This window comes from Narcine bancroftii, chromosome 7, assembly GCF_036971445.1.
Source record: "Narcine bancroftii isolate sNarBan1 chromosome 7, sNarBan1.hap1, whole genome shotgun sequence".
NCBI lineage: Eukaryota > Metazoa > Chordata > Chondrichthyes > Torpediniformes > Narcinidae > Narcine > Narcine bancroftii.
In genome coordinates, this window is record NC_091475.1 from 213,697,986 (window position 1) to 213,770,074 (window position 72,089).

The following is a 72,089-nucleotide window of genomic DNA, read 5'->3' on the forward strand; positions in this document are numbered from 1 at the left end:
GGGACAGGAGGTGGGAGAGGAGGGAGGGTAGAGGGGGTGGGAGAGGAGGGAGGAGGGGAGAGGGAAGGGGAGGGAGGAGGGGACAGGAGGTGGGAGAGGAGGGAGGGTAGAGGGGGTGGGAGAGGAGGGAGGGTAGAGGGGGCGGGGAGAGGAGAGGAGGAAGGGGAAGGGAGGGGAGAGGGGCGGGGAAAGGAGGGGAGGGAGGGGAAAGAGGGGAGGGTCCATCGCGCTCCGAACCCCCTGCCATTGCCGTGCGGCAGCCGGGGACTTCGGGCGGCTTCGTTCCGCTCGGCTGGGGGATGGAGAGGACCAACGTGAGCCGCCTGCTGCAGGGTCTGTGCGGGAACGGCTCGGAGCCAGCGAACGGGTCGTGCGGAGAACCGCGGAGAGGAGAGGGGCGACCGGGGAGAAGGGGTGAGTGTGGTCGGGGACGGGGGGGCTCAGCCCACGGTCGAGGGAGCGATTCCAGCCAGCGGGGGCGGGGGTCCGGCGGCGGTACCGGTGAGCAATGGGGAGAGGGGGATAGGAGGAGGAAGAGGGAGGGATGGAAGAACGGACGGAGGGAGAGAGAGGGGGCGATGGAGGGGAAGGAGTAGGAAAGGATGGAGGAAGGTAGGGGAGAGGAGGGAAGGAGGAAGGGTCACCTGGTGATGGTGGGTGATTAAGAGAGATGCGAGGAGACGGGAGGAGAGGGGGTGTTGGTTGGAGGGGAGATGGTTGGGGGGGAGATGGTTGGGGGGGGATATGGTTGGGGGGGGAGATGGTTGGAGGGGGAGATGGGAGGAGAGGGGGAGAATGGAGGAGAGGGGAGATGGTTGGAGGGGAGATGGTTGGAGAGGTGGGGAGGGGGAGATGGCTGGAGGGGGAGATGGTTGGAGGGGGAGATGGGAGGAGAGGGGGAGATGGGAGGAGAGGGGGAGATGGTTGGAGGGGAGATGGTTGGAGGGGGGGAGGGGGAGATGGCTGGAGGGGGAGATGGCTGGAGGGGGAGATGGCTGGAGGGGGAGATGGTTGGAGGGGGAGATGATAGGAGAGGAGAGTGTTGGTTGGAGGGGGGGAGATGGTTGGGGTTGATGGAGAGAGGGGGGGACAGAGGGATGAGATGGAAGAGGTGGAGGGGGGGTCAAAGTGTCACAGCCGATCTTCAAGCTTCATTCTTCACCTTGGTGTCAACATTTGTGATATGTTTGGAGCTTGAATTAATGCAGGTGGGATTAGTGCAGGGCAGTGGTTCTCAAACTTTCTTTTCCCCATCTGTATAATCCCTGACTAACCACAGAACACCCATGGGTGGGATGTTACAGGTGCACTGTAAGTCAGGGATTACTTAAGGAAAAAGGTTGAGAACCACTGGTGTAGGGGCATGGTGGTGAACATAGACTTGATGGGCTGAAGGGCCCCTTTCTATGGTGTTCATCTCTGCCTCAGTGACTGTTCCTCTCCTCCTAGGTGCACTACTTCCAACAACGTCCAGGTTTTGTTTAGTTAAGATGTACCGGATTTTATTTCCGACAGAATGCCAATTCCAAGATGAGGGGATGTCTCCAGACCCTGCAGCGTCTTGGGGAAAAGGTTACAAACTTCCACCAAACTCAGCAGGGAGAGGTGCTTGGCAAAAGGGTAGAGAGGTGATTGTTGCCTGAGGTCTTGGTGTTGCTGGAAGCAGATCTAACAGCAATGTCGGCATTTTAAATTAAATCATTTGGTGAAAATTTAAAATAAAATTTCAGTCTAAGGTGAAGAGGATGAAGGATTAGGGTGGGATCCTTCCTCTACAGAGTTGGAGGTACAGGACAGTTTAACTCATAAACTTGTTGGGAAAGGGCTTCAAGATAAGAATGACTAACACATTGCGGAAACCAGAAGGCTGAGGACAGGGTTAATGGTTGGTTATTTAAGATTGTGGATGCATAGAGGGACCTTGGGGTCCAGATCCATACATCCCTCAAGGTCACACACAGGTTGATAGGATGATTAAGAAGGTCTATGGGATGCTGGGATTCATTAGTCGGCGGATTGAGTTCAGGAGTAGAGAGGACATGTTACAACTCTACAAATCTCTGGTGAGACCATACTGAGAGGATTGTGTTCAGTTCTGGTCACCTCATTACAGGAAGGATGTGGAAGCTGTGGAGAGGGGGCAGAGGAGATTTACCAGGACGTTGCCTGGATTGGGAAACAAGTCTTGTGAGGCAAGGTTAGCAGAGGTGCAACTTTTCCCTTTGGAGTGTAGATGAAGGAGAGGAGTCTTGATAGAGGTTGACAAGATCCTGGGAGACACAGATGGGGTGAATGGCTAGTACCTGTTTCCCAGGGCAGGATCAGCAAACACCAGAGGATGTGTGTTCAAGAGAAGGGAGGGAAGTTTAGGGGAGACGTCAGGGGTAAGTTTTGTTTTTACACAGTCAGTTGTGGGTGCCTGGAATGCCTTGCCAGGGGTGCTGGTGGAGGCTGGAACATTAGTAGCTTTTAAGAGACTCTTAGACAGACACACGGATGGAAGAAAAATAGAGGGTTACAGGGTAGGGAGGGTTTAGTATTTTTTTAGGAATATGTGGTTCAGCACAACATTGAGGTGCTGCAGTGTTCTATGTTTTCTTTCTTTGGCTTGGTTTCGCGGACAAAGATTTATGGAGGGGTAATGTCCACGTCAGCTGCAGGCTTGTTTGTGGCTGACAAGTCCGATGCAGGACAGGCAGACATGGTTGCAGCGGTTGCAGGGGGAAATTGGTAGGTTGGGGTTGGGAGTTGGGTTTTTCCTCCTTTGTCTTTTGTCAGTGAGTTGGGCTCTGCGGTCTTCTTCAAAGGAGGTTGCTGCCCGCCGAACTGTGAGGCACCAAGATGCACGGTTTGAGGCGATATCAGCCCACTGGCGGTGGTCAATGGGGCAGGCACCAAGAGATTTCTTTAGGCAGTCCTTGTACCTCTTCTTTGGTGTACATCTGTCACGGTGGCCAGTGGAGAGCTCGCCATATAACACGATCTTGGGAAGGCGATGGACCTCCATTCTGGAGATGTGACCTGCCCAGCGCAGTTGGATCTTCAGCAGCGTGGATTCGATGCTGTCGGCCTCTGCCATCTCGAGTACTTCGATGTTAGGGATGAAGTTGCTCCAATGAATGTTGAGGATGGAGCGGAGACAACGCTGGTGGAAGCGTTCTAGGAGCCGTAGGTGATGCCGGTAGAGGACCCATGATTTGGAGCCGAACAGGAGTGTGGGTATGACAACGGCTCTGTATACGCTAATCTTTGTGAGGTTTTTCAGTTGGTTGTTTTTCCAGACTCTCTTGTGTAGTCTTCCAAAGGCGCTATTTGCCTTGGCGAGTCTGTTGTCTATCTCATTGTCGATCCTTGCATCCGATGAAATGGTGCAGCCAAGATAGGTAAACTGGTTGACCGTTTTGAGTTTTGTGTGCCCAATGGAGATGTAGGGGGGCTGGTAGTCATGGTGGGGAGCTGGCTGATGGAGGACCTCAGTTTTCTTCAGGCTGACTACCAGGCCAAACATTTTGGCAGTTTCCGCAAAACTGGACGTCAAGCGCTGAAGAGCTGGCTCTGAATGGGAACTAAAGCGGCATCATCTGCAAAGAGTAGTTCACGGACAAGTTGCTCTTGTGTCTTGGTGTGAGCTTGCAGGCGCCTCAGATTGAAGAGACTGCCATCCGTGCGGTACCGGATGTAAACAGCATCTTCATTGTTGAGGTCTTTCATGGCTTGGTTCAGCATCATGCGTTCTCGCACCAACCCTCTATGTTTTATTTATCCATCCCACAAATCACCTTAACCAAATCTTGCAGATGCAGAAATATCTACACTTTCCCCTTTGTCATCCCTGGGCACTCGACATCGTACAATGTCAGCAGATGCATCAAAAATATGATCTTGCTGCCATCAGCCCATGCCAACTCCACACAGCCACCGTTCCATTGGTTCCTCCTCACTGTACACCTGCTGAGAATTCTGCTCCAGTTTATGGCAGCCCCTTCAATCGCCCTGTCCTTGGGTGCCCACAACTCATAGCAACTCCGTTTCTCTCTGCAGTTTGGTATAATCTCCTGCCCTCAGGGACCACTCAACCTGTTGATCTTCAGGAGTTGTGTATTGAATTTGTTCCCAACTATAAATCGTTCCAAAGAATGATTAACACTCTCTGTCATCCAATATTTCAAAGTTGTTTGACCATTTGCCAGAACCGACTGCCTCGATTTACCTACTTTTTGTTTGTTCAGATTTCAAAACGCATTCTAAACCTTGAAAGCAAAGTAACATTTTCTTGTGTTATGAGGACGGAACATTTCAGTACAGGACAGGATCTTCGGCCCACAATGTTGTACCTATCTCTACATCAATCTAACCCTCACGGTCCATAACCTCCCATGTTTCTAACATTCACATCGCTATTCCACCAGCCTCCACCACCACCCCTGTCAATGTGTTCCATGCACCCAACATGCAGGGCTGTACTGTGATCACTGAACACTACAGCACAGGACAGACCCTTCGGCCCCTGATGTTGTACCAACTCATATATTCCTTAAAAACTACTAACTCCTCTCTACCCCATAACCCCATTTTTCTTCCATCCATGTGTCTAAGAGTCTCTGAAATGCTGTCCAGCCTTCACCACCAGCCTGGCAAAAACCTACCCCGATGTCTCCCCTAAACTTCCCTCCACTTTGAATACACGTTCTCTGGTGTTTGCTGATCCTGCCCTGGGAAACAGATACTGGTCGTCCACCCTATCAATGCGTCTCAGAATCTTGATGACCTCTATCAAGTCTCCTCTCGTCCTTCTACGTTCCAAAGAGAAAAGTTCCAGCTCTGCTAACCTTCCCTTATAAGACTTGTTTCCCAATCCAGGCAACATCCTGGTCAATCTCCTCTGCATCCTCTCCACAGCTTCCACATCCTTCCTGTAATGAGGTGACCAGAACTGAACACAATTCTCTAAGTGTGGACTCACCAGAGATTTAGAGAGTTATAACATGACCCCTCTACTCCTCAACTCAATACCCCTATTAATGAATCCCAGCATCCCATGGGCCTTCTTAACTATCCTATCACCCTGTGTGGCCAACTTGAGGGATGTATGGATTTGGACCCCAAGGTCCTTCTGTTCATCCACTCTCCTAAGTAACCGAATTTGTCAAATGCCATATAGACTAGTGATTCCAAAAGTGGGCACTTCCCCCCCCATGGGTGGTGAGGGAAAAGGGGAGTGGCAACAGAAAGGGGGCAGCAGGGGGAGAAGGGGGGCAGCGACAGAAAGGGGGTGGGTCCGAACCTTCCGTCTTGTTGCTATTCAGTTTGCTGCGAAGTTTAATGAAGAAGCCAGTGCAGTGATTTTCTGCCCAGTCTCGGGGTGGCCCAAAGTGAGCAAAATAAACAGTAACAAGGCGTTCTCCCGAGAGTTGGTCTCAGTGGCCGCCGTGTTGTACTGGTGCCACTACCCACCTCAGCACCTCCACCAACCCTCTGCTCAGTGGAGGGGTCCACTTAGTGCTGTAATGCCCCTCCCAACACCCCCCGCAACATCCCCCCCCCCCCAGTGAAGTTGTATGCGGTGGGTGCTTGAGATGTGGCCCGGAGGCCAAGGGATGGCAGCCTGAAAAGGTTTGGGAACCACTGATAGACCAATATCAAGGGCCAAAGGGCCTGAACTATGCTGTACTGTTCTATCTACCTAGCACCCTAGTCCCGACCTTCCTTTCTCAAAGCCGTGTGGGGAGTGAGAGCAAATTGATCATCGTTGGTCTGGCAGAGACGGATGAATTGCCTTGAGGGTCAGTGTGGAATGTCTGTTAATCACGTTCTATCCCTGCAGGGTCTCTGATTGGGAAGAGGAGATGAGGTAAACAGTCAGCCATGAAGAGTGAGTGGTGGAGGAGTGGGTGGGTGAGAGTTGGCGGGAAGAGAGGGGACTGCAACGGGTTAACCCAGAATGTGGTGGAGTGGAGTGATGAATGATCCTCTTTGGCAGCAGGCACTGTGTGTGTTTAAATGGTGAGCGACTGTTAGTGTTCAAACAGGAGCATCAGGTGAAATTGTGCAGAGGCTGCCAGGGCAGAAGGTAGATGCTCTGAGGGGGGGGGGGGGGGGGGTTGGGGGGTGGGGGTGGGTGGTGTTCCTCTCTGGACGGCTGGAAAGTTCAGTGAGCTCGCCTTAGACTTGTACAAGTTATGGTGCCGTGTGCTGGAACTGCGAGGTGCTTGTGGAGAACGGCCCAGCGTGATCACTCGGGAGGAACCTGACGAAGGGAAGGTGAATGAACGGGGCTGCAGGAGCTAGACTTATTACCACCTTATCAAACCAAAATCACAAGATTACAAGACAAAGGATCAGAAGCAGGCCATTAGGCCCACTGAGTCTGTTCCGTAAACCTACATTGAGCTACTCTACACTAGTTGCAATTTCTGGCCTTTTCCCCATATCCCTTGATGTCCTTACTAATGAGATACTTCTTTTTTTTGTTTAAATAGTCCCAGTGATCTGGCTTCCACTGCTGTAGACGGCAGTGAGTTTCACAGATCTACGACCCTCTGGATAAAGAAGTTCTTCCTAATTTCTACTTTATATGGATTTTTCAGACTATGACCCTTTGTCCTCAATTCACCCACCAAGGAAAACATCTTACCCGCATCCACCCTATCTAAATCTTTCAAAATATGAAAAGCCTCTATGAGATCCCCTCTCATTCTCCTCTACTCCAATGAATACAACCCAAGAGCTGCCAAACGCTCCTCGTACGTTAGCCCTTGCATTCCGGGAATCATCCTAGCAAACCTCCTCTGCGTCACATCCTTTCTAAGATAGGGGGCCCAAAACTGCACACAGTTCTCCAAATGAGGCCTCACCAGTGCCCCACAGAGCCTCATCAACACCTCTTTACTCTTGTACACTCTTCCTCTTGAAATGATGCCAACGTAGCATTCGCTTTCTTCACTACCAATCCCACCTGGGCATCAACTTTTAGATTTCCTTGCACAAGTACATCCAGATCCCTTTGCACATCCGACGTCTGAATTTTCACCCCATTCAAACAGTATTCTGCTTGTTTGTTTCCACTGCCAAGTGTAAAACTGTACATTTCTCTATGTTGAATCTCATCTGCCATAATTTTGCTCAGTCTCCTAATCTGTTGAAAGAAGGCATGCAACACTCTAGCCTTCATTAGTCAGGGGTATTGAGATCCAGATCCATGAGGTAATGCTGCAGCTCTATAAACCTCTGGTGAGACCTCACTTGGAGAATTGTGTTCAGTTCTGGTCACTTCATTTATAGGAAGGATGTGGAAGGTATGGAGAGGGGGCAGAGGAGATTTACCAGGATGTTGCCTGTGATGGAGAATGTGTCTTATGAGGCCAGGTTAGCAGAGCTGGGACATTTTTCTTTGGAGAGTAGAAGGATGAGAGGAGATTTAATAGAGGTCGACAAGATTATAGGGTGGACAGTTAGCACCTTATTCCCATGGTGACAATAGAAAAAGACATCTGTACAAGGTGAGGGGAGGAAAGTTTAGGGGAGTGTCATCAGAGTGGTGGGTGCCTGGAATACGATGCCAAAGGCCATGGTGGAGGCTGGTAAATGGGGACATTCAACAGGTTCTTGGGCATATGGATGGAAGAAAAGTGGAAGGTTAAGGGTATGAGGTCGGGAAAGGTTAGACTGTTGAGTTGGTCACAACATGGTGGGCCGAAGGGCCTATACTTTGCTGGAATATTCTACTTGTAGCTATATAAAAATTTGGTTAGGCTGCACTTGGATATGGGGGCTTTGGACAGGGACAGAAGAGATTTAGAGCCATAGAAACAGACCCTTCAACCCATCTAGTCTGTGCCAAGCTACTACTCTGCTGAGTCCCATTGAAAAACAACTGGACCATCGTCCCCATATCTCTCCCATCCAGGTACCTGTCCAATCTTCTCTTAAATGTTGAAATTGAGCCCACATTCACTACTTCAGCTGGCAGCTCATTCCACACCCCCACCCCTCACTGTGTGGTTTCCCCTAAATGGTCCCATTAAACTTTTCCCCTTTTAGCTTTAACCCATGTCTTTTGCTTTGTATTTTGCCAGTAGAGAAAAGCCTGCTTGCATTTACTCCATCCACAATCATAATTTTAAATACCTCCATCAAATCTCCCCTCATTCTTCTACACTCCAAGGAATAAAGTCCTAACCTGTTTAACCTTTCCCTGTAACTCAGTTCCTGAAGTCCAGGCAACATCTTAGTAAATCTTCTCTGCACTCTTTCTGTTTTATTGATATCTTTCCTGCAGGTAGGTGACCAAAACTGTACACAATACTCCAAATATGGCTTCTTGTACAATTTTAATATAACATCCTATACTCAATACTTTGATTTACGAAGGCCAAGATGCCAAAAGCTCTCTTTACAACCCTATCCACCTGTGATGCCACTTTCAGGGAATTAAGTATCTGTATTCCCAGATCCCTCTCTTCTACCGCACTCCTCAGTGCCCGACCATTCACCATATATGTCCTTTCTTGGTTTGTCCTTCCAAAATGCATCCCCTCACACTTGTCTGCATTAAATTCCATCTGCCATTTTTCAGCCCATTTTTCCAGCTGGTTCAGATCCCTCTGCAAGCTTTGAAAACCTTCCTCGCTGTCCACAACCCCTCCAATCTTAGTGTCATCTGCAAACTTGCTGATCCAATTTACCACATCCTCCAGATCATTGATATAGATGACAAATGACAATGGTCCCAGCACCGATCCCTGAGGCACAGCACTTGTCACAGGCTTCCAGTCTGAGAAGCTACTCTCTGGATTCTCCCACAGAGCCAATATCTCATCCAAGTTCCAACCTCATTCTGAACCAAGATGATTAAACCTTACTGACTAGCCTCTCAAGGGAGACCGTGTCAAAGGTCTTGCTAAAGTCCATGTAGACAACATCCACGGCCTTTCCTTTGTCAATATTCCTGGTAGCTCCTTGAAAAATTCTATATGATTTGTTAAACCTGACCTACCACACAACAAGCCATGTTGACTATCATTAATCAGTCCCTGTCTAAACAAATACTTGTATGTCCAATCTCTTTTAGAACACGTTTTAAAACTTGCCCACGAATGATGTAAGATTCACTGGCCTGTTGTCTTCCAGATATTCTTGGAACCTTTGTTAAACAAGCAAACAACATCAGTAATCCTCCAGCTCCTTACCTGTGGCTAAAAACATATTGAATAAATCTGCCAGAGCCCCTGCAATTTCTACACTCGCCTCCCTCAAGGTCCGAGAGAATATCTTGTCAGCCCCAGGGGGATTTATCCACCCCTATTTGCCTCAAGACAAGCAAGTACCTCCTCCTCTTTATTCTGTACAGGGTGAATGACCTCACTGGCATCACGAGATGGGTGCGGACTGCACCAGGTGACAGCATCGGGGGGGGGGGTGTGGGGGGACACACCAAAATGACTGTCTATAAAGTTTTTGTGCAGTATTTCAGCAGAAACTGATTACTTTATTAAAAATACCCCTGTAGTTCGTTATAACAACAAAAACATTTTTCGTGAGCCCAGCTTACGTGTATCAATGTACCTACGAGGCTAAAACTCAATGATCATTTATGTTTTGAACCTTCTAATGCGCCCCAGTCAGAGCCGTCATTATTACCCAATGACAATGACGTTTTGAATCACGTGGTTCCGTCTGCACGCGCCGCCAGCAAGCGCTGTTGGTTTTGTTGCTGCCGGTATTTTTATAGTCATTGCGTTTGTCGAATTTTCTGGTGTTTTAGCTACAATATCGTGGTAATTAGTATTTGTGAACCTCGATCAATAAATTTTTGAGAATGAAGTAGTAATTAAAAGAAAAGAAGGAGAAAAATAAAAAAAGATTTGCTCGGTTACTAATAATGTTGTAACTATTGTGTATTTTGGCCTATAAGTTGACCTTCAAATAAGTCAGCTCCCCATTTTCAGCCTCATTTTCTTGCTTTTATCATATATTTGGCCTATGTCGACCCCCCCCCTCCAAAATCATGTTGATTGAGTGTGGCCAGAAAGTGGTTGTTATTGTGGAGCCTCCAGCAAAATGCCAAAAGTTATAAATGAGGTGAAGTTTTAAGTTAAAAGTCCAAAGAAGTGGCCGAGGCATCTCCTACCTGCACCTGCTGGAGGCGTAGGTTGGGGTCCCTTTTGGTGTTTCAAGGGTTGTCTACTGAGACCACGTTGAGCATTTTTTTGGTTGAATTTAAGGTCTCACTTTTGTATCTGGCGTATAAGACAACCCATGATTTTTGAGGGTTTCAAGGGTCGACGTATGCTGAAGTATACGGTAATAATGTTGTGATTCACCAGGGCAGCTCATTACACACCCCCACCCCTCACAGGGGTTAGAAAGATTTTACAAAACAATTTTGTTGTTAGTATTCACATAATCTAAGGACAAAGACATTTCTTACGATTCAGTGGTCTGGTACGGCAGAAGGTCCACGGGGGGGTGGGGGGGGGGGGCGGTGATACCATGAGTTACCAACTGTAGTGACACCACTGCTCAACCTCGTTGCTTGTCTTCCTCACAGCTATAGACTCCGGGTCTGTTTCCTGTGTAAATACAGATGCAAAAAATCCACGAAACCCTCTGCACAGACACCTGCTCATCAAGAAGAACAATTTTGACCTTTACTCTATTATCTGCAGAAACCTTTCCGATTTTCTTTCACCCTGTCTGCCAAAGCAACCTCGTGTCTTCTTTGGGCCCTCCTGATTTATTCTACCCCTCAAGTATCATTGGAGCCAATAGACGACCTGGTTCATGCTCTTCCCTGGGATTCAGGTTTTGGATCTTTGCGATCTGTCCTGTGAGAGAGGTGACCTGTTCAGCTGGGACGGATTGTTACTTGAACCAGAGACGGCCAAAGTCCAGGCTGGCAGGTTTATTAGTGTTGAGGTGGGGGGGGGGGGTGGTATTCCTATCCAGGACAGAGGCAGGCAGGGGAGAGGTTAGAAGTCAGGATGGAGGGTGATGAGAGAACGTTTAGGGCAGCGAGCGGGGAAGGACTGTGGGTTTAAATTGTGCCCATTTGTTGTAGAAGACATTAGTGAGGCCAAATTTGGAGAATTGTGTGGCGTTTTGGTTACCAAACTGCAGGAAAGATATCAACAAGATGGAAAGAGTGCAGAGAAGATTTACTAGGATGTTGCCTGGACCTCAGGAACTGAGTTACAGGGAAAGGTTCAACAGGTGAGGACTTTATTCCCTGGAGCGTAGAAGAATGAGGGGAGATTTGATTGAGGTGTTTAAAATTATGAGGGGGGTAGACAGTAAATGTAGGTCAGCTTTTTCCACTGAGGGGAGGTGAGATACAAGCCAAAGTACATGGTTTAAGGGTGAAAGGGGAAAAGTTTAGAGGGAGTGTGAGGGGGAAACCTCTCCATACAGAGAGTGGTGGGGGTGTGGAGCGAGCTGCCTGCTCAAGTGGTGAATACAGGCTCAATTTTAACATTTAAGAAGAATTTGGACAGGTATATGGATTGGAGAGGTGTAGAGGTATATGGACTGGGTGCAGGTCAGTGGGACTATGCAGAAAAATGGTTTATACAGACTAGAAGGGCTGAAGGGGCCTGTTTCTGTCCCGTTCTTTTCTGTGGCCCCATGGGTCGGGGGTTGAACTTGGGGCACAGGTAAACACGTGACACTGGGACGTGGTGACCATTTCAGAAACCTGGTTAAGGGAGGGACTGGACTGGAAGCCCAACATTCCATTGTGCAGGTGCTTCAGGGGGGGACAGAAGTGTGGGGGGGGGGTGTTTGTTATTGGTGAAGGAGGATGTCTCAGCAGTGGGCAGAGGTGGTGGTAGTGACAGGTCGACTGCTGAGGGTCCGTGGATAGAGCTGAGGGTCCAATAATTGACGAGGAAAGTCACAGGGAAAAGGTTTAGACGGGGTGGGATTTGGCAAATGTGTTCAGGACGGTTTCCTCCGGCTATATGTGGAGACCCACACGGGAGAGGGCAATGCTTGACCTGGTTGGGGGACTGGAGGGGTAAATTGAGGGTGATTGTGGACGAGCCTTTGGGACCAGTGACCATGTTCTCCAATGTTCAAGGTAGTTACAGGGAGAGACTGAGCGGGACCACGAGTTAAAGTTTGGAATTGGAGGGACAAGACCAGGAGTTGCTGCAGTTCACTGGAACAGGTTTCCCAGCTCAGTAACACCCGGCCCCCTTGGACTCCCAAGCCCGGCCACCCAATTGACCTCCAGCCCCCATACGTTTTTTGAATGGTGGGAGGAACCTGGAGGAAACCCACGCAGATACGGGGAGAAGGTACAAACTCCTTACAGACAGCGCCCGACCAGATCCGGGCCACTGGTGCTGGGTCAGTCATGCGCTCCCTACGAAGCAAACCGTGCTGCTGTTTGAAGGAAGTGGTGCGCTTTGAAACGTGTGTTGTTGATCCCAGGGGGACATGCATGCTCCTGTTAGAGGGAAGGGGCAGACAGGCAAGTGGAGGCAAGGTCGGAGGGGAAGGGAAATTCAGGCTCTGAGCATGAGCGAGGGGGCCACGCAGGGCAGGGAGAAGCGGCTGGGGTTGAATGCAGACCTGGAGGGGGTTGGGGAACTGAGGAGGAGGATTTAAACAAAGGAAAAGAGGAGGGAAAAAGAGGGGCAGGATTTAGTTTGGGCAGAAATAGGATAATCTGAAGATTTTATGTACAGAAAAGGGGAAATGGGTCATGAGAAAAACAGGACCCTGAGGAATCAACGTGGAGATGGACAAGGTCCTCACCCAGTACTTTTCTGTGGGGAAAGATACAAGGAGTGGGGAACTTGGGGCAGTCATGGGAGTGTCCTGATAACAGTCAGTGTTATGGTTGAGGAGGTGCTGGTGTATGAAGGTAGACAAATCTCCTGGGGCTGAGCAGATGGGTCCGAGCTCACTGTGGGAAGTGAGAGAGGACATTGCAGGTGCCCTGGCTGAGATGTATGGGTTGGCATTCAGTACAGGGGAGGTACCAGGACACTAGAGGGGGGAAAATGTTGTGCCTCTGTTCAAAAAAAGCTTCAGGGAAAATACTGGGGGCTACAGGCCAGAATCCTCAACGCCTGTGGTTGGTAAGCAACTGGAGAGCAGTCTGAGGGAGAAGATATGCGTACATGTGGACGGACAAGGGCTGGTCAGGGATAGTCAGCATGACTCTGTAACAGGGAGGTCACGGCCCCCAACTCAGATCGAGTTTGTTGAAGATGTGGCCAGAAGGTTGGTGAGGGAAGAGCTGTAGATGTTTATATGGAGTTCAGCAAGGCATTCGATAAAGTTCCACACGATAGGCTGCTCTGGAAGGGTAGATCACAGGGGATCCAAGGTGAGACAGCAGAATGGACAGAAAATTTGCTTCGTGTGAGAAAGCAGAGGGTGATGGTGGAAGGATGTTTCTTGGACTGGAGGCCTGTGACTAGTGGGGTCACAGGGGTCGGTGCTGGGCCAATTGCTCTGTCATCGATACCGATGATTTTGGTGAAAATGTTCATGTGTGGCGCCTGCTGCAGCAGCTCCACTAAATCAATGCCCCAGTCACAGTGGTCAGTCAAGAAGGTTTATTCAAACTTGCCTCTCTCTTAAAGTCACTTCAGGCCCAGCACCAGAAGTGGCATCATCAGGTCCTCGCAACACACGCGAACAGTGCGGGGCTTTAAGTGGAGACGATGGGAACCCCACGCCATCTTATGGGTAAGCCCCTAACCGCCCTGTGCGCTGCGATTCGGCCGCGGTGTTGCGCAGCAGTTTGGGAGTTTGGCAGGAGGTACATGTTTGGGCCCACTGCGCGACATCATACATATTTGGTTGCCGTGAGCTTGACCATTGCTCTGATTAAGGGATGGGACAGATTGTGAACTGCATCAAAAAGGCGCTGTCTCCAAGACGCGGGGACATCCAGCCTGGGATAGCCCATAGACGTGTCGCAAAGCAGACTTAGCCCACCCAGTTGTGGTGCCAAGTGTATGTCTAGGTTTGTAATGGCAGTTCTGTATGCCTGGACATCCGGGTCCACGGCCTGTGCACTCACCAAGTCAGAGACCTCATCGCCACCCTGGATATAATGGACTGCCTGTCTGGACAGTGCGCCAGCGACAAGATTGTTTTTTCTGAAACACGACGCACACCTGTAGTGAACTCAGAAATATACGACAAGTGATGTTGCTGGCATGGCCGACCGTGGGTCCGATATCTCGCTGAAGGCAAAAATGAGTGGCTTGTGGTCCGTGAAAGCAGTGAAATGGCAGCCCTCCAAAACATACTGGAAGTGTCGTGTGGCCAGGTGCAATACCAACAGCTCTCAATCAAATGCACTGTACCTCATTTCCGGTGGCCATGGGTGGCGGCTGAAGAAAGCCAGGGTGGCCACTGGCCATTGACAAACTTTGAGAACCATGCCCATTGCTCTATCAGAGCCATTGGTGGTGAGTGCCAGGGCGATGGCGGTGGGTGCCAGAGCGACAGTGGGATTAGGATGCGCCAGTATTACTGCATTGGCCAGAACATCTTTGGCGGTTGCAAACACAGACTCCGCCTCCACAGTCCAAGTAACTTCCTTGCCCTTCGTGGTGAGGAGTCGAGATAGTTGGCCAAGAATGTTGGCGGCTGCAGGAATGAAATGGTGATGGAAATTTACCATGTCCAAAAATTTCTGCCCTCCCTTAACCGTGGTAAGTTTTGGGCATCTACTTTGGTGGATAAGGGAAACGCACCTTCTGCCATGATCTTGTGCCCCAGGAAATCAATGGTCGCTCTGACAAACCGACATTTGGTGGGGTTGAAGGTAAGTCCAAGTTCATCCAGCTGCTGGAACAGGTGGCGTAAGTGTCGCTGGTGATCTCTTGATTGATGAGGAAAATGTCGTCTAAGTATATGTATGCGAATTCTAGATCCCTGCCAATAGCGTCCATAAGTTGCTGGAACATTTGAGCAGCATTTTTCAAACCAAATGGCATCCCGAGGAATTCAAAAAGCCCAAACTGAGTAATAATTGCTGTTTTGGGATTGTCCTCTGGATGGACTAGGATTTGATGATATCCCTTTACGAGGTCAACCTTGGAAAAGACATTGTGCAGACAGGCAGTGAAATCCTGTATGTGTGGAATGGAGTATCTGTCGAGCGTAGTTACATCGTTGAGCCTGTGGGAGTCGCCACAGGGTCTCCACCCACTGGTGTTCTTGGGCACCATGTGTAATGGTGCTGCCCACGGGCGGTTGGAATGTCGAATGATACCCAATTCCTCCATGGATGGAAATTCTGCCTTGGCCTGCTGCAGTTTATCTGCTGGGAGACGACGAGCCCTGGGGTAAATTGGTGGACCGAGGTGTCAATGTAACAGGCCATGCCGTGGGCCGTTGTTGAGGAATTGAATTTGGGAGAGAGTATGCCAGGAAATTCATTGAACAGGGCAGTGTAGGTGACAGCGCATAGAGTGTGCACCCCGAGTAGGGAGACTCGCCGTTTGCTGCTCGTCAGAGGGTACATTTGGAAGGTAGTGGCATTGACTTGCTTCCTTCGCTTAATGTCAACCAGCAGGTGATGGACTAGAGGAAATCTGCACCCAAGATGGGCTCCGCGACAGAAGTCAAGACAAAATCCCAATGGAACGCCGCCTCCCCTATCTTATTCATGACTCATCGCATGACAAAGATGGGGATGGAAGTTCTATTTGCAGCTTGAAGAGCCAGTCCCTGCCGCTTATGCGACTTTTCAAAGTGTTTGGGTGGGATCAAACTGAGTTCAACGCCTGTGTCTACGAGGAATTTGTACTCATGGGCTTCGTTGTGGAGATGGAGGAGGCCATTGCTCGTGCCAGCTGCCGAGGCCACTACCGGTGGCTGGCTTTCTAATTTCCTGATGAATTTTTGAACTTGGTGCCACAGCCGTGATAGGTACACGGGCGCATGCATCTGCGGGATTTCCCCCCCACCAGTGGTGGTAAAAACACCGTTCTCAGCACCTGTCAGAATGCTCGTCCCTCCTTGTTTCGACCGCAGCTACAGGTGGCACGGGAGCTGTCTCTGCCGAGAACACGGACTGTAGACAGGCGTACTCTCGCCTTGGTGTGCAGTAGAGTCTATCAGCCTTCCGGGCCATGCCAATAAGGTCTCAAAGAGAAAGCAATTGGAATGGCCATCTGCTGGTGCGAGCATTTCATTCATTAACTCGGACGGATTCCTGTCGCCCAACCCCTCCATATTCAAGAGCCATGTGCCCCGTTCATGCCTGATTAATTCCAGGGAACTGCCAAAACTTGGTGTTCTGGTTTTCTGCCAAGGGGTGGCCAATGAATTCACTCAGCTTAGCTGCTCTAGTGGTGCCCAGTGCTCCGACGATGAGTCTTCAGTGGTTAAGCCACGGAGGCGGAACTGGCTCTCAGCCTGGTTGAGCCATAAGCGAGGCTGGTGGGCTCAGAAAGGGGGCAGCTGAACACCTACTGTTACATCTACATTCGAGTTTCAGATGAATCTTGCTGTTGGGGTCACCAGTTGTGGTGCCTGCTGCAGCTGCTCCACTAAATCAATGCCCCAGACACAGTGGTCAGTCAGGAAGTACACCTTTCAAACTTGCCTCTCCCTTAAAGTCACTTCCGGCCTGCACACCCAGGACTGGAAGTGGTGTCATCACGTCCCTGTGATGCATGCTAAGAGTAGGGGGCTTTAAGTGGAGACGATGGGAACCCTACGCCATCTTAGGGGTAAGTCCCTAACCACCCTGTGCTCTGTGATTCAGCCCGCGGCGTTGAGCGGCCACTTGATCCGCTACGTGTATGATTAGCACATTAAAGTGTCTGGTATTTAGACAGTGAAGGTGGCGCCAGAGATCGAGGCAGGAGCTTTCTTTTATATTTTTATAGGTATTTAATATTTAAACAATTGAATGATACAATTATACAATGTGCAAAACATTTACAAATATAGGGAAAAGATTTCAAATATGAACATCTTGAAAGGACTGACACACATTGTTGTAAAATATAATGTCAAACAAAAAGACCCCCACCCTTGACCCAGAAAAAGGGAAAATAAAGTTAAAAGTTATTTTCAAATCAATCATACATTTCTTCTTTTTAAAAATGAAGGAAAAGGTTTACGATTGCTTTTCCTTCTCATTCTGTAAGAATTTTGATCAGAAGTTGAGACTGTTCAAGGTGTTGGTGAGGCCAAGTTTGGAATATTGTGTGCAGTAATTCCCAAATTATAGGAAGGAGGTCAATAAGGTAGAGAGGGTGTAGAGAAGATTTACGAAAATGTTGCCTGGATTGCAGCATCTAGAATACGGAGAAAGATTGAGTAGACTGGGTCTTTATTCATTGGAGTGTAGAAGGTTGAGGGGGGATTTGATCGAGGTATTTAAAATGATGAGGGGGGTGGATAGAGTAGATGTGAATAGGCTCTTCCCCATGAGGGTAGGAGAGATTGGAATGAGGGGTCATGAGTTAAGGGTTAGGCGGCAAAAGTTTAGAAGTAACATGAGAGGAAGCTTCTTCACTCAGAGAGGGGTGGCTGAATGGAATGACCTTCCGGAAGAAGTGGTTGCGGCAGGATCAATTATGTCATTTAGTAGGAGATTAGATGAGTACATGGATGTGAGGAGGTTGGAGGGTTATGGGCAGGAAGCAGGTAGATGGGACTAGTGGAGTTCACTTAAACGGGTGCAGACTAGAAGGGCCGATATGGCCTGTTTCTGTACTGTAATTGTTCCATGGTTATATATGGTTATAAGTTGTGTTATTCCCAGTTGAGTGTTTATCGGTCATATTTATCCAGTCTAAAAATGAAAAGGAAATCGGAACAAACTCCGGCAACAGGATCTTGATCAGTCGGGCAGGGGTGGATGATGTGATTCATTTCAGAAACTGCAGAGGCCTCGCGGAGATTTTTCCTCCATCTCTGTCCTCGAGTGGTGCCAAGGGGACTGAAGGAGGGTGGTGAGGTTATGTAACAAGGGCAGCATGGACAAGGCAGGGACCACAAGCTGGTGAGTTTGACATCAGTCGCTGAGGATCAGGATTTCCCAACGTTTGGGGAGTCGGGGACTGACGAGGCCGTCAGGGTGGATTTGTGTGAGGAAGGTCGTGTCTCGGATAGAGTGGTTCAAAGGGGTGAACAAGAGGGTTGATGAGGGTGGGGCAGTAGATGTGGGCTTTAGCAAGGCAGGTTAGTCTGGAAGGTTCAATCACATGGGATCCAAGGGGAGCTGACCCATCGGATTCAAACCTGGCTCAGGGGAAGGGGGCAGAGGGGAATGGTGGAGGGATGGTGTTCCGATGGAGGCCTGTGCCCAGGGATGTGGTGGAGGGATGGTGTTCAAATGGAGGCCTGTGCCCAGGGATGTGGTGGAGAGATGGAGGCCTGTGCCCAGGGATGTGTCACAGGGCTCGGTACTGGGTCCACGACTCTTTGTCATATACATTAATGGTTTGGATGGGACTGTAGTTACCTGATTGGTAAATTCACGGATGACACCAACATTGGTGGTGGAGTGGACAGCGAGGAAGGATATCGAAGTTTACAGCAGGATCTAGGTCCGTTGGGAAGGTGGGCCAAGGAGTGGGAAACAGAGTTTAACTCTGGCACATGGGAAATCAAACCAGGGGAGGACTTGCACAGTGAATGGCCAGGCCCTGAACAGAGTTTACAACAGAGAGACAGAGGGGGACAAGGACAGATTTCCTGAAAGTGGTGACTCAGGTGGACAGGGTGGGGAGGAAGGTGTTTGGCGCAGTGACCTTCACTAGGTAGGGTGTAGAGTAAGATGATCCAGGTGTTCGAGGTGTTGGTGAGACCACATGGAGAACTGTGTGCGGTTCTGGTCACCCAGCTGTAGGAAGGGGACCAGTGAGTTGTAAGGGGTACAGAAGGAGATTCCCCAGGATGTTGCTGGGACTGGAGGGGATCGGGTTGGAGGGAGGGGTCAGACAGGCTGGGTCTTCATTCCCTGGAATGTTGGAGGATAAGGGGTGTGAGGCATGAATAAAGTGAATGGCCACGGTCTATTTCCCAGGGTAGAGGCACAGGTTTAAGGTGAGGTGGAGGGATCCCTTCACTTGGGAGGGGGGTGGTATGTGTCTGGAATGAGTTGCCAGAGGAAGCTGTAGACATGAGTTCGAGGACTGCATTGAAGGCCATTTAAATGTCGTTTGTGATGTATGGAGAGGAGGGCTTAAAGATACAGACCAGATGGATGTAAATGGGAACATCCAGAGAGGCAACTGGATTGGCATGGAGGAGATGGGCTGAGGGGCCTGTTCTGAGCAGCATGTTTCCTCACATTCCACATTCCAGTGCTACTCGTCTTTGTCTTCCCCCCACGCACCCTCCACTCCCCCTTCCTGGGCACCCCTCCCTCTCTGACTCACCCCTTCCCTCCCTTCTCCTCCTGGTGCAGTCTCATCCCTTTCCCACTTCCTGACCCACCCTTCCCCCACCAACCCACCGCTCTCTGTACACCACCAGTACAGGGTCTTGACCCTCCCCACAGACACAGCTCGTTCCACAGACACTCGTTCCCGGCAGCATCGGGACCACTGTGCGGAGGGGCTGCTGTGCTGTGGGGAGTATGGGCGTCAGTGGGGGAGAGAGTGTCTGTGTAAGGGGGTGGTGTTAGTGGAGGGGAAATCTGTGGGAGGGGATATCAGTGGGAGGATGGTGTGTGAGGGTGGGTGTCAGAGGCAGGGTTGGGGTTTCACCATGAGTAGATGAGAGGGGGGGGTGTGGGGGGTCCCTATGGAAGAGGGAGGTTCTTATGGGAGTGGGGGCATCCTTATGGGAGTGGGGGGTGCGGTGGGTCCCTGTGGAAGGGGGGGTCATTGTGGGTCCCTGTGGAAGGGGGGGTCATTGTGGAAGGGGGTACATCTGGGAGGGAGTCTGTGGGAAGGGGTGTGGAGCTGTTGTGGGGGGCATCTGTGGGAGGGGGTCTTGGAGTGGGTTTGTGAGAAGGAGTGTGGAAGGGAATGGGGGTGTTAGTGGGTGAGGGGGAGGGGGAGGGGATATCTGTGGGAGGGTGGTCACTATGGGAGGGGGAGGGGGATCACCGTGGGAGGGGAGGTCACCGTGGGAGAGGGCACTTGTGAGAGGGTGTCTGGGAGTGGGTGTCTGTGAGAAGGGGTGTGGGGGGGGTCACTGTGGGAAGGGGTACCTATGGGAGAAGGTGTCTGTGAGGAGGGAGGAAGGGGGTGTTGCTGTAAGGATAGGAGGGAGGGGATGTCCTTGAGGAGGGGAGGGAGGGTGGGTGTGTCTGTGAGGAGGGGAAGGAGGGTGGGAGTGTCCGTGAGGAGGGGAGGGTGGGGTGTCTGTGAGGAGGGAAGGGAGGGTGGGGGGGTGTGTCTGTGGGGAGGGAGGGATGGTGTCTGTGAGGTGGGTGATCTTTTCCTCCCCCCCCCCCTGAGCAGCAGGTCTCCCTGTCCACCACAGATCTGGAGTACTCGGTGCGCATCCTGCTCTACTCCGTCATCTTCCTGCTGAGTGTCTTCGGCAACGGGCTTGTCCTCCTCGTGCTCATCCTGAACAAGCGCCTGCGCACAGTCACCAACTCCTTCCTGCTCTCGCTGGCCCTCAGTGACCTCATGGTGGCCGTCTTCTGTATGCCTTTCACCCTCATCCCCAACCTGCTGGAGGACTTCATCTTCGGGGAGGCCATGTGCAAGGTCACTGCCTACTTCATGGGTAAGTAAGGGGCGCGGGGGTCCAGGGGTCTGGGGACAGCTCAGTTCAGCGTGGGGCTCTGGGGGCAGAGGTCAGTGTGGGGGTCCTGGGGGGTCTAGGACTATTGCTCAGTGAGGGGCAGGGTTCCAGGGGTATCACTCAGTGTGGAGATGAGGGTCTAGGGGGCAGTGCTCAGTGTGGTGGTCTAGGGTCTGAGACCAGCACTCTGTATGGGGGATAGGGGTCTGGGGACCAGTGCTCATTGTGGAGTGGGGGTCCTGGTCATTTTGGGGGCATAAGCTGAGGTGTTGTGAGGAAGGGGGATTGGGGTGTTGTGGGGTTGGGGCTGTGCTCATTGCACTGACCAGCTCTCCTCTTGGGGCTGACGGCCTGTCTGGCTGTATGGGAGAGTCTGCGTCAGGCATGTGGATGGATGATGAGCCTGCTGGTGGGTGCGTGTGGGCCTCTGGATGCACTTAAGGGCAGGTGCTTGTTCTCGTCTGCTCCCCTGTCCCTTCTGCGTCCGGGACCCTGTCCCCATCCTGGACCAGATCCGTGTCTCTCTCTCTCTCTCTCTCTCTCTCTCTGTCTGAGTGCATGGTGTGGGTGAGACGACACTCTGTGTCAGACACACACTTTCCTGTCACACATCCCCAAGAGCCACACTTTGGGCCATGTTGGATGCACATCTCAGGATCGTCCAGTTCTCGTCAGGAGTTGGGGAGAAGTTGGACAAACCTACATTGTTTTCTCTGGAGCAAAGAGGTGAGACCTGATAGAGATATAACATCAGGAGAGGTGTTGATAGGGTGACAGTCAGAATTCTTTCCCCGACATCACACACCAGAGGCAGGACAACGTCTGCAGATATTGGGGATCCAGTACAGTCCACAGACATGCTGGAAAAGCTCAGCAGGTCATGCAGCATCCAATGGATGCCATCGTTTCGGGCCTTGGCCCTTCGCCAGGAACACAGGTAGACACCCATATAACCATATAACAATTTACAGTACGGAAATAGGCCATATCAGCCCTTCTAGTCCGCACTGATTTACGTGAAACTCCACTAGTTCCACCTACCCACACCCTGCCCATAACCCTCCAACCCCCTAGTTCCACCTACCCACTCCCTGCCCATAACCCTCCAACCCCCTAGTTCCACCTACCCACTCCCTGCCCATATCACCCAAAATCCTTTTACTTCCTCTGGATGCTGCGTGACCCGTTGAGTTTCTCAGCACTTTTAGATTTGGAATATCAGGTGTTAAATGTTAAATCTTTAATGTAGACCTCCAGCACAGTAACAGGCCCTTCAGCCCACGAGCCCCTGCTACCCAATTAACTACAACTGGTACGTTTTGAAGGGTGGGAGAAAACTGGAGCCCCTGGGGAAACCTACGCAGACACGGGGAGAACATACAAACTCCTTACAGACAGCGTGGGATTCGAACCCCGGTTCAGTCCCGATCGCTGGCGATGTGCTCACCGCGACACCAACTGTTCCTCCGATTTATGTGTGGCAGCACATGAGGCTGTGGCCAGACATTGGGGTGTGGAATGGAAGTGGGTGGCCACTGGGAGGTCCCAGACTGGGAAATATTCAAGGCAGAGGTTTGACAGGGGATGTGGGAGGCAGGTCTTTCTGCCCAGAATAAGCTGCCAGGGCAGTGGTGGAACTGATTTTAAAAGATGTTTGTCAGACATGTGAAGAGCTGTGGGGATGGAAGGGGGTCTGGACAGATGGATGCACAGTTTAAATGAACATCCTGGTCAGCACAGCCTTGGGGAGCTGAAGGGCCTGTATGTGTTGGATTGTTCTACGTTCTCTGGGTGAGAACCCTGAGGTCTGGGTTCTTGTACACGTGGAGAATTGTGAGCTCCTCATTTAAGAAAGGACGTGCTGACATTAGAGAGGGGTCAGAAGGATGATTTTGGGAATGAAAGGGTTATCACGTCAAGAGCATTTGACAGCTTGTGGCCTGTACCTGTTGGAATTTGGGAGACATTTTGAATGTTGAAAGGAGTGGACAGAGTAGATGTAGAAAAGTTGTTTCCCGTGGTGGGAGAGTCTAGGACAAGAGGGCACAACTTCAGGATTGAAGGGCGTCCGCTTAAAACAGATATGGGGAGGAATTTCTTCAGCCAGAGGGCGGTGAATCTGTGGAATTTGTTGTCCCAGGTGGTTGTGGAGGTTGGGTCTTTGGATGTATTTAAGTCAGAAATTGATCGGTTGTTGATTAACCAGGGATTTAAAGGTTATGAGGAGAAGGCTGTGCAGTGGGGAAATGGATCAGCTTATTATTGAATGGCAGGGCAGACTTGATGGGATGAATGGCCTATTTCTGATCCTATGTATATGGTCTGTCAATCCCTGTGTTCATGGGGAGGTGGAGTCTGTGGAATGCCTGTCTAGGGGGTTCCCAGAGAATGTTTGACCTGGGAAGGGGAGTGGAAGCTGGGGGCTTGCATACTGTTGATCCTGGTCCTAACACAGCCCATTCCTTGCAGGGATCTCGGTGAGTGTGTCCACCTTCAGTCTGGTGGCCATTGCAATCGAACGCTACAGTGCCATCTGTAACCCGCTGAAGTCCCGGGTCTGGCAGACACGTTCTCACGCCTACAGAGTCATCGCCATAATCTGGCTCCTGTCGGTCATCCTAATGATCCCCTACCCTGTCTACAACAAGCTGCACGCCTTCCAGCGAGCCCACAAGGGCACAGCCCACCTCTGCAAGCTCACCTGGCCCAGCAAGGACGTGCAGCGTGCCTGGTACGGGAGTTAGCGGGATGGGGAGCCTGTTTTGGAAATTAAAACTGGATTGGGGGGTGCGGTGGCCAAGCTGGTTTTGGGGGAAGAGGTTTGGGTTCGGGGGGATGGGACTGGAATTGTGAACAGAGAGGGGTGGAACGTCAACACTCTCACTCCCTCCCCCTCTCCCTCAATACTCCATCCCCCTCCCCTCCCTCTATACTCCCACTCCTACTCCTCTCCCTCTACACTCCCACTCCCTCCCCTCTCCCTCTATACTCCCACTCCTACCCCTCTCCCTCAACACTCCCACTCCCTCTCCCTCTATACTCTCACTCCTACCCCTCTCCCTCTACACTCCCACTCCTCCCCTTCTCCCTCTATACTCCCACTCCTACCCCTCTCCCTCAATACTCCCACTCCTTCCCCCTCTCCCTCTATACTCCCACTCCTCCCCCTCTCCCTCAATACTCCCTCCCTCTCCCCCTCTCCCATGGGCTTCTGTGCCCTTTCCTTTGGCGGGACCCCTGTGAGGCCCCGGCCTGGCACGGGTGGCTGGAACGCCGGGTCCTGTGTTAATGCTCACTGCTCTCTCCCTGCTCCCTGAAGGTATATCTTCCTCCTCCTGGCCCTCTTCTTCCTGCCCGGCCTGGTGATCGTGGCTGCTTATGGAATGATCTCTCGGGAACTCTACAGAGGGATTCAGTTTGAGATGAACCAGAGGAAGGAGAGCAAGGGTAGGACCTGCGTGTCTCGGAGCGGTTTCCAGTGTCCTGGATGGCCATTCTCACCCTTTATCTGGTTCTGACCCCCGAGGACTCTGCTCATAGATTCTGAGCCCCCTTTCCTGTGAAGCCGTCAAGTTCTGGTTTCTTCTGCACTTCTCTCCTACCGACTACAAAAAAAATCAAAACATTTTATGATTTCCGTTCATGGCCCTTCTTAAATCTCCTATGGCCCCCCTGAGGGGGGTGGAGGGACGGTACAGCACCTGTTAAACATAGAACTCTACAGCACAGGACAGGCCCGTTGGCCTTCGATGTTGTGCCAACCCATATATTCCTAAAAACAAACTAACCTCTCCCTTCCTCATAACCCTCTATTTTCTTCCATCTATGAACTTGTCTAGGAGTCTTTTAAATGTCCCCATCGATATTCCCAATCCCACCCCATCACTTGTCAACTTCATCCCAAGGCACCCTCCCTGGCAAGGCATTCCAGGCCCCCATCACTCTCTGTTTAAAAAATCTTACCCCTGACGTCCCCCCTAAACCTCCCCACCCTTTGTACACACGTCTGCTGGTGTTTGCTGATCCCGCCCTGGGAAACGTGCTGGCTGTCCACCCTATCTATCCCTCTCAGAATCTTGTTGACCTCTATCAAGTCTCCTCTCCTCCTTCTACGCTTCAAAGAGAAAAGTCCCAGCTCTGCTAACCTTGCCTCATCAGACTTGTTTCCTGATCCAGGCATTGAGAACGGCTGGTCTCTGGTCCGGGGTGTCGTGGAGAGGCAGAGTGAACACAAATATCTGTAGGTCCTGAGCTGCCTCTATACACCACGATAACAGGCCCTTTCAACCCATGAGTCCATGCCGCCCAATTACACCCAGTTAACCTACAACCCCCCAGAACGTTTTGATCAGTGGGAGGAAACTGGATCCCCCAGGAAAAACCTATGCAGTCATGGGGAGAACGTACAAACTCCTCATAGACAGCACGGAATTCGAACCCTGGCCCCGATCGCGGGCGCTGTAACAGCGTTGCGCTGACTGCTATGCCAACCATGACACAGGGCGAGTGAGGTGATGGACCATACCCTCCCCCACCATCACCCCTCCCCCACCTCCATTACCTACCTTCAGTCCTCCCCCACCTCCATTCCCCACCCTCCCTCAACTCTGTCCTCAACCCCTCTTGACCTGCCCCACCTCCCATCTCCCCACTCCTTCCCTTCCTCCAATCAGAGTGTTGCTGGCTTGGCACACTCCCTCCTCTAATCACTGACCAGCTTTTCCCCCACACCTTCCCCTCCCCCTGGATCCATGTCACCAGCCTGTGCACCACCCTCTCCCCATGTTATTTAGGTTCCGATGAATTACCCCCCACCCCCAAGGTGTCAGGCACCACCTGAACCCCCCCAAGTCCCTCCTGGCTGTTGTCCTCCCCGCGATTGGCCGAGGCTTGTATCACCCACGATCCGTCGTCTGTAGTAACTAACGGGAATGGTGGATTTGCAGGGCTGGTGAATGGAGGTGGCGGCCCCTCAGACGAGGACAGCGATGGCTGCTACCTGCAGCTGGGGCGGCGGAGAAACTCGCTGGAGATGGTGCAGCTCTCCGGCACCGGGACCAAGCTCGACCGTGCCCGATGCACCAGCTCCGAGTCTAAGCTGGAGGGCAAGAAGCGAGTGATTCACATGCTGATTGTCATTGTGGTAATGTTCTTCCTCTGCTGGATGCCTGTCTACTCCGTCAACACGTGGAGGGCCTTCGATGGTGCCAATGCCTTGCGCCTCCTGTCTGGAGCTCCAATCTCCTTCATCCACCTGCTGTCCTACACGTCGTCCTGCATCAACCCTCTGGTCTACTGCTTCATGAATAAGCGTTTCCGCCTGTCCTTCCTCGCCACCCTGGCCCGCTGCCTGGCACCTCTGCGGGCCCTCAGACAGGCAGACGAGGAGCCCGGAACCACCGGCACCTCCCTCTCCAAGTTCAGCTACACCACTGTCAGCACCGTGGGGGGTCCGTAACCACAGCAGTGCTGCCGGCCCTGCACCTCTGGACCACTGACCCACGACCCCTCTGCACCACTGACCCTAACTTTCACTCCATCCTTATCACCCACCCTTCCCCCTCCAGCTACCTCCCCATGGCCCTCATCGCACTCCCTCCCCACTCCTCCCATCTTCCCACCTCTCCCACCCTCCAACTCTTTACACCTTGTCTCCCCACTCCAGCCACCTCCACTCCTGGGAAGTTCCCTGGGGCCCAATAAAGGAGTGCTCTATCCTTCCCTGTGGGAAATAATCCCCATCGAACACTGCCTCACCTACCATATTGCAGAGAAGACTTTGATCTAAAGCTTCAGAACTACCCCTCTCAGTGACCTCCTCCTTCAGTACTGCCTCTCCCTGAATGATTTGCCCTGGGTTTGTTTCTGACCTTGTGTGGCCATCTCCCCTCACACAGTGCCCAGGCCCCTCGTGAGCTGCGTGTGGGGAATGGGAGCTGAGGTACCATCAGAGTCAGCTCCTGGATCGCACAAGTAAACTCCTCAGAGTTATGGGGGTCCTGAATGGGCTTCCCCTGCCCCGATCCTGGCATTGGTCTTGCTCAATGCCCCTCCGACCAGCCAGCTGGGTGGGCTGTGCCCCTGTCAGGGGCCAAGGATCAGGACCGGGATTGGGGACCAGGATCTGGCGACCAGGGTCCAGGGATTGAGACCTGGTCTGGGATTGGGGTCCACGATCAGGGACCAGGGACATGGAATGGGGATGAAGAATGGTATCGGGGACGAGGAATGGGATCGAGGATGAGGAATGGGATCGGGGACGAGGAATGGGGATGAGGAATGGGATCGAGGATGAGGAATGGGATCGAGGATGAGGAATGGGATCGAGGATGAGGAATGGGATTGAGGATGAGGAATGGGATTGGGGATGGGGAATGGGGTCAGGGACCAGTAATCGATCTGGGACCCTTTTTGACATCGTTACACCATTTCACTGACGACGATGCCACAGATGGGGTCATGACCTTTCCCCTCAGGGCCCCAAGGCCAGGTCCTGTTCATGTCGAGGCTGACTGTCATGGTGGGTCTTTGTCGCTGGGGCTGACTGTAACTGTTGATGTCAAATGTGTAATTTTAGTGACTTCACCGGGCCATATTGCACTATTTCCTGCCTTGTTGTCATGGTTACAGTGCAGAGGAGTCTGTGGTTAATCTTGTTAAGTGGGTTGCTCTTGCATTTCCATGGTTACTGTTGCTCTTGTAACCAGTTTTCAGCTCATTATGGCTGTTGCTGTGGGTTCGGGACCTTGTATTTGGTCAGATGTGTGGTGGGCTTTAGAGGTAACCCTGCCAAGTCTGCTGTTGACCACTTGGAGTAGAACAGGCTGGCACAGTGCTGGTTTCTGGCAAGACCTGGCACAGGCATCGACGGTCAGGTCTTCACCATGAAATCTCTCGCTGCTCCCTGCACCACGGTCCACAGGCTGTCGCCAGACCAGGCTCTGGGTTCGTCTTGGGCCCTTCCCCTGACTCAGAGAAGGGGCTGGGATCTGACAAGGACAGGGGGCCCGGATCTGACTCAGACAGGGGGCCCGGATCTGACTCGGACAGGGGGCCCGGATCTGACTCGGACAGGGGGCCCGGATCTGACTCGGACAGGGGGCCCGGATCTGACTCGGACAGGGGGCCCGGATCTGACTCGGACAGGGGGGGCCCGGATCTGACTCGGACAGGGGGCCCGGATCTGACTCGGACAGGGGGCCCGGATCTGACTCGGACAGGGGGCCCGGATCTGACTCGGACAGGGGGCCCGGATCTGACTCGGACAGGGGGCCCGGATCTGACTCGGACAGGGGGCCCGGATCTGACTCGGACAGGGGGCCCGGATCTGACTCGGACAGGGGGCCCGGATCTGACTCGGACAGGGGGCCCGGATCTGACTCGGACAGGGGGCCCGGATCTGACTCGGACAGGGGGCCCGGATCTGACTCGGACAGGGGGCCCAGATCCACCATCCTTGCCCCTGTCCCTGGCTCAGACAGGGGACATTTAATTGCCATCCTGGGCTGTGCCCAGCACAATCCAGTAGGTCCCTGTATTGGACAGGAAAGGTTGGGAATAACGGTAAATGCACAACCCCAGGGAACCAGGAATCTGGGTGATGGTTAAAGGGTGGTGATCAGGTGTGGCCTGGACCTTAGTCAGTGGGAGGGGGCACGGACTAATGGGAAAAAAACACAAAATGCTGGATTTCTATGTATTTCCAGATTCCATGTATCTTTATCTTTGTTGTATAATGGACACTGTTTGACCTGCGGAGCCTCTCCAGCATTTTGTGCTTTTACTTCAACCGTGTTGTCTACAGATTTTTGTGATTAACTACTGACTAATAGGTAAAGGGCACTGCCCTGTCCAGGATTTGCCCCAGTGCCCGCTGCCCATGCTGGGTATCTGCAGTGCCCACTTCCAGTGTGGGGGCAGGAGTGAGGGGCCCTCAGTCTCAGCAGGGGGGAAAGGGGAGCATCCCCTTTGCTTTCCCATCCTTGGTGAGGAAGGCTGTGACTGTGTGCAACCCACACCTGGGGTCAGCGACGGACAGAGGGTGTTCCATTATAACAGCCCATACACAACAAGTCATGTTGGGGAGGGGAGTTAGAGGAGGGTCAGGTCTGAGCGAGGTGGTGGGGGCAGGTGATGCTGGTGTCCATGAACCCCCTCTCCCTGTGTGCAAGACAATGCATGGGCTCTGCTCTCGGCGCGCTGTCAGTCTATTTAAACTCCCGTAAACCGCTGCTTGCTGTGTTGAAGCCATGGATTTGTTGAAGGTACTGAGCTGTTGTGAAGCATTGACTGTATCCGCACAAATAAAGGCATCTCTTGAATTACACCAGGTCTGTCTGAACAGTGTGAATGAGATGTGCTGTGATTAGAGTGAAGTGGGCCCAGGGTGGCTGGTGGGAGCAGGGAGGTGGGGGGGGGGGGGGGGGGTAGATTAGTCACCATCCTCTACAGACGGCAGGACAATCAGACAATGAGACTGCCTGCAGCAAGATCTGCACCACAGTCCGGTAACAGGCCTTCCAGGCTCACGAGCTCGTGCTGCCCAATGACCCTTCAGCCCTGGTACATTTGAAAGGATGGGAGGAAACTGGATCGCCCAGGGGAAACCCACATGGAACTTACAGACAGCACAGGATTCAAACCCTGGTCACTGGTGGTGAATAGCATTGCTCAAACTGCACATACCAGGCAATGGCCACGTTCCTCCAGAGTTGACCACCTCGCCTTCACCTGCAGACCTAACCATCGCCAGCCTTCACCTTATTGTCCTGGGTGCACTATTGGCCAGAAACTCCAGGGGATCAGACACAAGCGGGACGGAGGCTGGGATCCTGCGGTGAGTGACTCACCTCCTGACTTTGTGATGCCTTTTCCTGTCTACAAGGTGTGACAGCACAGAAAACAGGCCTTTCAGTGCTTCTAGTCTGTGCCAAACATTGTTCAGCTGATCTCACTGACCTGCACCCATTCCATAACTCTCCAGACCGCTCCCATCCATGAACCAATCCAACTTATTTTTAAAACTCAAGATCGAGCCCACATTCACCACATCAGATGGCAGCTCGTTCCACACTCCCACCACTCTCTGAGTGAAGAACTTCCCCCTAAACCTTTCCCCTTTCGCCCTAAAGCCATGACCTCTTTTATTTATCTCTCCTAATCTAAGTGGAAAGAGCCTACTTGCATTTACTCTGTCTATACCCCTCATAATTTTGTAAACCTCTAACAAATCTCCCCTCATTCTTCTTTGCTCCAAGGAATAAAGTCCTAACCTTTTTAATCTTTCCCTGTAACTCAACTCCTGAAGACCTGACAACATCCTAGTAAATCTTCTCCGCACTCTTTCAATCTTTCTGTAGTTCGGCGACCAGAACTGCCCACAATATTCCAAATTTGGTCTCACCCACTGTCTTAAACAACTTCAACATAACATCCCACTTCTATACTCAATACTTTGATTTATAAAGGGTGAGATTCCAAAAGCTCTCTGTACAACCCTGTTCACCTGAGGTGTCACTTGCAGGAACAATGTGTTTATCCCCAGATAAACACATTGTTCCACCACACTCCTCAATGCCCGACCATCAACTGTGTATGTCCTACCTTGGTTTGTCCTTCCAAAATGCATCACCTCACACTTGTTTGCATTAAACTCCACCTGCCATTTTGTGGCCCATTCTCCCAGTTGGTCCAGATCCCTCTGCAAGGTTTGAAAATCTTCCTCACTGTCCACAGCATCTCTTATATTTGTGTCATCAGAAAACTTGCTGATCCAATTCACCACATTATCATCCAGATCATTGATATAGACAACAAACAACAATGGTCCCAGCACCGATCCCTGAGGCACAGCACTAGTTACAGGCCTCTAGACTGAGAAGCATCATCCACTACCACTCTGTTTTCTCCCACACAGCCAATTTCAAATCCAGTATACAACCTCTCCATGGATACCTCGTGTGTTAACTAATCTCCCATGTGAGACCTTGTTAAAGGCCTGACTAAAGTCCATGTCAACAACGTCCATAGCCTTTCCTTCATCTACCTTTCTGGTAACCTCCTCAAAAGATTTGTGAAACAGGACCAACCAAGCACAAGCCATGCTGTCTGTCCTTAAGCAGTACCCATATATCCTATCTCTCAGAACTCTTTCCAATAATTTACCTACTACTGACGTCAGGCTCACCAGCCTGTATTTACCTGGTTTATTTTTGGAGTCTTTTTTAAACAATGGGACACAATTAGAGTTACCCTCCAATCCTCCAGCACCTCACCTGTGGCCAAAGACATTTTGAATATATCTGCCAGTGCCCTGAAATTTCTACACTTGTCTCCCTCAAGGTCTGAGGGAATATCATATCTGAGCCTGGGGATTTATCTACCTTTATTCATTGTAAGGCAGCAAGCACCTCTTCCTTAATTTCCATATGTTCCATGACTATTTGTTCCCCTTTCATCCGTATATACTCTGCCAGTTTCCTGAGTAAATACTGATGCAAAAAAACTGTAAGATCTGTCTCGTTTCGTGAGGCTCCACATGTAGACAACCACTCTGACCCTCTAGGGCAGGGGTGTCAAACTCAAATTCACGGAGGGCCAAAATTAAAAACTTGGACTAAGTCAAGGGCCGAACTAAATATTTATTGAAAATTTTCAACAACATCTGCATGTTTTCTCTTCTTTCAACATATGTAATGTTAAACTTTAGGATATAACTTTAGGAGGATAATGTTACAGGTCAGGAGTAGGTAGCTCAAGTTCACCCTTTGCTTGACCTGAGGGAAACCTATTTGGTCCCTGTGGAGATGTAGTTCAGCATTCACAGGCTGTGTCCATTTTGGCCTGCATCAGGACTCAGCATTTCCTGCTCACTCCTCAGGCTCTAGGCCTCTATTCACCCTCGACCCACCATCCCTCTACCTGACCAGTCCTTTACCCAACCTCTACTCACCCCTCACTCCACTCGCTCTGCCTCTACCCACCCCATCCTATACACGCCCCTCTTCTGCCTCTCCCCTCAACCTGTTCCTCCCTCTACCCGTCTCTCACCCTCTAATCACCCCTCCCCTACTCGCCCTGCCCCTCCCCTTTTACCTCTTCCCCATCCACCCCTCCTTCTACTCATCCCTCCCTCTAACTGCCCCTCGCACCACCATAACTTCCCCTGCCCATTACTCCTCACCTACACCCTCTGCCCACCCCTGCTTACCCACCCACTCAGGCCCAGCGCGCTGCCGATCAGCCTTTGCGGACAGCCACCATCTCTCTCTTCATGTGCAGGGCCGAACCAGCCATCCCTGGGGTCCGCGCGGGTGCAAGCGCTGAAGGCCGTGGTGACCGGGAGAAGTGCGCTCGCGCTGTGGAAGGGCCGTCCGGTGCCAGTCGCGCAGGGCTTGCGCTGCCCTGGGGCCGTGTGCAGCCTGCCATGCCCGTCACGCCGACAGGAAATCACAGGCGCTCGCCCATCCGCCGCACCGCTCGACAGGTGGGAGAAGTGATTGGTTGTGCGGGGAGCCTTCCAACCGGCTTGCCGGCTGATGACATCGACAGACTTCTCGTGTTACAATTTCTCGTGTTACAATGGGGAAGGATGTGCAATGAAGGGGGAGGATGGTGGGGGTGACATTACCAAAAAACAGCATCGGCTCTCGCTGCAGGGCGGGCCACCTCTAATACATTTTTGAAATGATCTTGCGGGCCAAATATAATTATAGCGCGGGCCAGAGTTTGACATGTGTGGTCTAGGGGATCAATTTTGTCCCTTATTACTCTTAACGTATTGTAGAAACCTTTCAGATTTACCTGCCAAAGCCCCCTCATGCCTTCATTTTGCTTTCCTGATTTCCTCCTTGAGTATTCTCTTACATTTTCTATACTCTCCAAGTACCTCATTTGCGCCTTGCTGCCTATAACCGGTTCTACACCTCTCTCTTTTTAATCATATCACCAATATCCCTTGAAAACCAAGGTTCCCAATGCTTGTTGATTTTGCTTTTAATCCTGGTAGGAACGTGCAAACTCTGTACCCTCAATATTTTGCCCTTTAAAGGCCTCCACTTGCCAGACATGTCCTTGCCAGAAAATGACTCTTCTGAGATCCTTTCTAATTCCTCCAGAATTGGCTTTTCTCCAATTTAGAATCTCAGTTCAAGGACCAGACTTATCCTCCATAATTAACTTGAAACTAATGACATTATGGTCACTGGACCCAAAATGCTCACCAACCCAGACTTCTGCCACCTGACCTTCCTGGTTCTCTAATAGGAGATCTGGTATTGCATCCTCTCTCATTGGTACCTCTACATATTGATGTAGAAAACTTTCCTACACACATTTGATGAACTCCAAGCCATCCAGGTCTTTTATAGTGTGGGAGTCCCAGTCAATATTTGTAAAGTTAAAATCTCCTACTACCCCAACTTTCTGTTTCTTTCACTGGTCTGCAATCTCTCTACAGATTTGCTCCTCCAATTCTCTCGGACTGTTGGGCAGTCTATAATACAACCCAATTAGTGTGATCATACCTCTCCCGTTCCTCAGCTCCACTGTAGACGAGCCCTCTGGGCTGTCTTGTCTAAGCACAGCTGTGATATTTTCCCCCACTAGCAATGCCATTCCTCCCCTTTCATCCCTCCCTCTCTCTCATGACTGAAACGGAACCCCGGAACATTGAGCTGCCAGTCCCGCCCCCTCCTGCAACCAAGTCTCACTAATAATGATAATGTTGTAAACTCACGTGCAAATCCATTCCCGAAACTCATCTGCCTTATCGTCAATACACCTCACATTGAAATAGATGCATCTGAGTTCATTTCTATCATGTACAAACCTCTGCTTTCTGTCTTTACGTGCAGTCCTCTCATGTCCCTGACCCTCCTCCTTCACCTCACTATCTACTCTAACACTCTGGTTCCTCTCCCCCCTGCAGATCTAGTTTAAACCGCCTGGAACAGCACTAACAAACCTACCTGCAAGGATATTAGTTTTCTCCCCCATTCCCCCCCCCCCCCCCCACCTCCAGTTCAGGTGCATCCGTTCAATCAGAACAGGTCCCATCTTCCCTGGAAGAGCCCAATGATCCAGAAACCCGAAGGCCTCCCTCCTGCACCATCTCTTCAGCTACGGGTTCAACTGCATTAACTTCCCATTTCTAACCTCACTGGCACGTGGCGCGAGCACCAATCCTGAAATCATCACCCTGGAGACCCTGTGCTTCAACTTTGCACCTAACTCCCTAAATTCTCCTGGCAGGACCTCCTCATCCTTCCTACCCACATCATTGGTCCCTACATGGACCACGACAGCTGGCTGCTCACCTTCCCTCCTTAGAATCAGGAGAACTCGATCCAAGATATCTCAGACCCTGGCACCAGGGAGGCAACAGACTATATGAGGCACTCAATCTCTCCCACAGAACCTCCTAACTGACCCCCTAACACTTCTGCATTCCTCTCCTTCCTCCTTCTGAGACTGGGTCCAGTCTCAGTGCCAGAGATGTGACTACTATAACTTGTCCCTGGTAGGTTGTCCCCACCAACAGTATCCAAAACGGTGTACCTATTGTTGATGGGAATGGCAACAGGGGTGCTCTGCTCCTTCTGCCCCATCCCCTCACCTCCCCTGACAGTCACCCAGCTGCCTGCCTCCTGACACTTTTAGAGTGCCTGCCTCCCTCAAACTCCCCTCTGTCTCTGCCTCTCGAATGATCTGATGTTCATCCAGCTCCAGCTCCGTAACTCGGTTGATCAGGAGCTGAAGCTGGATGCACCTCTTGCAAGTGTCATCATCAGCAATAACCGTGTTATCCCTGACGTCCCCCATCCTGCAGTCGGATCTCGGGCCCCCCTAACAACTGCCTCCATTACCCAATTCCTCCGTTCATTAATTTAATTAAAGAAACTTTCCACTTCTACCTTACTGGGAGCAAAGCCCCTCCTCATGTCAGGAGTGTGATGGAAAATTGGCTAAATTACAGGAAAGACAGGAGTACATATTACATTCTGGCAGTGTACAGGCCCTTCAGCCCTTGATGTTGTGATGCCCCATGTAAACCTATTCCACAACAATCTTAACCTCACACCACATAACCCTCTTTCTTTCTTCCATCCATCTGCCTGTCTAAGAGTCTTTTGAATGTCCCTATTGTACCAGTCTCCGCCACCATCCCTGGCAACACTTTCCTGGCCCCCACTACTCTCTGTGTCTTACCCCTGATGTCTCCCTCATCCTGTACAGATGTCTCCTGGTACATGCTATTGTGACTCCGGGAGAAAGGAGCTGCCTGTCCACTCTGTCTATGATCCTGATATTCTTGCAGAGCTCTATTAAATTTAAAAAATATTAATTTAGACATGCAGCACAGTAACAGGCCCACAAGCCTGTGCCACCAAATTAACCTATAACCCCAGTATGTTTTGGAGGGTGCAGACATGAGGAGAAAGTACAAACTCCTTACAGACAGCGCCGGATTTGAACCTGGGTCACTGGCGCTGTAATAGGGTCCTGAGAGTGTATCCCCTGGGGAGATCGGGCCCACCTTGGAGGTGATACCAGAAACCACAAAGGGCAGTGTCTGGGTGGATGGGTCACTGAGGGAGTTGGCATTTCATGGATTTACTTCGGGAAGGAACGTGGTGCTGAGGAAGTACAGTAAATCATCTGGGCCAGGACCCAAACGGTGGGAAGAGGGTAAACATCTCCATAGAGAACTACAGGCTCCTGAAAGCCGCAACTGGACAGGATTTGGTGGAAATTCTCTACAGGTCAGGCGGCTTAAGCGGAGGGAGAAATGGAGAAAATATCTCAGGTCACCGGGCCTGGAGAGGTGGGTCAGAGGTGAGGGAGGGGAGCATGGGGATGGTCTGTGCTGAGGTTATGAAAGGCTGTGACATCGAGGTGGAGGCTTGGGGTGTTATGACCTAGACCAGCAGCAATAGAAATTCACCAAGACAATGAATAATTTTTATTAATAATATAAGACTTCTTACTTAACTCTAAACTTAACCCCATTATGCGCAAATGTGTGTGTGGGGGAAGGTCCCAAAATCATTACAGTTTAGCCACAATTGTAAAAAAGAATTCATTGTTAAAGTTCAGTCAGTTTTGTCAAAACCCAGATTCATTAAATTGTTGCTCACAAGTAATTAAGGAATAGGTGTGAGGCCTCAGATGGCTCAAAACACACAAAGATTCTTGTAGAGTTGTTTTCAGAGAATTGTTTCTTCATACGAATGATTTTCCTCTCTTACATGGAGGTTTTAGAACTTGTGTTTTCTTCCATGGTGATTTCACAATCTCCGGCAAGGGCAACAGGAAGTGGCCGTGTAGAAATGGACACGGGGAAATTGCCCTCTTTTCAAAGAGGCGGGTGAGGTGGCTCTTCCTTACCTCTGATTTTTGTGTCTCTCCCATGACTAGGAGAGTACAACAAGCACAGTTCCTCTCTAACTGGAGGCTACTGCATTTCTGACCTCCGATTAAAATGCAGCTTTTCAAATGTCTTTAATCACGTGACATGACATCATTGCTGTCTTTGAAGTTTCTTCTCTTCCAAAAATATGAGTTGATATGGTTCAGAATTTCTTAACCCACATCCTCTGGTTTGTATCTCACCTCCCAACAGTGGGAAAAGCTCACCTACATTTACTCTGTCTATCCCCCTCAACATTTTGAAAAACTCGATCACATCTCCCCTCATTCTTCTTTTTTTTAATTGTTTTATTTATATTTTCAAATCAAAAAATTCATTGATTACATAAAAGAAACATAACCTTGTCATTTGATGTTAATTTTGAGTAAGAAAAATAAGAACAAATCCTAATCCTCCCCCCTCACATCCACCCAGGGAAAAACGGAGAGAAATAGTTGATAAAATTGAAGAGAGAAAAGGAAAAGAGACGAGAAAAGAAGACAAAGGTTTCATTGGATTCATCAATCTCCTGCCAAGGGACTTACCCGGAATCCCAGCTAGTTCCTGGTTGCAGGGGGCCAAGGGCAGTGGGTGGGGGTGGTTAAAAATCTACACCTATGTGTTGAAGATATGGACTCCAAATTTTTAGAAAAAGGTTGTATTTTTTCTTAAGGTTATTAGTAATTTTCTCCAGGGGAATACAAGCATATATTTGCACTTTCCAATGGGCCATATCGAGATGGGAATCTGATTTCTAGGTCACTGCTATACACTTCATGGCCACCCGAGAGCCTCATTTTACATCGGTGATATTTCCCAATATAAACAATTTTGGGATCTTATAAATCAAATCTTAGAGATTTGTTCTAGAAAATTTCCCAAATCTTCCCAGAAAGGCCTCACCTTGGAACATGACCAGGATGAAGGCAAAAAGGTTCCTGTTTCTTCACTGCATCTGAAACATTGATCTGATATTTTTGATTTTGTGTCATTTTTGTAGCGTAAAATAGAGTTGGTGCACAAAACTATATTGGGTGAATCTGTCCTTTACGTTCATAGTATTGGTCATGCTGTCCCAATTTAAGTCGGACCAGCTTTTTTCATCAATCAGTTTACCTAAATCTGGCTCCCATCTTATTCTAGATTTATGTAACCCCTGTTTCGGGGAACCCATTTGAAGTAGGAAATTCTTTTACACTCCAGGGAATAAAGTCCTAACCTGTTTAACCTTTCCCTGTAACTCAGTCCCTGAATCCGGGCAACATCCTTGTAAATCTTCTCTGCACTTTATTGATATCTTTCCTGTCGTTAGATGACCAAAACTGCACACAATACTCCAAATTTGGTCTCACTAATGTCTTGTACAACTTTACCATAACATCCCAATTCCTGTACTCAATACTTTGATTTACGAAGGCCAATATGCCAAAAGCTCTCTTTATAACCCTATCCACCTGTGAAGTCACTTTCAGGGAATTATGTACCTGTATTCCCAGATCCCCCTGTTCTACCGCACCCCTCAGTGCCCAACCATTTACCGTCTATGTCCTTTCTTGGTTTGTCCTTCCAAAATACAACACCTCACACTTGTCTGCCATTTTTCAGCCCATTTTACCAGCTGGTCCAGATCCCTCTGCAAGCTTTGAAAATCTTCCTCACTGTCCACAACGTCTCCAATCTTAGTGTCATCAGGAAACCTTCTGCTCAAATTTACCACATTAACATCCAGATCATTGATACAGATGACAAACAACAATGGTTCCAGCACTGATCCCTGAGGCGAACCTCGAGTCACAGGCCTCCAGTCTGAGAAGCATCATCCACCATTACTCTCTAGCTTCTCCTGTCCAACCAATGTCGAATCCAGTTCATTACTTCACCATGAATACCCAGTGACTGAACCTTCCTCACTAACCTGTCATATGGGACCTTGTCAAAAGCCCTTACTAAAGTCCATATAGACAACATCCACAGCCTTTCCTTCATCAACTTTTCTGGTAGCTCCTTGAAAAACTCTAAGATTAGTTAAACATGACTAACCAGGCACAAAGCCATGTGGACTAACCCTAATCAGTTTCTGGCTATCCAAATTATTGTATATCCGAACACTTAGAATAGCTTCTAATAATTTACCTACTACTGATGCCAAGTTCACAGGCTTATAATTTCCAGGGTTACTTTTGGAGCCTTTTTTAAACAATGGAACAACGTGAGGTACCCTCCAATCCTCTGGCATCTCATCCATGGCTAAGGACATTTTAAATATTTCTGCCAGTGCCCCTGCAATTTCTACAAGAGCCTCCCTCAAGGTCCGAGGGAATATCTTGTCAGGCCCTGGGCCATTATCCACCCTTATTTGCTTTAAGACAGCAAGCACTTCCTCCTCTTTAATCTGTACAGGTTGCATGACCTCGCTGCTCGTTTTCCTCACTTCCCATGACTGAGCCCATTTCCTGAGTTAATACTGATTTTTAAAAACTCATTTAAGATCTTTCCCCCATCTCTTTTGTCTCCCTACAAAGCCGACCACACTGATGTTCACAGGGACCAATTTTATCCCTTACAATCCTTTTGCTCTTAATATATCTGTAGAAACCCTTAGGATTTTCCTTTGCACTGTTGCCAAAGCCACCTCGCACCTTCTCTTTCCTTCCTGATCTCTTTCTTGAGGTTTTTCTTGCATTTTTTATACTCCTCACGTACCTCATTTGCTCCATGTTGTCTATACCTGTTATCCACCTCTCTCTTCTTCCAATCCAGATCCCCATATCCCTCGAAAACCAACATTCCCTGCCTGTTAACCTTGCCTTTAATCCTGACAGGAACATACAGACTCTACTCTCAACATTTCCCCTTTGGAATTACTGACGTTTCAGGTGATTTAGGTAAACTGATTGATGAAAAAAGCTGGTCCGACTTAAATTGGGACAGCATGACCAATACTATGAATGCAAAGGACAGATTCACCCAAGGTTTGAACAAAATGGAGGCAGGCGGCTGGGGAGAAGGAAAGGGAGGGGAGGAGTACAGATCGACAGACAAAATATGATAATTGGACATGGACAGGGTAGGAGAGAGGCAAGGTGAGAATTCAGTGGGGGAGTTGGGGGGGGTTATTTCTTTGAAAGCTGAGCTGGGGGAAAGAAGATGGAGGGAAAGATGGGGTGGGGGTACTAACAGGAACTGGAGAAGTAGATGTCAATGCCCTCTGGTTGCAGGGTGCCCAGATGGAAGGTGAGGACTGCTCCGGTTCCCGTTAGCCCCCCACCTTTCCCCATGTCTCCTCTCCTCTAGTTCTGCCTCCCTTTCCCTCTGTCTCCTTTCCCCAGCTCTGCATTCACAGAACTAAAAACACCCCTTCGCCTCTCCCCGAATCAATTCTCACCTTCCCTCCTGTGTCCCGTCCATATCCAATCAACACCTTTTTAAAAATTTAGACATCAGCATGGTGACAGGCCCTTTCGGCCCACGAGCCTATGCGGCCCAATTGACCTACAAGCCTGGTGTCTTTTGGACAGTGGGAGGAAACCGGAGCCCCCGGGAAAAACCAACGCAGACACGGGGAGAACATACAAACTCCTTAGATACAGTGCGGGATTCGTAACCCGGTACCAATTGGTGGTGCTGTAAAGGGATTGCGCTGACCACTATGCCAACTGTTGGTCTGTACTCCTCCCCCTGTCCTTACTTCCTCTCTCCCCTGATTTTTAATTCAGGCACCTGCCTACTCTTTAATCAAACCTGAAGAAGGACTCAGGGCCAAAATGCCGGTAATAAATATCTTTACCTCCTGTGGACGCTGCGAGAACGGCCGAGATCCTCCAGCATTCCTGTGTTTTTACTACAATCACACCGTCTGCAAACTTTCCTGTTTCAGAGGTCCCCGGAGTAGTTTAGCGTTAGGGTAGTTTCAAGAGTTTAGCGTTAGGGGAGTTTCAAGAGCCTGATAGCTGTGGGAATGAATCTGTTCTGCAACCTAAAGGTGCCAGATTTGAGTTTTTTGACCAACACAAGGATTTAAAAGGAGAGGGTTATGGGTGTGAGGGAGGGAAGGGTTAGATTGTGGAGCAGGCCAATATCATGGGCCAAAGGGCCTGTACTGTGCTAGAATGCTCTATGTTAAAGTGCACCAGAGTCTCAACCTCCTGAGGAAGTATGGTGTGCCCCTCAACGACCTTTACGAGTCAGCTGAAAGTATCCTGTCAGGGTGCTTCACTGCGTGGGGTGGGAACTGCTCTGCCCTACACTGCACAACACTGGAACATTCAGCCCATTGAGCCTGTTCTGCCATTCAATGAGATCACAGCTGATGTGGCCTCAGCTCCGTCTACCCGCCTGTATCCCATCCCCCTTTGTTCCCCAACAATGTAAAAATGACCAAAACATCATCCCACTCCAGCTTTACTCTTCATCCGTCTCTGGTCAGGAAGAAGATTCACCAGACTCAGTGACAGTTCATTGCCCACCATTATCAGACTCCTGAACAAACCCCCAATTGTAAACTTGCTCCATACCAACTGATCTCTCCCTATAACTGTACTTCTGTACTGAGTCTTACCTGTACTATGTATGAGAAATCTCCTGGTCTACTTGCTAAACAACCTCAATTACTGCATTTTCAATACATGTGACAATAAACCTGATGTGAACTTGTGGTATACACTGGTCACGGACTTCCAATCATCACCATTCTCAATACCAAACCAATTCAGGATCCAGTTACTCAGCTCACCTTGAATCAGCATTTATTGACATGAACATGTCATGAAATTTGTTGTTTTGTGGCAGCGTCACAGGTCATATAAATTTCAAAATAAATCAAAAAAGTGTGTGATAAAGAAATAGTCAAAGTCACGCAGGGCCTTTGGTTCATTGATTATTGAGGAATCTGATGGTGGAGGGGAAGAAGCCGTCCTTGTCCCGCTGGGTGCTCATCTTTCGGCTCCTGTACCTTTTCCCTGATGGTAGCAGAGTGAAGAGAGCATGGCCTGGGTGGTGGGGTCTTTGAGGATAGAGGCTGTTTTTTTAAGACACCGCCTCATGCAGATGTCCTTGAAGAACTGAAATCTGATGCCTGTGGTGTTGCAGGCTGAGCTAACAATCCTCTGGAGTTTATTCTTGTTCTGAGAGGTGGGGCCTCCGTACCAGGCAGAGATGTAACCAGCCAGAATGCTCTCCACAGTACACCTGTAGAAGTTTGTGAGAGTCTTCGGTGACCTAACCATATAACCATATAACCACTTACAGCACAGAACAGGCCAGTTCGGCCCTACTAGTCCATGCCGTAGCAAATCCCCACCCTCCTAGTCCCACTGACCAGCACCCGGTCCGTACCCCTCCAATCCCCTCCCATCCATGTAACGATTCCTTAAATGTAACCAATGATCCCGCCTCGACCACGTCTGCCGGAAGCTCATTCCACATCCCCACCACCCTCTGCGTAAAGAAATTTCCCCTCATGTTCCCCTTATAATTTTCCCCCTTCAATCTTAAACCGTGCCCTCTAGTTTGAATCTCCCCCTTTCTTAATTGAAAAAGCCTATCCACATTTACTCTGTCTGTCCCTTTTAAAATCTTAAACACCTCTATCAAGTCCCCTCTCAATCTTCTACGCTCCAGAGAAAAAAGCCCCAGTCTGCACAACCTTTCCCTGGAACTCAGACCCTGAAATCCTGTCAACATTCTCGTGAACCTTCTCTGCACTCTCTCTATTTTGTTTTTATCTTTCCTATAATTTGGTGACCAAAACTGTACACAGTACTCCAAATTTGGCCTCACCAATGCCTTGTACAATTTCATCATTACCTCCCTACTCTTGAATTCAATACTCCGATTTATGAAGGCCAACATTCCAAATGCATTCTTCACCACACCATCTACCTGAGTATCAGCCTTGAGGGTACTATTTACCATCATTCCTAAATCCCTTTGTTGCTCTGCACTCCTGAATTGTCTGCCATTCAATGTATATGACCTATTTAGATTTGCCTTTCCAAAATGTAGCACCTCACATTTATCCGTATTAAATTCCATCAGCCATTTCTCAGCCTACACCTCCAGCCTTCCTAAATCACCTTTTAATCTACGGTAATCTACCTCACTGTCCACAACACCACCAATCTTTGTGTCATCCGCAAACTTGCTTATCCAATTCTCCACCCCTACATCCAGATCGTTAATATATATAATAATAAATAAGAGGGACAGCGAGCGGCCCAGCGAGTGAGTGGCCCAGTGAAGGAGTGGGACTTCCAGGCTTTGGCTCATCAGGCTTCGGCGAAAGCAGGCGGAGAGAAAGCTAAGATAGTCTTTATTACTACTTCATTGGGGTAAGGGATGAGTGTTAAGGCTGTGTGTTGTCGGGAGTGCCAGATGTGGGAGGTCCTGGAGTCTTCCAGACTCCCGGATGTCCATATCTGCACTAGGTGTGTCGAGTTGCAGATTGTCAGGGACCGTGTTAGGGAACTAGAGCTGCAGCTCGATGACCTCAGGCTGGTTAGGGAAACAGAGGTAGTCATAGACAGGAGTTACAGCCAGGTGGTCACGCCAGGGCCACGGGAGGATGAAAGGTGGGTAACTGTTAGGAGAGGGACAAAAGAACGTAAGGTGCCAGAGACGAGCCCTGTGAATGTAACCCTCAGCAATAAGTACGCCTCTTTGAGCACTGTTGAGGGGGACATCAAGGTTGGGGGGAGTGACAGTGGCTGTGCCTCCGGCACGAGGTCGGCCCCTGTAGCTCAGAAAGGGAGGGAAAGGAAGAGGAGGGCAATTGTGGTAGGAGACTCCATAGTTAAGAGGACGGATAGGGGATTCTGCGGACGCAGCAAGGAGAACCGGATGGTGGTTTGCCTCCCTGGTGCCAGGGTCCGAGATGTTGCTGCTCGTGTCCCAGATATCCTAAAGTGGGAGGGACAGGAGCCAGAGGTCGTGGTACATGTAGGTACCAATGACATAGGGAGAATTAGAGAAGAGGTCCTAAAAAGTGAGTACAGGCAGTTAGGTAGGGAGTTAAAAAGAAGGACCGCAAAGGGGGTAATCTCTGGATTACTCCCTGTGCCACGTGACAGTGTGAATAGAAATAGGATGAGGTGGAGGATTAACACGTGGCTGAAGGGGTGGAGTAAGGGGCAGGGTTTTAAGTTTCTGGATAACTGGGACCTTTTTTGGGGGAGATGTGACCTGTATAGTAAGGACGGGTTACACTTAAATCCCAGGGGGACCAGAATCCTGGCAGAGGTATTTGCTAGGGCTACTCAGGATCCTTTAAACTAGAATGGTTGGGGGGAGGGAACAAAATAGTACAGAGCAGTAAGGAGAAGGTTAGAATGAAAACAATGAAAGTTTGTAGTAAGTATTTGAATATGGATGGGCAGGTGATAGAGAAGGGAAATGCTCTGGAAGAAGATGAAGGGCAATTGTCAGGAAAAGTAAATAATGTTGTTCTTAAAGATGAGGGAAAACAGGGATTAAAAAATGGGAAATCCCTGAAATTCATATATTTTAATGCCAGGAGTATTGTAAAAAAGGTGGATGAGCTGAAGGTGTGGATTGATACTTGGAAGTATGATGTGGTAGCGATTAGTGAGACATGGTTGCAGGAGGGATGTGATTGGCAACTGAATATCCCTGGGTTTCGTTGTTTTAGGTGTGATAGAGTCGGAGGGGCAAGAGGAGGTGGGGTTGCATTGCTTGTCAGGGAAAATATTATAGCGGTGCCTAGGAAGGATAGATTAGAGGGCACATCCACGGAGGCTATTTGGGTGGAACTGAGGAGTAGGAAAGGAGAGGTTACACTTGTAGGGGTGTATTATAGACCACCCGGAGGGGACCGAGGCCTAGAGGAGCAAATCTGTAGGGAGATAGTAGATATTTGTGATAAGCACAGGGTTGTAATTATGGGAGATTTTAATTTTCCACATATAGATTGGGAAACACATTCTGTGAAAGGAATGGATGGGTTAGAGTTTGTGAAATGTGTGCAAGATAGTTTTTTACAACAATATGTAGAGGTGCCGACCAGAGAAGGAGCAGTGTTAGATCTACTGTTGGCAAATGGGATGGGTCAAGTGACGGAGGTTAGTGTTGGCGAGCACTTCGGGTCCAGTGATCATAATGCCATCAGCTTCAATGTCATTATGGAAAGAGAGAAATCAGGGCCAAGGATTGAGGTTTTTGATTGGGGAAAAGCTAGATTTGAGGAGATGCGAAAGGACTTGCAGGGTGTGCATTGGGACAATTTGTTTTATGGGCAGGATGTAGTAGAGAGATGGAAGTCTTTTAAAGATCAGATTTTGAGAGTGCAAAAGCTTTATGTTCCTGTTAGGTTAAAAGGAGGGGCAAAAGGTTTGAGAGAGCCGTGGTTTTCAAGGAATATTGGAAACTTGGTTCGAAGAAAAAGGGAGGCGTACATTAGATATAAGAAGCATGGAGTTAAGGAGATGTTTGAAAGATACATTGAATGTAAGAGGAATCTTAAGAGAGGAATTAGGAAAGCTAAAAGAAGGTACGAGAAAACTATGGCAAGCAGGGTGAAAACAAATCCAAAAGAGTTCTACAAATATGTTAATGGTAAGAGGAAAGCTAGAGACAAAATTGGTCCCTTAGAAAATCAGAGTGGAAAACTGTGTGTGGAACCTAGAGAAATGGGGGAGATATTGAACAGTTTCTTTTCTTCGGTATTCACTAAGGAGAAGGATATTGGGAGATGTGGGATAAAAAAAGCAAATTGGGTAAATATGGGGAATATAGAGATTACAAAAGGTGTAGTTTTAAGGCTTTTGAAGAATATAAAGGTGGATAAGTCTCCAGGACCAGACGGAATCTTCCCCAGGACATTGAGAGAAGTGAAGGAGGAAATAGCAGAGGCTCTGGCGGTAATTTTTCGAATGTCATTAGATATGGGGATAGTGCCGGAGGATTGGCGCATTGCGCATGTGGTTCCGTTATTTAAAAAGGGTTCAAGGAGGAAGCCTGGCAACTATCGGCCTGTAAGTTTGACGTCTGTGGTAGGTAAATTAATGGAGAAAATTCTTAGAGATAGTACTTATAAACATCTGGATAGACAGGGTCTGATCAGGAGTACTCAACATGGATTTGTGGGAGGAAGGTCATGTTTGACCAATCTGATTGAATTTTTTGAAGAGGTGACTAGGAATGTGGATGAGGGTAGCGCAGTGGATGTTGTCTATATGGACTTCAGTAAGGCCTTCGATAAGGTACCACATGGAAGGTTAGTTAGGAAGGTGCAGTCTTTAGGTATAAATTTTGAGATAGTCAAATGGATTGAACATTGGCTGAAAGGGAGAGGCCAGAGAGTGGTAGTGGATAATTGTCTGTCAGGTTGGAGGCCGGTGACCAGTGGTGTGCCTCAAGGATCTGTATTGGGCCCATTGTTGTTCGTTATATACATTAATGATTTAGATGATGGGGTGGTGAATTGGATTAGTAAATATGCAGACGATACTAAGATAGGTGGAATAGTGGATAATGAAGAAGGTTTTCTAGGATTGCAGAGGGATTTGGGCTGCTTAGAAAAGTGGGCTGAAAAATGTCAGATGGAATTTAATGCTGATAAGTGTGAGGTGCTTCATTTTGGTAAGAAGAATCAGAACAGGACATACGTGGTAAATGGGAGAGCATTGAGGAATACAGAAGAGCAGAAAGATTTAGGAGTGACGGTACATCGTTCCCTGAAGGTAGAAACTCACGTGAATAGGGTGGTGAAGAAGGCTTTTAGTATGCTGGCCTTTATCAATCATTGCATGGAATATAGGAGTTGGGAGGTGATGTTGAGATTGTATAAGACGTTGGTGCGGCCTAATTTGGAGTTCTGTGTGCAGTTCTGGTCGCCTAATTATAGGAAGGATATAAACAGAGTGGAGAGAGTGCAGAGAAGGTTTACCAGAATGTTGCCTGGGTTTAAGCATCTGGAGTATGGGGAGAGATTGGACAGATTGGGTCTTTATTCTTTGGAGCGTAGAAGGTTGAGAGGGGATTTGATAGAAGTATTTAAGATTATGAAAGGGATAGACAGAGTGGATGTGGATAGACTATTTCCGTTAAGAGGAGGAAAGATTAAAACAAGAGGACATGAGTTAAGAATTAAGGGGCAGAGGTTTAGAGGTAACATGAGGGGGAACTTCTTTACTCAGAGAGTGGTAGCTGTGTGGAATGATCTTCCGGGAGAAATAGTGGCGGCGGAGTCAATTGTATTATTTAAGAAAAGGTTGGACAGGTATATGGATGAGAGGAAGATGGAGGGTTATGGGCATTGTGCAGGGAGGTGGGATTAGAAAGGGGTGTTTGGTTCGGTGCGGACTAGAAGGGCCTAATGGCCTGTTTCCGTGCTGTAATTGTTATTATTATTATTATTATTATTATAACAAATAATAGTGGACCCAGGACCGAACCCTGAGGAACTCCACTAGTCACCGGCCTCCAATTGGACAAACAATTTTCTACCACTACTCTCTGTCACCTCCCATCCAACCACTGCTGAATCCATTTCACTACCTCCTTATTTATACCTAATGCCTCCACCTTTTTTCCTAAACTCCTGTGGGGAACTTTGTCAAAAGCTTTACTAAAGTCCAAATAGACAACATCCACAGCTTTCCCTTCATCAACCTTTTTTGTAACCCCCTCGAAGAACTCAATCAGGTTTGTCAAGCATGATCTACCCCTGACAAAACCATGCTGATTACTCCCTATCAATCAATCCCTGTACCTCCAAAAATTTGTAAATAGCATCCCTCGGAACACTTTCCATCAACTTGCCCACCACAGACGTCAGACTTACAGGCCTATAATTCCCAGGTTTGCATTTGGACCCTTTCTTAAATAGAGGAACCACATGCGCCACCCTCCAATCCTTTGGTACCACCCCTGTGGCCAGTGACATCCTAAATATCTCTGTTAATGGCCCCACTAACTGTCCACTAGCCTCCCTGAGTGTCCTAGGGAATATTTTGTCCGGTCTGGGAGATTTATCCACCTTTATCTTTTTCAACACAGCCATCACTACCTCCTCGGTTATCCTTATATGCTTCATGACCTCCCCACTATTTTTCTTTACTTCAACTGGTTCAACATTTTTTTCCCTAGTGAATACCGAGGCAAAGAAATCATTCAAAATTTCCCCCATTTCCTCAGACTTCTCACTCAGCCTACCCTCACTATCTACAAGGGGTCCAATTTTATCTCTCACTAATCATTTACTTTTAATGTACTTATAGAAACCCTTTGGATTTATTGAAACCCTTTGGAGTGTCTGAATCTCCTCAGAAACTCACAAAGTATTGCTGCTGTCCAGCCTTCTTTGTGGCCGCATGGACATGGAGGCTCTAAGACAGGTCCTTGGAGATGTTGACACCCAGGAATTTGAAGTTCTTGACCTCTCCACTACTGTGCCCTCAATGAAGACTGGGTCGTGTTCCCCTGACTTCCTCCTGAAGCCCACAATCATCTCCTTGGTGTTGCTGATGTTGAGCGCAAGGTTGTTGTTATTACACCATTTAATGAGCTGATCTATCTCCCTCCTGTACGCTTCTGCATTCCCATCTGTGATTCTGCCAACAACTGTGGTGTCATCGGCAAACTTGTAGATATCATTGGAATTGTGCCTGGCCACACAGTCATGGGTGTATAACGAGTAGAGCAGTGGGCTAGCACACATCCTTGGGTGCGCCTGTGTTGATAACCAGTGAGGAGGAGACATTGTTTCCAATTCGTACTGATTGTGGTCTTTCAATGAGAAAGTCAAGGATCTGGTTGCAGGATGGGAGTACAGAGGCCCAGGATTTGGAGCTTCTTGACCAGCACTGAGGGAATATGGTAATGAAGGTTGAGCTGTAGTGGACGAGTTGCTGCTTTTGAGGTGATCCAGAGCTGGGTAGAGAGCCAGCAATATTGCATCTGCTGTGGAGAGATTGTGACGATGGGTGAATTGCAGTGGGTCCAGATCTTTGCTTAGGTACATGTTAATTCTGGCCATGACCAACCTTGCAAAGCACTTCATCACATTAGATGTTAGTGCTACTGGGTGATAGTTGTTGGGGCAGCTCGCACTACTCTTCTTGGGCACCGGGAATCTTACCTACCTTCACTTTCTGAACCATCAACCAGACAGGACTTTGTCAAACAGGTGCCATCTCTCACCCTGACCTCATTAATCCTCTTAGTTACTGACATGTGGGAGGGTAGTTTCCACTTTCCATGATGTTTCCAGCAGTGGGCGAGTCTGGGACCAGAGGACTCGGCCTCATAATAAAAACGCATCCCTTTAGCACAGAGATCCAGAGAAATTTCTTCAGCCAGAGGGCGGTGAATCAGTGGAATGTGTCTTCACAGGCGGCTGTGGAGCCCAGGTCATTGGATGGATTTAAAGGGGAGGTTGATAGGTTCTTTCAAGGGTGACAAAGGTTATGGGGAGAGTGCAGGAAATGGCAATGAGAGGAACAATGCATAGAATTGCTGGAGGAAATCAGGAGGTCTTGTAGCATCCATGGGAGGTAAAGACGTTTCGGGCCAGAGCCCTTCCTCAAGATATGAGCATAAAAAAGACAGGTGAACAAATTAAAAAGTATGGGGGGGGGTGTGTTGGGGAAGGGAGGAATGGGAGGGGGGTACGGATAAAAGGTGTTTATTGGATGTGATCAGAGGACAGGAGACTGGTCATCGTTGGAGGGGGCTGAGTCAGAGTGGAGAGGCCTTGGCTCAACAGGCTTCGGCAAGAGTAGGTAAGAGGCGAGGGATAGTAGTTGAAGTGAGAAAGGAACACACTCTTTGAGGAAAAAAAGGATTCAGCAGGTAGGCACAGGTAAGGGCAGGTTTCAGATATCATATATTTTGTTCCTCTAGTCATAAACAATGAGAATGGCAACCAAGGCAGGGGAACGCTCCTCTTGCAGTATGTGGGTCGTCAGGGAAGTCAGCAGGATCCCTGACCACTTCATCTGTGAGATGTGCATCCAGCTGCAGCTCCTGACAAGCTGAATTAAGGAATCGGAGCTGGAGTTGGATGAATTCCAGATCATTCTGGAGGCAGGTGGAGGGGATTGACAGGAGTTACAGGGACACTATTTCACTGAGGAGACAGGAGGAGGGTAGAGGGTGACAGTCAGGAGAGGGAAAAAAACAGGCAGGCAGTGCAGGGCACCCCTGTGGCCATTCCTCTCACTAACAAGTGTACCATTTTGGATACTGTTGGAGGATGACCTTCCAGGGACAAGCCATGGCAATTAGGTCTCTGGTGTGGAGTCTGGTCTTGTGGCTAAGAAAGGAAGGTAGAAGAGGTGAGCTGTAGGGGATTCCATCGTGAGGGGGACAGATAAGAGGCTCTCTGGAAGAGATTGAGTATCCTTGATGGTACGTTGCCTCCCTGGTGCTGGGGTCCGAGATATCACAGATCGAGTTCACGGTGTTCTCAGGAGGGAGGGTGAGCGGCCAGATGTCATGGTCCATGTCAACCAATGATCCTGTAAGGAGAGGGCAGGGAGTTGTGTGCTAGGTTGAGAGGACCTCTAGGGAAAGGAAGATAATGCAGCTGAACCCGTGGCTGAAGAGATGGACGGAGGGCTTCGGGTTTCTGGAACATTGGGCTCTTCAGGAAGATGGGACCTGTTCCGACGGGGTGGTTTGCATCTGGACTGGAGGGGACTAATATCCTCATGGGCAGGCTTGGTAGTGCTACTCCAGGGGTTTAAATTAGATTTGCAGGGGAGGGGGTGGGGGTGGGAACCAGAGTCCCAGAGCAGGTAGAAGAGTGGAGGAGGGAAAAGATGATGTGAAAATTACATGGACCGCTAGAAGTCAACGGGTTGTATGTGGTGGAAATGTTCTCAGATGCATCTATTTCAAGGAGTATTGTCGGAAAGGTATTTCAAGGAGTATTGTAAGAAAGGCAGATGAGCTTAAGAGCGTGGATTGGCACGTCGACATATGACATTGTGGCCATTAGTGAAACTTGGTTGCAGGAGGGATTGGACTGGCAGCTGATGTTCCGGAATTCTGTTGCTTCAGAAGCGATAAAATGGGGGGGGGGGGGTGGGTGGAGGAATGGCATTGCTCATCTGGGAGAATATCACAGGTGTGCTCAGGCAGGACAGACCAGAGGGCTCGTCTACTGAGGCTACATAGGTGGAACTGAAGAACGGGAAAATATGACCACACTCCTGGGGTTGTATTATAGACCACCCAATGGTCAACGAGAATTGGAGGAGCAAACAGCAGTGGGAAACACAAGGTTGTGATGGAGGGGATTGTAACTTTCCACATATTGACTGGGACTCCCACACTGTGAAAGGGCTGGATGGCTTGGAATATGTCAAATGTGTTCAGGAAAGATTTTAAAATCAATATATAGAGGTACCAACTAGAGAGAATTCAGTACTGGATCATCTCCTATTAGGGAATGAGACAGGACAGGTGACAGAAGTCTGTGTAGGGGAACATTTTGGGTCCAGTAATCATAATGCCATTAGTTTTAAGTTAATTATGGAGAATTGAATTGAATGTTTTATTTATACAGCACATTTTAAACATAATGGAATGTTACTCCAAAGTGCTGTACATCAAATACACAAAACAAACACAAAAGATGAGACACTGGACAAGGGAGTCGTCTCGCAGAACAGTACTGGGTTGGAGAAACACGTGGGTGGCGTCAGGCTGCCTAAACACACTGGCGCGTCCGACTCAGCCCCATGCCCAACAAGCCTAAACTGTCTGGCTCCATAGACAACCATGACTAAAGCGAGGCCAAGACTTTCATCTGAGGTCAGGGGAACCAATACAAATTCAAAGCTAATCATTGTTTCTTAAACCTGCGGCCGTTATTACTGAGCAGCAGTAAACGAGATAACGAGACTGGGGCAACATTGGAGTAAAACACAACAATATACTTTAAACTAAGCACAATTTAGACTTTAGACTCAAAAGATTACTTATAATTACCTAAATGACAAGCTAAACTACATTTATTAGACATAAAGCACTCCGTTACAATTATATAATTAAAAAAAAGAAAAATCTGTGCCACCAATACTTCGACTAGAAACATTACTTGCAGAATAAGGGTGAGAGACGGCGGCCGCCTTACGTAGTTAGTCTCCATTCACATTCTTTGTTTGGTGCCTGGGGTTATAATATAGGCATCTTGGTGCTCCACGGCACCCACGTTGCCACCAACCCCCACAACGCAGCCCCTCAGGAACGCCACACCAGTGAGGAGAAGTCCCGACCCCACAAACAGACCACAGTCCAGCTCCATAACCTTGGTGTGACATCCCCTCAAGCATGTCTACCAACTTCGCCCAGCGACAAACCCTGGGCTCCACCTTGGTCACCGCAGCTCCGTGTCGATCGTCCTAACCCCAGACTGGGCCACCCTGGCCTCCACGCCAGTTGCGTAGGTCGCACCACTGTCCTCCAAGCCTCCATGCCGACATTCTGGGCGCCTGCCTCAGCCGTCAGGACCTCTGCAATGGACGATCGTCAGACGGAGCTAGAGTTGCCACCGACTAATTTTTCAGGCCACAGTAGATCCCTCTGGTGTTCGTCCGCCAGTTGCAGTCCCTCTGACATTGTGCACGGCTACATACTTAAGGGAATGTGCACCCAGAGTCCAGAGAACTGCATCGAGCAGCCGTCACGTTGCTGCCATCTTGCCAGCTAATAGCCCTGGGCCTCAGGTTGAGATTCTATATTGGAGAAAGGCCAATTTTTGAGAAAATGAGAAAAGATCCAGAATGCATGGATTGGGAAAAGTTATTTTTGGACAAGGATATGCGAGGTAAGTGGAGGACCTTCAAAGGGGAAATGTTGAGAGTACAGAGTTTGTCAGTTCCTGTCAGGATCAAAGGCAAGGTTAACAGGTACAGGGAACCTTGGTTTTTGAGGGATATTGGGGATCTGGTTCAGAAGAAGAGAGAGGTGTATAACAGGTAGAGGCAACATGGAGCAAACGAGGTACTTGAGGAGTTTAAAAAATGCAAGAAAAACATCAAGAAAGATCAGGAAGGAAAAAGAAGACGTGAGGTGGATTTGGCGACAATGTGAAGGAAAATCCCAAGAGTTTCTACAGGAATATTAAGAGCAAAAGGAGAGTAAGGGACAAAATTGGTCCCCTTGAAGATCAGAGTGGTCGGCTCCAAAAGTAACCCTGGAAATTATACCCCAGTAAGCCTGACGTTAGTAGAAGGTAAATTATTGGAAGGGATTGGATATACAATTATTTGAAGGCCATAGACTGATTAGAGATGGTCAACATGGCTTTGTGTGTGGTAGATCGTGTTTGACCAATCTTATAGAGTTTTTTGAGGAGGTTACCAGGAAAGGCTGTAGATGTTGTCTACATGGACTTTATTCAGGCCTTTGACAAGGATCCACATGAGAGGTTAGTCCGGAAGGTTCAGACACTGGGTATTCATGGTGAAGTAGTGAACTGGATTCGACAATGGTTGGACAGGAGAAGCCAGAGAGTAATGGTGGATTATGCTTCTCAGACTGGAGGCCTGTGACTAATGCTGTGCCTCAGGGATTAGTGCTGGGACCATTGTCGTTTGTTGTCTGTATCAATAATCTGGTTGATAATGTGATAAATTGGATCAGCAAGTTTGCAGTTGACACAAAGATTGGAGGGGTTGTGGACAGTGAGGAAGATTTTCAAAGCTTCCAGAGGGATCTGGACCAGCTGGAAAATAGGATGAAAATGGCCGATGGAATTTAATGCAGACAAGTGTGAGGTTTTGGGAGGACAAACCAAGAAAGGACGTACACAGTAAATGGTCAGGCACTGAGGAGTGCAGTATAAAAGAGGGATCTAGGAATACAGATACATAATTCCTTGAAAGTTCTACCAGGTGGAGGAGGATGGTGGTAGAGGGTGGCCGGTCAGGTCTCTGGTCCAGAAATAACCAGGATATCCAGTCCCTTTATGCGTCAATCCCCTATACAGAAGGTCTTAAAGTATTGCAGGCAGGTGGAGAGTTGTCCATCACTCTCTTGGTTTGGGCTTCCTTCGTGGTGGCTTGATTTTGGGGTGTCAGGAGGAGAGTCTCTTGTTGCAGGATACCCTCCTTTGACCCCCCCCCCCTCACACCCATGCTCTGTGTATGCGTCTAACCTTGAGCTTCCTTTAAACAACCATTTCAACTCTCCCAACCATTCCTGCAGGGACATGCCTGTAAATTGGCCTCAGCCATTGTCAGGGAGAGTCAAACTTCAACCTGAGGAACAGCACATCACATTCCATAAGGCCATAAGATATAGGAGAAGAAACTGGTCATTCAGCCCATCCAGTCTGCCCTGCTATCCATCATGAGCTGATCCATACACCTGCCTTCTCCCCATAACCTTTGATACCCTGACTATTCAGATACGTATCAATCACTGCCTTAAATACATCCAACGACCTGGCCTCCACAACAGCAAATTCCAGAGATTCCCTGCTCCCTGGCTAAAGAAATTCCTCCCCATCTTTGTTTTAAATGGGTGCCCTTCAATCCTGAAGTTGTGCCCTCTTGTCCTAGACCCCCCTACTGTGGGAAACAACTTTATCACATCTACTTTGTCCAGGCCTTTCAGCATTTGAAATACATCTTTGAGCCTTCCCCCACCCCCACCCACATCCCCATCCCTCCCCCCCCCCAATTCTTCAGAACCTGGAAAACCTTAAACCCATTGACATGAATATTCCTAGTTTGGCCACCTTCATCTCTTTGCTTCTCCTGTTCACCTACTCCTGGACTTGCATCCTTTCCCCAATCTCTCCTCTCTCCCCTCTTTCTCCCTCTCCCCCTCCCCTCTCTCCCATCTCACCCCCTTTCCTCTCCCCCTCTCCCATCCTCACTCCTCTCTCCCCTTCCCCCTCTTCCCTTTCTCTTCCCTGTAACATTTCCCCTCTCCCTCTCGATGTCCTCTCCCTCTCACTCTATCCCCTCTGAGCCCTTTCCCCAGCTTCCTTCCCCCTTGATATTTGTTCTGACACCTGCCCTATCTCGAGAAAGAGCTCCAACTTGACACCCTCTCTCCCCATGGGTGCCTCCTGACCCACTGAGTTCCTCCAGAAGTTCTTTGCCTGTGTCTGGAGGAGGGTCCTTGGGGCCAGAAATGACAGTGTCCACAATTCCCAGCTCCAAGACCCATTGCGTCCTCCCTCCACAGACGCTGCCTGTGTTGTCCCAGCTGGTCAGTGTGTATGAGCTGCAAACCACACTGCTGGTTCACAGACAGACTGAGCAGACACCTCTTGTTGTCACAGTCAGAATAATATTTAGCTTGAGCAAGTTTTATTGTGCTACAGACATGGGCTGATGTTTTAACGGGACTGGGTTCAGTCTGGGAAGGAGTTACATCTGCTGGCACCAGGATCTGGGCTACTGCGGATCCCAACAGCTGGACAGCTCATCTCACCGTGAGGAGTAGGATCCCATACCATGTGGGGTTGTCAGGGCCCACGATGTAACCGGCTGTCACAACCACAGTAACGTGAGGCGCTGCCTTGTAAAGACAGCCAACGTCACAAAGGACACCCCTCCCACCCCCCACCCATCACCACCCTGGTCACAACCTCTTCTCACAGAAGGTTCAGACCTGAGAGCTGAACAAATTCATGAGAGATATCGACAGGGTGGGCAAGGCTGGAACTAGAAGGGCCCGAGGCCTGTTTCTGGGCTGCAATTTTCAATGGTTCAGGACTTCAGGAACTGAGTTACAAGGATAGGTTAAACAGGTTAGGACTTTATTCCCTGGAGTGTAAAAGAATGAGGGGAGATTTGATCGAGGTATTTAAAATTATGAGGGGGACAGACAGAGTAAATGTAGATCAGCTTTTTCCACTGAGGGTGGGTGAGGAACAAACCAGAGGACCCAGGTTAAGGGTGAAAGGGAAAAGTTTAGGGGGAACTTCTTCACACAGAGAGTGGTGGGAGTGAGGAACGAGCTGCCAGCTGAGGTGGTGAACATGGGCTCAATTTTAACATTGAAGAAGAATTTGGACAGGTACGTGGATGGGAGGGGTATAATGGGACTGGCCAAAAAAATGGTTTGGGTCAGACTAGAAGAGCCGAAGGGACCTGTCACAGTCAACATACATTTCAGCAGGACTTTGAACAGGGTCCTTTATGGTGTTTCCACATCTACAGTCCACATTGTGATCATCTGATCAAAAGGTAGAAGCCCCTTGGCATCCAAGGGTGTGATAAATTGGATGCAAATTGATCTTGATGGTAAATGGTAATGTGACTGGATGTTACTTTGTGAGGATATGTTTTACTATTGGGGTTGCACAGGGCTCCAGACTCAGTTCTTTGCATTTGTTATGTTGGTGATTTACAGTTTAATATGCAGTTATGATAAAGAAATCTTGCAGATGATGAAAACTTGGCAGAGAGGGTGGTCATGAGGAGGACTGTTGGCCGCAGGTGGGCGATGAATCTCAGTGAATGGCAGGGAATGTGTTTGGATGTGGGAATATACCATAAATGACAGTATACTGAGTGGTGTGGAGGAACAGAGGACCCTTGGACTTCATGTCCTTAAAGGTCAATGTGGTGATTAAAAAGGGTCAAAGAACATTCCAGCCCAGTCCCAGCCATTTGGCCATGACGTTGTGGCGACCCATATAAACCTACTCCAAAACCGAAACCCTCCCTACCCCATAACCCTCTATTTTTCTTCCATCCATGTGTCTGTCTAAGAGTCTCTTAAATGTTCTAGCCTCCACCACCATCCCCGGCAAGGCATTCCAGGCCTCCACAACTCTCTGTGTAAAAACTTACCCCTGACATCTCCCCGAAACTTCCCTCCTTTCACTTTGTACACACGTCCTCTGGTGTTTGCTCTTCCCACCCTGGGAAACAAGCACTGGCCATCCACCCTACCTATCCCTCCCAGAATCTTGTAGACCTCTATCACGTCTCCTCTCATCCTTCTACAGTCCAAAAAGTCCCAGCTCTGCAAACCTTGCCTCATAAGACACGTTCTCCAATCCAGACAGCATTTCAGATTCAGATTTATTGTCAGAGAACATACACGACATCACATACAGCCCTGAGATTCTTTTTTCCTGCGGGCCAGACAGAATTACCACTTATTGGTGGTGCAAAAAAACTGTACCCAACATACACATGTAAACAGATAACGAATGCAAGCAAACCGACTACAACACAGAGAGAACAAAAAAAATCAGTAAAGTGGACAAGTCAGAGTCCTTAATCGAGTCCCTGATTGAGTTTGTTGTTGACGAGTCTGATGGAGGAGGGGGAGCAGCTGTCCCTGAACCTGATGGGGTGAATCTTGTGGCATCTATAACCTCTTTCCCAATGGCAGGAGTGAGAACAGAGTGTGTGCTGGGCGAATCTTGGTAAATCTCCTCTGGACCCCCTCCATAGCTTTCACCTTCTTCCTGCAATGAGGTGACCAGAACTGAAAGGGGTGGAGCTTTGTAGAGCTGCAACGTTACCTCACATCTCCTGAACTCAATCCCCTGACTAGTGAAAGGTCAGCATCCCATAAGCCTTCTTACTTTATCAATATGTGCGGTGACCGTTAAAAATGGATGGATTTGGACTCCGAAGGCCCCTCTGTTCCTCCACATGGTTAAGAATTCTGCCATTGACCCTGTACTCCACCAAGTTGGACCTTTCAAAATGCATCACCTCACACTGATCCGGATTGAACTCCATCTACCACTTCTCTGCCCAACTCTGAGTCCTGTCGATATCCTCTTTTCACCCAAAATAACCTTCACTATCCACAACTCCCCCAACCTTCATATCGTCACCTGCCTTGTGACACTTCTCGGGATAGCTGAGCTCACAAGTAGTTTACAGCGCAGTGTTGGAGAGGCGGGACACCACGGGAGAGGCTGTAGCGGAGATTCACCAACGTAGTCAGGTGATGGTTTTGCATGGAGGTCATCTCCTTTGGAACAGAGTGAAAGGAGGGACCGTTTATTAGGAAAGACACATGCACTCGCTCTCTCTCTCTCTCTCTCTCTCTCTCTCTCTCTCACACACACACACACACACACCACACCTTCACACACCCCTACACACACCACACCTTTACACACCCCTACACACACCACACCTTTACACACCCCTACACACACACCCACACCCACACAAACACCTACACGCACCTCTACACACACAGACGCACGCACACACACACACACACACACACACACACACACATATATATGCCTACACGGGGACGGGGGGTGTTGGGGATGGGGATGTTGGGGGATGGGTGGTGTTGGGCACAGGACAGTGTTGGGTAATGCCAGCACTGAGCTGTGACATGGGGGGGTGGGGCAGCTGGACCCTGTGGCCACGTCTCCTCCTGGTGTTCAAGGACGATAGAGAGACCTTAGCTGTCTGCAAACAGACACTTCATCACAACGTTTGGCAGCCGGGCCACTGTTTAATTTTTGCAATTGATTTTACTGGCAGCATCTCAGGGAAAATGAATAATTCTTCTCAGAAGCAACCCGGGCGGGTGTGTGGATCCGGGCGGGTGTGTGGATCAGGGCGGGCGTGTGGATCTGTCCGGGTGTGTGGATCCAGCCGGGTGTGTGGACCTGGGCGGGTGTGTGGATCCGGCCGGATGTGTGGACTTGGGCGGGTGTGTAGTCTCGGGTGGGTGTGTGGTCCGGGCGGGTGTGTGGACCAGGTGGGTGTGTGGATACGTCTAGCTGTGCTGGGGGTCTTTACCCGCCAGACGTGGAGGAGCCAGTGATCTCCCGGTCTAAGCCAGCCCTTCGCACCGGGATCACACCCACAGGCCCCAGCTGCACAGAATCTGTTACCCAGGCCCATCGGCCCATCCTGCTCATGCTGCCCCCCGCACCTGTTCACATTAATCCCACCTACTAGCATTTCATTTGGAGCCTCCTCTGCTCGTCCAGCTATTACCACAATGTCCCTCACTCCACCTTATCGGTCAGTGTCCCCCCTTTCTCGCCCTTCTCACCCCTTCTAACCCCTTCTAACGCCTTCCTCTCACCCTCCCTCTCCCCTTACCCCTCCTTCTCCCCTTCCTCTCTGCCCCTCTCCCCTACCCTCCTTCTCCCCTTCCTCTCTGCCCCTCTCCCCTACCCCTCCTTCTCCCCTTCCTCTCCCCCTCCCTCTCCCCATCCCTCCTTTTCCCTCTCCCCTACCCCTCCTTCTCCCCTTCCTCTCCCCCTCCCTCTCCCCATCCCTCCTTTTCCCTCTTCCCCCTTCCTCCCCTCCCTCTCCTCTACCTCTCCTTCTCCCCTTCCTTTCCCCCTCTTCTCCTCCTCCCCTCTCCTCTCCCCTTCTCCCCTCTCCTCTCCCCCTCCTCTCTCACCCCACCTCTCGGCCAGTATTACCCCCTTCCCCATTGGGGGGAGGGAAGGTTTAGTTTGTTGTAGAGTGGGTTTCCATGCCAGCACAACATTGTGGGCTGAAGGAGCTGCCATGCACCAGAGGGCTCTGTGTTCTGATTAGACGTTGTGTAAACCCTATGGCTCCCTTGTCTAGTGTTTGACAGCACCCTCAGCGACCCTGCAAGCACTGGGAGAGAAGAGGGGTGGGAATGAAGACTGCTCAGACCACAGGTGGGAAAGCTCTTTCAACCGACAAAGGGAGCAAGCAGTCAGGGGTGGGGGCAGTGGGAGGGAGGTGATTGTGGTCACAGAGGGGGAGCAGTTTGACAGGAGAAACTCTGGCCAAATCTTCTGTGGCTTATTGAATCCAGGTGGGCTCCCCTATCGCTGACAATCGATCATTCAGTGAACAGTTAGCCACAGGGGATGTCAGGGTATGAACTGGCCAAATTAATGGGAAAGGTTCACTCAAAGGCAGAGCAGCAACGGCTGGAGTTTCTGTGTGAAATGAGGAAGGTATATTCCAATAAAGATTAAATATTTGAATTGAGAAATGACGACTGGGGTCAACAAGAAAAAATCAAGGCCAAAGAATAAGTAGAAGAGTGGGAATCAAAGAAGCAAATATTAGTGGGAAGATCAAGGAGTGGAAAGTTTTAAAAAGCTTATAGAAGGCAATGGAAAGGGTCATTCGGACGGAGAAGATGAACTTTGAAAGGAAGGTGGCAAATATTAAGAGTAAAAATGGAGTGAGATGGAAAATGACACTGGAAAAGTTGGAATGGGAGACAAGAAAATGGCAGAGGAACTAAATGAGTATCTTGTATCAGTCTTCATGGGTGGCACGGTTGGTCAGCGCCAGCGATCGGGACCAGGGTTCGAATCCAACATTGTCTGTGAGAAGTTTGTACGTCCTCCTTGTGTCTGCGTGAGTTTTCCCCGGGGGCTCCGGTTTCCTCCCACCATTCAAAATGTACTGGGAGCTGTAGGTTAATTGGGTGTAATTGGGCAGCATGGACTTGTGGGCCAGAGGGCCTGTAACTGTGCTGGATGTCTAAATTAATTTTCTTACACATTCACTGTGGAAAACTTGAGCAGTACACCTGACTTTCAAGGGTGTTGGGGAAGAGTAGTGAGTTCAGTCATGATTGCCAGGGAGAGGGCGCCTTGGAAATAAACATCTAAGGGTAGATAAGTCTCCAGGACCAGTTGGAATTTACCCTCAGGCTCTGAACAAAGTAGCTATAGAGATTGTGGAGGCTCTAGTAATGATCTTCCAAGAATCAACAGATGCTCCCATGGTTCTGGGAATTGGCAAAGGGTACTCCGCTATTTAAAAAGGGGGAGAGGTAGTAAAAAGGAAATTGTCGACCGGTTAGCCTGACGTCAGTGGTTGAGAAGTTGGTTGGAGTCGATTGTCAAGGATGAGATTACAGAGTAACTGGAGACACATGACAGGATTGGCCAAAGTCAGTGTTGTTTCCTTCAGGGAAAACCTTGCCTGACAAACTGACTGCAGATTTTTTGAGGAAACCACAAGCAGGCTGAACAAAGGAGATGCAGTGGGTGTTGTATCTTTGGTCCAAAAAACCTTCAAAATTGAAACCATACATGTATTGAATATTTAATAATTGGATTGGAAACATATTCACTGATCTTGGTCAGTCTGCAAGGTCTGGAGTGGGCGATCAAATTTATTAAAGTAATAAATCCAAAAAATCACACAGTGCATATTAACTGCCCAATAATAAAATCTCATACACAGTAAGGCCACACCACCATCCTTCTTAGATTTCTGTAAGTGAAACTTCTTCAATCTGCTCCCCCCCACCTACTTACCATTCCAAATATAAGATGAAATCTTACAATCAATATTATAACTTGATATAAGATTTTGGAGTTTTGTGTGCCCGATGGAGATGTGGGGGGGCTGGTAGTCATGGTGGGGAGCTGGCTGATGGAGGACCTCAGTTTTCTTCAGGCTGACTTCCAGGCCAAACATTTTGGCAGTTTCCGCAAAGCAGGACGTCAAGCGCTGAAGAGCTGGCTCTGAATGGGCAACTAAAGCGGCATCATCTGCAAAGAGTAGTTCACGGACAAGTTTCTCTTGTGTCTTGGTGTGAGCTTGCAGGCGCCTCAGATTGAAGAGACTGCCATCCGTGCGGTACCGGATGTAAACAGCGTCTTCATTGTTGGGGTCTTTCATGGCTTGGTTCAGCATCATGCTGAAGAAGATTGAAAAGAGGGTTGGTGCGAGAACACAGCCTTGCTTCACGCCATTGTTAATGGAGAAGGGTTCAGAGAGCTCATTGCTGTATCTGACCCGACCTTGTTGGTTTTCGTGCAGTTGGATAATCATGTTGAGGAACTTTGGGGGACATCCGATGCGCTCTAGTATTTGCCAAAGCCCTTTCCTGCTCACGGTGTCGAAGGCTTTGGTGAGGTCAACAAAGGTGATGTAGAGTCCTTTGTTTTGTTCTCTGCACTTTTCTTGGAGCTGTCTGAGGGCAAAGACCATGTCAGTGGTTCCTCTGTTAGCGCGAAAGCCGCACTGTGATTCTGGGAGAATATTCTCAGCGACACTAGGTATTATTCTATTTAGTAGAATCCTAGCGAAGATTTTGCCTGCAATGGAGAGCAACGTGATTCCCCTGTAGTTTGAGCAGTCTGATTTCTCGCCTTTGTTTTTGTACAGGGTGATGATGGTGGCATCACGAAGATCCTGAGGCAGTTTACCTTGGTCCCAACAAAGCTTGAAAAACTCATGCAGTTTGGCATGCAGAGTTTTGCCGCCAGCCTTCCAGACTTCTGGGGGGATTCCATCCATACCTGCTGCTTTGCCACTTTTCAGTTGTTCGATTGCCTTATATGTCTCATCCAGGGTGGGAACCTCATCCAGCTCTAGCCTTAGGGGCTGTTGAGGGAGCTGGAGCAGGGCGGAATCTTGGACTGAGCGGTTGGTACTGAAAAGAGATTGGAAGTGTTCTGACCATCGGTTGAGGATGGAGATCTTGTCGCTGAGGTCAACCAGTTTACCTATCTCGGCTGCACCATTTCATCAGATGCAAGGATCGACAATGAGATAGACAACAGACTCGCCAAGGCAAATAGCGCCTTTGGAAGACTACACAAAAGAGTCTGGAAAAACAACCAACTGAAAAACCTCACAAAGATAAGCGTATACAGAGCCGTTGTCATACCCACACTCCTGTTCGGCTCCGAATCATGGGTCCTCTACCGGCACCACCTACGGCTCCTAGAACGCTTCCACCAGCGTTGTCTCCGCTCCATCCTCAACATCCATTGGAGTGCTCACACCCCTAACGTCGAGGTACTCGAGATGGCAGAGGTCGACAGCATCGAGTCCACGCTGCTGAAGATCCAGCTGCGCTGGATGGGTCACGTCTCCAGAATGGAGGACCATCGCCTTCCCAAGATCGTATTATATGGCGAGCTCTCCACTGGCCACCGTGACAGAGGTGCACCAAAGAAAAGGTACAAGGACTGCCTAAAGAAATCTCTTGGTGCCTGCCACATTGACCACCGCCAGTGGGCTGATAACGCCTCAAACCGTGCATCTTGGCGCCTCACAGTTTGGCGGGCAGCAGCCTCCTTTGAAGAAGACCGCAGAGCCCACCTCACTGACAAAAGGCAAAGGAGGAAAAACCCAACACCCAACCCCAACCAACCAATTTTCCCTTGCAACCGCTGCAATCGTGTCTGCCTGTCCCGCATCGGACTGGTCAGCCACAAACGAGCCTGCAGCTGACGTGGACTTTTTACCCCCTCCATAAATCTTCGTCCGCGAAGCCAAGCCAAAGAAGATTTTGGAATAAAAGTTGGGACAGCTTGAAATAGGTATAAAAGTCTGGGTAATATCATCGTACAGCATTAAAATACAACCAACAAACAACAACTTTGATGGGGACCATCTAGTAGAAGATTGTTTCACAAAGGTTTTTTGGACTAAGATATTTTGCCGTAGCTAATATTATAGATCTTTTTTTTTACACCATCTACTCTTGATCGAACCTTCCTTATTTGGAAGATTAAAGGAATTATCTCTTTTGGAGATTTATTTGCTGATGGTGGTTTGATGTCTTTTGAACAACTTTCTACCAAATATAATTTACATTATACACATTCTACAGATTAGAAATTTCATGAATGCGATAATATCTATTTATCTAACATTACAACAACCATTTTTACTTGTCACTTTGTTCCGGTTAAACCCCTTTCAGAAGGGGTTTATTTATACTCTTATATTAAATTTAAGATCAGTCCCCAAGGATAAGATTCAATAAACCTGGGAACAGGAACATCAACTAACATTATCTCCTGAAACTGGGGAAGAATTATTAGATGAGCTAATACCTCTTCACTTTGTGCACATCATTCTTTAATACAGTTTAAAATAGTTCATAGAGCTTGTATATTTAAAGATAAACTAGCTTGCATCTTTCCTAATACAAGCTCTACTTGTGATTGATGCAATACTGAGGTGTCTTCATTGACTCATATGTTTTGGTCATGTCCCATGTTAGAAAAATTTGGGAAAGATATTTTTAAAACTCTCTCAATGATACGAGTTATTCAATTCCACCCGAAGCCCTTCACTGCTCATTTTGGAATTACAGATGTAGGTTGTTGACCGACTTCTCCAGATCAAGTGATAGCTTTTTCAACACTTTTAGGGAGACGAGCCATTTTACTTCAATGCAAAGACTTTGATTCTCCAACATTATTTCAATAGCTTCTCATGCCAGATCTTTCTTAAATCTAGAAAAAAAATTAGAAGTCCTACTTTAGACACAAGAAACCATTTATTGATGACTTTCCTGGGATAGAACTGGGGGATTCTATGAATTAACTCTTCCTTTCCAGACAGAATATAATTCTTGCCATTTTTGGGATCTGTAGGTGCAAAGCAGCAGGTATGGATGGAATCCCCCCAGAAGTCTGGAAGGCTGGCGGCAAAACTCTGCATGCCAAACTGCATGAGTTTTTCAAGCTTTGTTGGGACCAAGGTAAACTGCCTCAGGATCTTCGTGATGCCACCATCATCACCCTGTACAAAAACAAAGGCGAGAAATCAGACTGCTCAAACTACAGGGGAATCACGTTGCTCTCCATTGCAGGCAAAATCTTCGCTAGGATTCTACTAAATAGAATAATACCTAGTGTCGCTGAGAATATTCTCCCAGAATCACAGTGCGGCTTTCGCGCTAACAGAGGAACCACTGACATGGTCTTTGCCCTCAGACAGCTCCAAGAAAAGTGCAGAGAACAAAACAAAGGACTCTACATCACCTTTGTTGACCTCACCAAAGCCTTCGACACCGTGAGCAGGAAAGGGCTTTGGCAAATACTAGAGTACCTCGGATGCCCCCCAAAGTTCCTCAACATGGTTATCCAACTGCACAAAAACCAACAAGGTCGGGTCAGATACAGCAATGAGCTCTCTGAACCCTTCTCCATTAACAATGGCGTGAAGCAAGGCTGTGTTCTCGCACCAACCCTCTTTTCAATCTTCTTCAGCATGATGCTGAACCAAGCCATGAAAGACCCCAACAATGAAGACGCTGTTTACATCCGGTACCGCACGGATGGCAGTCTCTTCAATCTGAGGCGCCTGCAAGCTCACACCAAGACACAAGAGAAACTTGTCCGTGAACTACTCTTTGCAGATGATGCCGCTTTAGTTGCCCATTCAGAGCCAGCTCTTCAGCGCTTGACGTCCTGCTTTGCGGAAACTGCCAAAATGTTTGGCCTGGAAGTCAGCCTGAAGAAAACTGAGGTCCTCCATCAGCCAGCTCCCCACCATGACTACCAGCCCCCCCACATCTCCATCGGGCACACAAAACTCAAAACGGTCAACCAGTTTACCTATCTCGGCTGCACCATTTCATCAGATGCAAGGATCGACAATGAGATAGACAACAGACTCGCCAAGGCAAATAGCGCCTTTGGAAGACTACACAAAAGAGTCTGGAAAAACAACCAACTGAAAAACCTCACAAAGATAAGCGTATACAGAGCCGTTGTCATACCCACACTCCTGTTCGGCTCCGAATCATGGGTCCTCTACCGGCACCACCTACGGCTCCTAGAACGCTTCCACCAGCGTTGTCTCCGCTCCATCCTCAACATCCATTGGAGCGCTCACACCCCTAACGTCGAGGTACTCGAGATGGCAGAGGTCGACAGCATCGAGTCCACGCTGCTGAAGATCCAGCTGCGCTGGATGGGTCACGTCTCCAGAATGGATGACCATCGCCTTCCCAAGATCGTATTATATGGCGAGCTCTCCACTGGCCACCGTGACAGAGGTGCACCAAAGAAAAGGTACAAGGACTGCCTAAAGAAATCTCTTGGTGCCTGCCACATTGACCACCGCCAGTGGGCTGATAACGCCTCAAACCGTGCATCTTGGCGCCTCACAGTTTGGCGGGCAGCAGCCTCCTTTGAAGAAGACCGCAGAGCCCACCTCACTGACAAAAGGCAAAGGAGGAAAAACCCAACACCCAACCCCAACCAACCAATTTTCCCTTGCAACCGCTGCAATCGTGTCTGCCTGTCCCGCATCGGACTGGTCAGCCACAAACGAGCCTGCAGCTGACGTGGACTTTTTACCCCCTCCATAAATCTTCGTCCGCGAAGCCAAGCCAAAGAAGAGGTGGGGACCAGAGCTCTGTTTTAAACTGTTCGACAGATCCTCGGGATGGGCTACTCAGTTGGTTTGTTCTTTGCTTGTTGTTTTTTAAATTTTTTTTTAGTAGATTAGTTTTTTAAATATATAATATTGCAATTATTTCTTGATCTTGGTTTTCTTTCTAATATTTCTAATATGTCACTGTGGAAAACATGAGCAGTACACCTAGTATGTCACATTTTCAGTCTTTAGAATCTCTATCTGATCCTTATACGATGTGTTATTTCTATTCTCCTTATGCTGTGTATTTAGACTTTCAGAAGGCCTTTGACAAGGTGCCACACGTAAACATGCTCCACAAGATGAGAGCCGATGGAATTACAGGAAGGATACTAATGTGGCCAGAGCATTCGCTGCTCGGCAGGTAACAGAGAGTGGGAATAAAGGTATCCTATCCTGGTTGGCAACTGAATACCAATAATATTCCACTTCTCCTTTTCACCTTGAATGTTAATGATTTGGATTGTGGAATAAATGGTTTTGCGGCCAAGTTTGCAGATGATACAGAGAGAGGTGGAGGGGCAGGTACTGATGAGGAAATGGAGAGGCTGCAGAGAGATGTAGGAGAATGGGTGAAGAGGTGTTGGAGAGTGTACGATCGTGCACTTTGGCAGAAGGAATAAAAGGGCCAACTGTTATTTAGATGGAAAGCAGTGAACCTCTGGAATTTGCTACCATGGGCGGCTGTGGAGGCCAGGACGTTAGATGTATTTAGGGCAGAGATTGATAGGTATCTGAATAGTCAGGGTATCAAAGGTTATGGGGAGTGGGGTTGAGTAGGAGACTGGATTGACTCTTGATGGAATGGCAGAGCAGACTCGATGGGCTGAATGGCCTATTTCAGCTCCTGTATCTTATAGTCTTCTGGAAGAAGCAAACGTGGATCAATTCCACCTTTATTATGTCAAAGCTGTTTGTTGGTGGTCCTTGGAAGTGTGATCAGGAGCCCAGTCGAGGGTGCAGATGGAATCACTGGGTGGAGATGGAACATGTCATGGACAACAGTGGACACCAGAGCTCCATGCAAGAAACAATTGTTTCAACATCCCCAGCCTAGTCAAAATCGGCTGGAGGAAAGGATAGGGCTGGAAAAGCAGAAACGTTAATCTCTTCTCCAGAACGAAAGCTGGGATTGGAGAAGGTGGACCAGCAAGGATGGTCCTGCCTTGGGAGACAGCAGATCCGAGATTGGTATCAATGGTAACTTCATAACACCGATCCCTCACACAATCTAGGGGTCAGACACAGAGTGACATTCCCTCCACACTGTCCCATCACACAATCCAGGGGTCGGACACAGAGTGAAGCTCCTTCCACACCGTCCCATCACAAACTCCCGGGGTCATACACGGAGTGAAGCTCCCTCCACACTATCCCTTCACACACTCCCGGGGTCAGTCACAGAGGGAAGCTCCCTCCACACCGTTCCATCACACACTCCTGGGGTCAGACACAGAGTGAAGCTCCCTCCACACCTTCCCATCAGATCCACTGTTTTGGGGTTGTTTAAGGTCACAGAGTGAACAGTGCAATTGGAAGGAATTGAAGGATCGAAGAATAAGGATGGACCCATGGGCACTAACAGCTCTCGTCGGGTGGGTGTTGATGTGTCATGGGGCAACCCTGTGAGAGTGTGCATGTTAACGAGCTGATGGACTCTTCTGCATTCAGACATCAGGAAACGGGTCAATGATCATGGGAAGAGTGAGTGGGAGTGTGGTGGCAGCTCACTACATTAGTAACACCGTGCTGAGCTGCAGAAGCTTCCGGAAACACAGGCTGTCAGCAGCTTTGGGAACCAGCTTCAAAACTGCCTTCTCCCACACGCACACAGTCACCTCCACCCACAGTCATATTAAACAACAGGTTCATCAGTGCCCACACACCCGGGGTTATCCAGGTGACGCCACACACTGTTGTAACAACCTGCAATCTGCATGGGTCACATCTGCAGGCAAAGGGAGGGGCTCACCTTCAGTGTGAATAACCCCCCCAGTCCCGCCTCTTTCTTTATAAATGTACAAACTTTATTCAAACAACAGTATTACATATGCAAAGCCCACATGGATCTACAACTAAACCCCCCTGTAACGTGGCAACAAACCCACGAGAGGCAGTGATGGCGACTACCCCTCTATGACACAGTTTGACACGTCAAACTCAACCACGATTTTCATCATCAACTAGTGCGGGGCCATTCCCTCTCGCTCCAACACTTCACGGCCCGGAGGTCTCCCCGAAAGACTGGAAGGCAGTCAGCTCTCCCCAACCCCCTCTCTGCCCACCGCCTCGACCCATGAACAGCCAGTTGCGCCAATCCCATGAGGAGATCGACCGAACGCCAGGCCCCGTCCGCACCGGGCGGCCGTCGATCAGGAGCGTGGGGCTGAAGTGCAACTAGAATTTGAGGAGCCACCCCTTCAGGTGGGCGAAGAGGGGCTACAACCTCACACACACTCCACAAAGGTGTGGGACCCACTCTCCTCCAGGCCACAGGAGTGACAGGTGGCTGGGGTGTCGCGAACGGGCATCCACCCACCCCACCCCCCCGAGCCCCCCTGACGCCCATCACTGTGGGATGGGTCCACCCTCTCTGGCAGACACTGCATCAGCTCCTGGTAAAACATGGCCACTCCACCATCACAGCACGACTGAATTTTGTCACCAGGAGCCAAGTGCCTTCCTATAGGCACCAACCCCGGTGAAGGAAGTAGGTGGGCAGCACATGGCACCACGAAGGCTGCTCAGTGGACATGTATCTCTATAGGGCCCCAGGACACATACCAGTGACTGACCACCCTCCTCGATTGACAGACTCAGGACTGCAGTGGAGACCCAGTGCCTCCTGTTTCCCCAGAACAAGTCCACCAATGGTCTTGGCAGCAGAAACCATGGGTGGGACCAGGGTGACCGGCCAGTTCCACAGCATCGAGGCTACCAGCTGCCCCGGTACGAAATTACATGGAAGAGACCGACCAGTGCCCAAACCTCTCAGACCTCGGATCCAGGTTGTGCCAGTTCTCCCCATTTGCACTCAGGTAGACCCCCACTCCACTCAAAGAGAGTGGGGGTCTGCCTGCCACTGTCCCACCAGAAGATCGGAGCACTTCGCCCAGTTTACCCTGGCACTTGCCTACATTTTGCTCGTACCTTGATGAAGATATCTTTGCTATGTAAAGCCCACTGTTGCTGTGCTGGCCTGGCCTGTTCTCAGGTCAATGTGGGCATGTAGGGCTGAAGGGCCTGTTCCTGTACTAGCCCTCCTGGATATCCTCCCTCCACAGCTCACAGTGCAGTGGGATGTCAGTAAATGTAGAGGTTTGCTTCTCCTCCAGATGTGGGGCGTGAAGGATACCTCCAGTGTCTCTGAGGACCGCAGCTGGGGAGGTGGGGCCATCTGCAGCTCCTCTCTGACCCAGCAGGGAATTGGAGCTGGAACATTGGGTGAACTCAGGATCATTCAAGAGACAGAGGCGGTGATGTTTGCATCGCATCTCAGGTGCAGGGTGGGGGCAGTAGAGTGACCTCGCAAAGAGGAAAGGTGGAAGGCAGAGAGGGTAGGGTTTCTCTGGGGCCACTCCCCTAGGTAACATTCACCCTGTCAGAGGGAAGCAGTGGCAACCAGGTTCCTGGCACCACAACGGGCTCCAAAGCCCCGCGGGGAAGGGAGAAGTCAGGCTGAACGACTGGATGGGAAACTCTATGGCCTGGGGTGCAGAGAGGAGTTGCTCTGACTGCAAGAGGGGCTCCAGGAGGGTGTGTAGGATCCAGGGTGTCTCTGAGTGGGTACAGGATGGAAGGGAGTGTAGCCACAGGTTGTGGCCATGTTAGCACCAATGAGGCCGGTCAGAAGGGAGATGTGGTCCTGCAGAGTGAGTTCTGGGAGCCAAGCAGCACTTCCGGTGATGTGCTCTCTGGATGGCCACCCATGCCATATGCTGGTGAGGCAAGACATGGGAAGATGATGCTGTTTATCGCGAGGCTGCAGAGGGAGGGGCTCAGAGGATCGGTTATTTCTTCCAGCAAATGTGGGGCCTGCACAAAAGGCCAGGTTACACCTGAACTGGAGAGCGACCATTCTCCTCGCGGAGAGGTTCACTAGAACCACTGGGGTGGGTGTAATCTGGAGGGTGGGTCTCTGAGCAGCAGGGTAGCAAGTGCAAGAGTTGCAGGTGCTGGGGCCAGCAAGGCTGAGAGGAAGGACAGGGATGGATGGGCTGAATGGTCTCAGTGAGACTGAGGGGCTGGTCTGTTGATTTTAATGCAAGGGGTGAGGTGGGGAAGGTGGATGAACAGAGTCCTTGGAATGATGGTGTTGTGGCCAGTACAGAGACGTGTCTGAACGAGGGACGGGATTGGCAGCTCACTTTTCCTGGGTTTGTCGTCGGGACAGAGAAGGAGGTAAAAGAGGTGGAGGCAACATGTTGCTAATCAGGGAGAATGTCACAGCTGCACTGGTGGGCTCAACGTCTAAGGCAGTGTAGGGAAAGGTCAGAAATAACTCTGATGGGGCTGAATTATTGGTCTCCCAATAACCACCAGGAGGTGGAGAAACAGATATATCAACAGATTGTGGAGAATTGCAAAAGGATTATCATGGTGGGAAGCTTTAATTTCCATAATACTGACTGGGATGCCCTTAGTGCCAGATGCTGAGATGGGGCAGAATTTGTTAAGTTCATCCAGGAGAGTTTCTTGAAGCAGGTGTGTAGATGGTGTAGCCAGGAAGGGGGTCACACTAGAACCCCGTCTAGATGATCAGAGTTTCAGTGGGGAGCATTTCTGCTCTATGGATGATGCCATCGACCCCAGTCTCCATCTAGCCCTCACCCTCCTGGAAAACAAGGACTCGTATGTTTGATGCTGTTTATTGACCAGCTGAGTGTTCAACACAGCCATGCCTCAGGCCCTGATAGGGAAGTTGAACCTGCTGCGACTAAACACCTCCCTCTGCAACTGGACCTCAGGCCGTCCAAATCGATTACAGCATCTCCAAGACCATCACACTGAGTACGGGGACCCCTCAGTTCGCCGCTGTTCACACTGCTGACCCATGACTGTGCAGCTAAACACACTTCGAACCACATCATCAAATTCCCTGACGACACGCCCGTGATGGGCCTGATCAGTAAGGATGAGGAGTCAGCGGACGGAGATGAGGTGCAGTCGCTAACGGACTGGGGAAGAGTCAACAACCTGAAAAAACAAGAGATGTTTGTCAACTTCAGGAGGGTCCGGGGGGACCTCACTCCATTGACGGCTCTACTATTGAGGTCATCAAGAGTATCCTTGGAGTGCACTTGGCGGAGAATCTCACCTGGTCCCTTAATACCAGCTCCATAGCTAAGGAAGCCCAGCAGCGCCTCGACTTGCTGCAAAGGCTGAGGAAAGTCCATCTCCCACCCTCCATCCTCACAACATTCTACAGAGGATGTATCGAGAACATCCTGTGCAACTGTATCACTGCCTGGTTTGGAAGCTGTGCCATCTTGGATCACAAGACCCTGCAGAGGAGAGTGAAGTCAGCGGGAAAGATCATTGGGGGGTTGTAGAGCTCGTTGAAAGAATCAAAGACTTGTTGATCCAAACCAAGGCTTTTATTAGCAAAAGACAGGAGCTCTTCACAGGTGGCCGACCAGTCCGGAATGATCTGACCTGGCTAGGGACAGAACCCTTTAAGGCCCAGACAGTAGGCATGGCTTAGCTCTCAGCTAATCGCTGTAAGCACGGTCTAGATACAGTAACTATATACACTATGTACATTGGTGATAGGTCTGTACTATCACAGGGGTTCTCTTCCTATCATGAAGGACATCGACAACACTCGATGCAGGCGAAAGGCAATAAACATTGTGAAGGGGTCCACACACCCCTCATGTAAACGGTTTCCCTTCTGCCACCTGGTAGGAAGTACCATAGCACTCGGGCCCTTACGCCCAGATTGGGAAACTGCTTTTCCCCCCAAGCCAACAGGCTCCTGAATCCCCAGATGTGGATAGTGAACCATGAACTTTTACTGTATACGTCTTAATATTTTAATGTTTCAATGTTTTGAATTTCTACTCTAATTTATATTTATGTAAATCTGCTCCGTGGTCCTGGAGAAACACTATCTCGTCTTTACTATGTGAGCATGGTATAAATGATAAACAAAGGTGATGACTTGACATCGTATTCAGCATAGACCTGTGGGCTGAAGGGTCTATCCCTGTGCTGGACTGGTTTGTTCTCGGGTCAGTACAGGTGTGTGGGGATGAAGGTCCTGTTCCTGTGCTGGACTGGTTTGTTCTCGGGTCAGTACGAGTGTGTGGGGGCGAAGGTCCTGTTCCTGTACTGGACTGGTCTGTTCTCGGGTCAGTATGGATGTGTGGGGCCGAAGGGCCTGTTCCTGTGCTGGACTGGTCAGTTCTCGGGTCAGTACAGGTGTGTGGGGATGAAGGTCCTGTTCCTGTGCTGGATTGGTTTGTTCTCGGGTCAGTACGAGTGTGTGGGGGCGAAGGTCCTGTTCCTGTGCTGGACTGGTCTGTTCTTGGGTCAGTATGGGTGTGTGGGGCCGAAGGGCCTGTTCCTGTGCTGGACTGGTCAGTTCTCAGGTCAGTACGGGTGTGTGGGGCCGAAGAACCGGCTGCTATGCTGGCCTGCCATGTTCTGTGGGGGAAATGGGTGGCTGAGATCTCTCCTTTCATCTCCTGGGGATGGTTTGTTGGCTCCTGGTGTGAGCTCCCAGGGATGGGAACTGTAATTCTGTGGAGACATGTTTGGTCTGTCTGATGATGACAAATAGCCTCTGTCGGCGGAGAGCCATTGCATGAGCTGTTTGGACAGTTTCCAGATAAAACAACAGGGAAAGCTGCTCAATGCAGAATGAATTTTAAATTATTACGGAGTCCACCTAAATTTAGCTGTAAAAGTGACAGGTG

The 72,089-nt window shown here is 49.4% G+C and overlaps 1 protein-coding gene across 1 annotated transcript; it reads left to right on the plus strand.

Annotated features, from left to right (window-relative positions):
• Positions 1-265: 265 nt before the first annotated feature.
• Positions 266-27,585, plus strand: LOC138740169 (cholecystokinin receptor-like). Its single transcript, XM_069892570.1, has 5 exons — positions 266-414; positions 20,425-20,676; positions 23,164-23,425; positions 24,014-24,141; positions 25,641-27,585. Exons 1-5 carry the CDS (start codon positions 300-302, stop codon positions 26,150-26,152), a joined length of 1,269 nt encoding a protein of 422 aa, XP_069748671.1. The 5' UTR covers positions 266-299; the 3' UTR covers positions 26,153-27,585.
• The last annotated feature ends 44,504 nt before the right edge of the window (positions 27,586-72,089 follow it).

Excerpts from the sequence above, each read along its gene's own strand:
- LOC138740169 (XM_069892570.1), top strand. The coding sequence starts at position 300 with ATGGAGAGGACCAACGTGAGCCGCCTGCTGCAGGGTCTGTGCGGGAAC. Across the intron at positions 415-20,424 it reads GGGGCGACCGGGGAGAAGGG|ATCTGGAGTACTCGGTGCGC; the intron begins GTGAGTGTGGTC and ends TGTCCACCACAG. Across the intron at positions 20,677-23,163 it reads GGTCACTGCCTACTTCATGG|GGATCTCGGTGAGTGTGTCC; the intron begins GTAAGTAAGGGG and ends CATTCCTTGCAG.